This window comes from Syngnathoides biaculeatus, chromosome 5 (assembly GCF_019802595.1).
Source record: "Syngnathoides biaculeatus isolate LvHL_M chromosome 5, ASM1980259v1, whole genome shotgun sequence".
Lineage (NCBI taxonomy): Eukaryota > Metazoa > Chordata > Actinopteri > Syngnathiformes > Syngnathidae > Syngnathoides > Syngnathoides biaculeatus.
Genome location: NC_084644.1, coordinates 24,039,067 through 24,111,155, shown reverse-complemented (window position 1 = coordinate 24,111,155; position 72,089 = coordinate 24,039,067). Strand labels below are relative to the sequence as shown.

Below are 72,089 nucleotides of genomic sequence, written 5' to 3'. Positions count from 1 at the left end.
CGGTTTAGGCCACTCAAAGCGAGGCGTCCGGCCGAGTAGGTCAGGCCGCGGTCGCGGTCGGTGCGCAGCGAGAGGCACAAGGGGGCACCCTGCTAGGGCGTCTCCTCTGGCTCCCATGTGGAGGACCCGGGTAGATTCCCAAAAAAGGATTGGAGGACGAGGACTTGGATGTACCGGGCAAAGGCACTTGGGAGCTGGAGGCGCAGGGCAGCGACACAAACAGACTGGGACTGATCACAGGGAGAGAAAATTCACAGTCAATGTCCAAATCACAGCAACCGGTCATATTCATTTAGATTTTCCTCAAAGTCCAAAAAATCAGAGTCCAAAACGATATGCAGTGGTGAGCAGGTCGTGGTTGGCACGTAATCATGACGCACGGGCGGTGCGGGTGACCAGGGAGAAGAGGACGATATAGTGGAGCCCACCCAAATAGGAGATGCTTTGTCCTGGGGTGGGCGACGTCCCCGGCGACGTGCCCGGCAATGCCTCGCCTTTCCCGCTGGGTCCTGTTCTGGCAAGTTCATTCTGTCAGGAACCTGCGGTGCGGGGGTGGACCCAAATGCAGGACTTTGATTCAAAGGCATAATGTTCAACGTGGTTTATTCCGGAAACTGGGTCATACATGGTGTAGCAGTCCGACAAGGCAGAGGCACAGAAACGCTAGGGCGTAGAAGCGTAAAGTCCCACAGTGAGTGAATTCAACTCACTAATCCAATGCGAGAAACTGGCAAACGCCAGTGACAAAAACTCCAACTTGAATTCCAGTCTAATTACAGTCTGAATTTGAAACAGCTGTGACAGGTGACAGGTGTTACCATGCAGAGCAGTCGCCTGACCACACCCCTCTTGGCAGTGGCCAAGCCTTGCTCATGGCACCTACCAGTGCTGTACAGTAACTCAGCGATCACAGTATTTTTTCAAACACCTTAGGACCCATCTTATGCCTTCCACTACTGCTTTAAGTCACAACCCTTCAGTAAACAACATTGAAACACTACTAGTCTTTATTATTATTTACAAGAGATCCTTTGCTTTGCTTTGAATAGCAAATGAATTCAGACATCAAATCTACATACAAAGTATTTACTGTAAAACCGCTTTGAGAAAACCTTTGTGGAATAATCGACCTTGTCTCTTCAGACTGTATGGCCAGGTACAGTGTAGAGACTGTGAAGTATAGCGTGATCATACAAATGTTTATGACACAGTAGCTCTTACAATAGATGCAGTCCAGCAGTTGTGGGTATGTCGCCCAGTGACAGTACTCTGTAGCGAGAGGACTTCCAGCACTGCGGTGAGCAGGTACAGAGCTGTAGCGCTGCTATTCAAACACAGAGACTAGAAAAGACAAACATAAAAAAAAAACACAAATGAAAAGCAAAACTAGTTTGGCTCTTTGTTTCAATATCAAATCAGAACCATCAATCACTGTGAAAGTATATCACTCAACATATTATTAGACTGACTGAATGCAATCATAAATTTTGTTTTTCCCAAAGAATGGTAAGTATAAGATCAACCCAAAGCCACATCCTGAAGAATTTGAGTTTTCAACATAAACATCACACATGCTGTTAATTATGTTTTACCAGTGTGGTCCAGGGCACTCGGGGTGTCCTGTTTTGGGCTCCAGTGAGATAAATAATGAAGAGGCAAATGGTAATGACCCAGCACGAGATGGAAACAAACATAACCCAGCAGAGAGCAGAGAGATGAAAATATTCTGTGCCTGCTAGCAGAATCCACACCAACATCCCACAGACCTGCAGGAAATGAGAGGAAAGGCCAAGACTGTTGGGTTGACATCTTAGTTTGAAGGACATTGAACAACATCTGGACCCCAGTGGACCAATAGCAGTCTACTTTTAGTCAAAAAGAGCCAATAATTAATATCTTTTAAAATGGTTTCTCTCTACTTTTCATCAATAGAGGCAACTTAGACCCCAGACAATGCACAGGATGTTTGTGTTTGCCCAATGTAGTGGGAAAATAACATTTCATAAACAGCCACCTGAGACAGAAATTGCTTATTTTTTTAATGTTTTTGCACAGATTTTTAAAAGAATAAATTAGTTGGGTAAAAGATCAGTCACTATTATTATCATCATTATTTCACATTTTTTTCAATATAGTACACTAACACTTGAAGTATTGTTACAGGATTACCTACAAAAAATGTACTTATTGTTGATGTATACAAAACTTGATAAAAAAAAGGTCAGTCAGCGCTGCATTTTTAATGAACAAAAACAAAATACTATGAATAAGTGAATACCCTTCGAGGCTTTAACAGCATAATGAAAAACATATTAACAGCTGAAATTGTTTGCTCCTTGGTGGGTGAAGTATCAATGAATGCCTGTTTTTAAGGGTGGAAAATTGGTCATCAACCTGTTGTGACTCAGATGGTTAAGCATAGATTATTTTACCCTGGAGACTATGCGAGTCCCAGGATGCACACTATAACACAGATCTTGTCTTGCCATCCTGCTAAATTGCAGATTTTTTTCTACAATTGTTGTGCAATCTTTTATACAGCTTGAGAAATAATTTAATTTTCCATTGCGCTTGTTCTCTCTTAATATATTTTGTCCTAACCACCGCCAAGATGGCAAATATTTTACAACAAAATATCCATCCATCCCTTTTCTTAGCCGCTTATCCTCACGAGGGTCGCGGGCGTGCTGGAGCCTATCCCAGCTGTCAACAGGCAGGAGGTGGGGTACACCCTGAACTGACTACCAGCCAATTGCAGGCCACATGGAGATAGACAAAACGATTTGCACTCACATTCATACATACAGATAATTTAGAGTCTTCAATTAACCTACTGTGCATGTTTTTATAATGTGGGAGGAAACCAGAGTATCCGAAGAAAAGAACATGCAAACTTTCAACTTTCAGTAAGCAAGTTTATATTATTCTATATTTTGCCTCTTTAGGAGCAGCCCCAAGATTAATCTTTTGGGCGGAGGGGCAGCAAGTTTCATTTCAAATGTCTGAATTGCTATCAGGCTGTCAGTCTAATTTTAAACATCTGCAGATATTTCATGAACATATAAAAAGGTGGCACAACATTGGACAACTGGTCAGCATATCTGCTTCACAGTTTTGAGGACCTGGATTCAAATCTGACCTCGCCTCTGTGGATTGTAGATCCTATTTTTGCAGAATTCCTCCACAACATAATCCTTGAATCCATCCATCCATCATCCAAGATGCTTATCCTCACAAAGGTCACGGGAAAGCTGGAGCCTATCCCAGATAGCTTCAGGTGAAAGGCAGACAACACGCTGAAGAGGTTGCCACTCAGTCACAGGGCAGATATCATCAACACCATCACTGAGCAGGAATCATTCCCATGCTGCCCGCACCAAAGGCAGGCGTGTGTACCACTACATCATCAGTGATGTTCGAATCCAAATTTTGTTAGTTTTGAAGCACCTACCATCTTTGGTCGTGTGGGTGGAATCTGCACAATGGCAGGTGTGCAACCACGGAGACTGTGTTGCCAGTTTGGCACAAATGACCCACCACCCTCCCACCCCAAACGTTGCTTCCACTCTTTCAAAAAAAAAGGGGAAATATATCAATTAAAATGCAGATATCCAATTATAGACAAAAGGACGACCTTGGCGTATAAGTCTAAAGTCGACTCGAGTCTTTTTTTTAAGTATTTGACAACCAAGTCATAAAACTGGCAACTCAAGTCGATGCAAATTATTTGATTCACCCCCCCCCATCTCTACCTTCATGTTGAAGGAAAAAAAAACCATCTTAACATCAAAGCACCTTCAAATCACGCATCCCAAGACTGCTTCAAGTTCCCACTGCCATCACTGTGTTTTGACAAAATACGTCATGACTTATTTTACTCACCTGATTTGGGAAGGAAGCAAGACAATAAGGAGGCGGAGGGGGAAGAGTGGTATGTTTCTGATTAACATCCGATTTGCTCCAGAGTTCTTTTTGAGTTTTATTTTAGACTTCACGGAAATAAAACTATGGCAGTTTTCAGGCCTAAAATATTAAATAATGAAGAAAAAATTTATACAGCTAGTATTACCACTTCTACTACTACAGTACTACTACTACTATTACTACTACTACTAGAACTACTACTACTACTAATAATAATAATAATGATAATAATTAAGGATCCAAAGGTTTGGGGGGGAGATTTGTTTTTCTTCCTTTAGTGTTATCCATTGAAAAGCATTTGCTGCAGTTCCTAACCTCCGCCTGTTCTCTGACTGACCCCGTAAGCCTGACTCCCTTGACACTTCTGCCTTCCTTGATCGATCTCCCGCGTACTGACTCCTGCCTGCCCGCGGACCTGCTCTCCACGCCCGACGTCCTGACTACCGCTGCTGCACCTGACTGCCTGCCCGATCCCCGACCATTTAATAATAAACGTTTTTCTCCGAACTACCTTGCATCTCCTGAATCCTGCATTTGGGTCCTACCTCCGTTCCGATGGGTCGTGACAGAACGATCTGGCCTAAACAGGACCCAGCAGGAAAGACCCGGCATCGCCGGGACCGACGCAAGGTAGACCGACTGCCGGAGGACCAAGACTGTCAGGACAGGCTCCATGACGTCCTCCGCTTCTGTGTCATATGCTCTGCCGGCGAGCTATGAATACATCCCGACCACGACCCGTCCGGCACCGCATATTCTTCTGGACTCTGACTTTTCGGACTATGAGGAGGACCTTGATTTGTATGACCGGCTGCCTGAGTACGACTCCGATTATTTTGATTATGAATCTCTTCGCCCGATCTTTCATCCCAATCAGTTCGCTTCACCTCCCCACATTTCCAGCACCCGAGCGTCTTCGCCCGATAGGTCCGAGTACACCAACCCATTTGTGGGAACCCACTTGGCCATCTACCCGGGACATCCGCGTGGCGGCCAGAGGAGACGCCCAGGCCGGGCGCTCCCTTTGGCATCCCGCTGTGCGGCAACAAAGACGCCGTCCTCGTCCTCCCGCTCCTCGCCGGCAATGGCGAAACTGGCAGACCCGCAGCTGGTGGCAAAGCTTCCAGCCCAGAGGGAGGAGGAGCCGCCAAATCATGAGGTGTTCTGCCGCGAAATGCGGGCTGAGATAGAGCAGCAAAGCGCCGAATTGGTGGCTCTCACGGCCCAGGTCCGGCAAGGATTGGCGAACCAGCTGAGCTACGCTGACGTCGTAACTGCGACGCACTCGCCACTGACTTTTGCTCACGCGGCACAGGCAACGGATCCGCTGCCAAGCCAAGCGCACGTTGCACTTTCGACGGACTCGTTAATGACTTATGCCCACGCCGCGGTTTCAACGGACTCGTGTGTACCGACCTCCACCTGTTCTCGGACCGACCCCGTAAGCCTGACTCCCTTGACACTTCTGCCTTCCTTGATCGATCTCCCATGTACTGACTCCTGCCTGCCCGCTCACCTGCTCTCTTCACCCGACGTCCAAATTACTGCTGCTGCACCTGACTGCCTGCCCGATCCCAGACCATTTAATAATAAACGTTTTTCCCCGAACCACCTTGCATCTCCCGAATCCTGCATTTGGGTCCTACCTCCGTTCCGATGGGTCGTGACACCAGCCACACCAAAAGTTGGAGGTGGTCTCAGCAGGCATCTTTAGATCAACTGTCAGCCACCAAATTGTCACGACACCAGGCACATCTCCGGAGAATGAATGCCAAGCTTGATGCAGAAAGCCTTCCCAATTGGCAAATTCGTGTTTCGTGATAATCCACTGGCAATTGTGCCCCCCCACAGATGTATCATCTACAAGCCGAGAGCCCATCCTTTTGTTCTCATTCCTGTTCTATCTCCTTAGTACTTCTTTCTGACTTTCACTTTCTGGCCACTCTCTTTTCCATCAGTCTTTAATTTTCCCAACTGCTCCATTAATTTGACCGTGCACCTAACATGTGGCATGCCAAAAAAAAAATAGAGACAGTCAGGAGTGCTGACTGTCTTAATTGTCTGGGAATTATCCCAAAATTATTTTTTTCAATTTTCAAGTTATTCCATAAGTTTAACAGTTCTCTCAATTTAGATCTTTCATCACCTTTGGGGGTATATGTTAATGGTAATACACAGTCACACAGCCGCAATGAATACAAGTTAATATACAAAATTACCATTTCTGCCAAAAGGAGAATCCCGTTAGCTGTCGAGGTGAATCGTTGGTCAAAGGCCAAGGTGGATGGTGAGATGCTGCACTGCGGTGGAGTGGGAGGCCTGCGGGCTAACGCTATTGAGCTCCCCTCCATGATGCACTAATATAGATTCTCTTTGTCCCCTCAGCAAGAGTGATGTTGTTGTAGCGGATGTTTTGTTCCAGTCCCGGAAACCAGCAAGGCCACCCCCCTTTTGAATCAGAAAAATATTGTACTTTCTCATATACAGGACACACTGCATTAATGTTGGTGTACAGAGTAGTTCCAAGTTTACTTGGCATTCATCCATTACTTAACCTGTTTAAGGTTGCGGGTCAACTGCAGTCTATCACAGCTGGATTTGGGAAAGAAGCACGGGTTAGTCTGGACACATTAGAAGTCAATCGCAATTAACCCAACATGGATGTTTCTAGACTGTGGGAGGAAGCCAGAGTAGCTGAAGAAAACCCACGCAAGCAGAGACAGAAAATGCAAACTCCACAAAATAAGCCCTGTTCCATGTTTCAAATCCAGAACATTTGACTGTGAGTCAAATGGGGTGACACCTTCTCCAACAGTTTGAATACTGCAACGACTAGAATTTGGTCAAGTGATGGATTGAAAAGTACTCGAGACACTGTTCGTGTCATCAGTATCCCAGCATTCCCTGCATCGTGTGTTTGAATTGTTTATTCCCGGGACACATTGACAGAGACAATTTTGCTGATGATACATGGACCCGATAGGCAAGACAACTATGATTTATGCCCCTTAACAATTTTATTGATTTGTATTGTGTTGTAGGGGCTCTGCCTGGTACTAAATGCACACTAAAAGAGAAAAGGAACACAAATGGAGGACAGTTTCCTCACAAAAAAAAAAAAAAAAATGACTCAATTATGCATCCATCCATTCATTTTCTTTGCCGCTAATCCTCACGAGCCTATCAGAGGTGTTAACGGGCCGGAGGTGGGGTACACCCTGAACTGGTGGGCAGGAAGTAGGGTAGACCCTGAACTGGTGGCCAGCCAATCGCATGGCACATTGAGACAAACAGCCACACTCACAAACACTCCTAGGGGCAATTTAGAGTGTCCCATTAATGCTGCATGTTCTTGGGATGTGGGAACACACAAACTCCTCAGAGGCGGGGCCGGGATTGAACCAAGGACCTCAGAACTGTGAGGCCAACGCTTTATCAGCTGAGCCACCGTGCCGCCTGACTCGATTATGTCAAAAATAATTTACATGGTGAAAACACTCAAAGCAGTATACGTGTATGAGTGTTTAGCAAACCTGTCACACAGTTCTCACTTCTCGTTCCAAAATGCACATGACATAAGCTCCAGTTCAACCGCAACACTGGTATAGAAAGTGGATGGATGGAAAAAAAAAAATAAATAATAATAATAATAATTTGCAGCCTTGCGCAGATTCATGGCAGTGAAGAGTCTTATCCGCTGGGGGGCAGTAATTACACACGGGTTGTGCCGATAGGCCCGGACAAAAGAATCACTTTGAAGCCATCTTGACTTTGGTGTGCTGCAGGACTTGAAGCACACTGACCATGCAGTTGCTCATGAAAAATTAGTCTTCATATTTTACATTGAAAAAAAAAATGAAAATAGTTTATATTATTTCCTTTAAAATTCCACAAAACAGATATGTACTTATATAAACTGGGTGAAAAAAAGTCATTATTAAATTCAACAATGAACATGGACATTGGCACATGATTAAGTTGATGTACACATATATTATTTGTTTATTTTTGAGGAAACAGTCTGGGGCAGTTGAGATTTGGGAGTTTAAAACTGTTAATCAGGTACAACCGGAAATGAAGTACTTCAGTAACAAGGACAGCATTAAATTCATGCTGATGAAATTGTAAAAATTCATTTATATTTAATTCATCTATCAATCCACCTATCCATTTTCTTAGCCGCTAACCCTCACAATGATCGCGGGAGTACCTGGGGTTGAGGCAGCGTACACCCTTAACTGGTTGCCAGCCAATCGCAGGGCACATGGAGCCAGACAACAGTCACACTCACAATCACATCTAGGGACAATTTAGAGTCTCCAAATAATGCATGTTTTTGAGATGTGGGAGGAAACCGGCGTGCCCGCAGAAAACCCATGCAGGAACGGGGAGAACATGCAAACTCCACACAGGCAGGCCGAGGATTTGAACCTCCTTGATCCTCAGTATTGTGAGGCCGACGCTCTACAGCTGCACCACCGTACCCCTATATTTAATTTGTAAGAACATTTAATCAGAGGAATTAATTCTTTCTTGGCTCAAGCAATTCTAGAAACATGCTGCTCAGCGAGTGATTGAAATAACCACATCACAAAAATCCAATTTTATGAATCATAACAATGAAATGGGAATGAAGATCACAAAATGAGGGATTTGTTCTTAAGCTTCTGCAAACAAAATAACCTTCTCATTTAGATTCCTTGTGGTTTTCCTTGACAGCCAGCAAGCATTCTCGAGCCAATTTGTTATTTTACGTATACGTTTATGTAAACATTTTTGTAAACCCAGTATTGAGTTCTCGAGTTATTGAGTGTAATTTTCCTTAACTCTATTGCTGGCTATAGGCTTACAGGAGTAATTGCAGAAAACATTTTCCCGACTTTGGTGATTATACTAGCACCAATAAGGAAGCTATTGTTGACAAACCCTTGCACAGCTAAGTTTTCTTGAACTGAAATGATAATAAACAGAGTGATTTATTTAATGATCTAAATTTTTATCATTTTATTTAATTTATTTATTTATTTGTATTAATTGTTGCTGCAGTAACAATAAAACCAACAAAGTCTGGGGCATTGTATTGACTTTTTGGCTGTGGCTCTGCAAACTGATTGTAAAGGAGCAAACAGCAAATCTTTTCTCGAAGTGACAAAGCATTTCTCGAGTGTCTCTTTCCAGCCTCCCCTCCTTTAGGTGTTGCCTTCCCACTATTGTCTCAGTCACTTATAAACTCCACATTTTCGTCCCCCTTGCTTCTGTCCTCTGTTACCTCTTTAGCTTGGTTGTGTGTGATTAGATTCACACAGTCTTCTATCATTGTCACTGACACATACACACACTGCTCCATTTATTCAAACCCTGTAAATAACCTCAACTCTGCATGAACCCCCATCCCCTCAAAACACACGCACACTAATAAATGTGAGCTAGCCAGGATGCAGCACTGTAATTGGCCAACGTGGCTTCCTGTTCTGGTGAAGATATTTTAATGCACTCACTTAAAGACACACACACACACACACACACACACACACACACACACACAATAATCCTTGCCTCTGAAACCTCTGCCATATCCCACAGCACATGAATAAACACTGGCAACACGCATATGCAGACACACACTGTACAGTATATGCAGACCTACAATCAGCATCCAGGCAGCCCCTCCCTGTTTAACCACCAGGCCCGACATCGGTTCAAAAAAAGCACAAGCTCCCTCTCTGAGAGTGCCACTGCAGTGGTTCTCTTGGAAGCTTCCCTTAGCTGTGTGGAGAGGCCATCGGTTCACTTTTGTGACCTCGTTATATTTCCATCACAGTGTACAACTCACTGGCCACAACATCAGATATAAAATTGTAACTAGTGCTGCAAAAGAAGCAACAAAAAAAAAAAAAAAAACTTAAAGCTGCCTTTATAAAGATGACAAAAGATGATAGATGATGATAAATTCGATAGACACTGTCAATGAGTTATTTATTGTGTTCATGATGTCACTTTGGAGTGGAGCAACACAGCACGACATTCTGCAGATTTTGGCAAAATACAAAGAACAAAATTATACAAACTTTACACATGCTATTTTATGCGTCACTGAAATAAGTGGCCAGTCCAACTAACAACCATTGGGCAATGGCCTGGTGTCACAATTACGGAGGCTTCTTTATGCAGGAGAAAAACTCAAAATTTCGCAAAGAAATTTCTTTCTTTCGTGTCAAAAACATTTTCGCTCATTGACCAAGCACTGTGGCCTGTTGGTTAAGTCTGTAAGTGGTGTATGGACTCAACACCAAACACAAAAACACCCCCAATCGAAACTGCTCGGACAAAACACAGAGTAATCAAGAATATGCTGGTGATTAAAAGGCAACACTGTTAACTTGTTCTTATTAGCGCATCCATTAAAACTCGATGCAGATCTTCTTATCTGTTGACTCCAGCATGATAGGGGGGAGGCATCACATCCGTGGGGCCTGTGGGGGTTTCTGCAGATACTGCTTTTGCATGACAGACATTCTGACATTTCCAACACAACACTAGCTGACACTTGCCAGTGGCTTCAACTTTTGGGGAACAACTTAATTATAAAGTCAAGCAATTTGTGAAATTGTTTATGTTAATGTGGATGACACAGTGGTGATAAAAAGCATTTCCCCCTTCTCAAACTCTTATTTTTTTGTACTGCATAATTTCCCCACTTAAATGTTTAAGATCATCAAAAAATGTAAATACCAGATAACTTAAGTAAACAGTGATTTTATTTGTGAAGATAAATGGGCTTGCAGGAAAAAAGGGATTTGTTACCCTACGCTCACGAAGCTCACCCCCGTTGACTCCACGAGGGACAGTCAAACGCCTTTTCCCCTGATCCCCTGTACAGTGTGCCCTTGGCTATTCGCGGTTGGCCATTCGCGGCCCCGTATATTCGCTGATTTTGGGAACTTTTTTTTTTTTTAAATATACCACACCACATTAAACATGGTCCCTTAGAATGTGATGCACCGTATGTGCGCACTAAGTTACAGCCCGGCCCCTGTCTTCACCGAGTGTCCAAGACATGACACTATGATGATACCGATGACACGACCACAAATTTGATCGTCAAACTGAGACCCAGGATGTCCTGGTGTGAAGTGTACACGTGGACACCCTTATGCCTGAACATGTTGTTCGTTATGGACAACCCGTGATGAGCACAGAAGTCCAGTCACAAAACACAGCCCGGGTTCTGATCGGGGGGTATTCCTCTAAATATGCCCTTCCAGGTCTCACTGTCATTGCCCCTAGGAGCATTGAAGTCCCACAGTAGTGAGAGCCATTATCCGCAAACTACAGTTTCCTAAAAACCTACACTGTTTGGTTTGTTAAAAAAAAAAAAACATCTGGGAAGACATGCATGTTTGTCAATTATGGCATATAGAAATAAAAATTTTAACGAGAAATAATAAGAAGCAATAAAACTTAAAAAAAACAGTGGCAAAACATAGGAAACATAGTACTTTAGGTCTGTGTGCTTGCTTTTCATGCTTCCCAGGTACTTTTATACACAGCAAACCTCATGTTTCCGACACACACTACACATTTTAAACCCATGGATTGGCGTCTATGGCAGAGATCCAATGTGAAACCAAACATGGCGGTGGTAGTGTTATGGTCTGTGACTGCATTGCTACTTAATGTTCCTGATCTACTTGCTGTGATTGATAGTAGCATGAATTCTGCTCTTTATCTGAAAATCCTGAAGGAAAATGTTCAGCCATCAGTTCGTGACCTCAAGATGAAGTGCACTTTGGGTTCTGCAGCAGAAAAAACGATCCAAAACCCACCAGCAAGTCAACTTCTGAATGAATTAAAAAAATAAACAAAATTAAGGTTTTGGAGAGGCCTGCTCAAAGTTCGGACTTAATCTACTTGAAATAATGTGGCATGACCTTAACAAGGCCCCAAAAATAAAATGCTTTTTTTCCCCCATTTTGGTGCTACCGTATTTATGTTTGTTTGGTGACCTGCAAAATTAAAGTGAGGAAACTATACAAAAATAGAAACACTTGATAAGAGGCAAAAGTATCTATTTGCTAAAATAACTGAGAGCAGAATAATAATATATACAATACCGTAATTCAAATCCTAAAATGTGAATTTTATTGTATGCAGAAAAGCGTTATGTCCAATTAGATGGCACCGCTGCTTTGACAGGCTTGTATTGGAAAAAGAGAGTGCCTCCATCTCAAGATGAGCATCACACTCTACTAACCTTACTAGTTAAGAGAGACTGGGGGAGTGCAGTGGAGAGGGGGGGTTGGGAGAGTCAAGGCCGACCGTCGAGAGAGAGCGAGATGTATCAAACAGAAGCCCCCTGCTGAGTGGGGAATGGAAAAGCTGCTGGCACCAACATGAATATTTCAGCAGATAGCTAAAACTCTCTGTACTCTCTCTCTCTCTCTTTCTCTCTCTCTCTCTCTCTCTCTCTCTCTCTCTCTCTCTCTCTCTCTCTCTCTCTCTCTGTCACCTTTTCCATCTTCCACTTCATCAAACTCCCCCCTCCCCAGCTTCTCTGCTTCCTCTGCTCTCTTGTGGAGTGCACAGTGATAATGAACGGTGTGATAGCAATGGACCGTGTTGTGGGGGTCGTGGAGAGGGACTAAAGGGGGCTGGGGGGGACAAACTGAGGAAAAGACCTGCTCGGACTGAAATCTGGGAAGACGTATCAATAAATACTGTATGTTGTGAATAGAAATGTGAGTAAAGAACAGTGGCCGGCATTGATGATTTTGGCCTGTGGCAGTTAAAATAAAAACAGAACAAAACATATATTAGAAGATAGGAGCTTTTATATACTGCATGTCTGCTATTTCTCCCAATAATTTACCAACTCTTCAGTTGCAAATTTTTCAATGATCAATTTGACTCTAAAATGATGGTCTGCCTGTACTTCCATTGCCAAGTCAGACTGGCAGAAATTCACAGCTCCAACAATTACATGCAGTCAAGGTACAGCATTTGAATGCAAATCATGTGCCAAACAGTGAGTTGTTGCCTGTGGGAACTGCGAGATGTCAACTTGTTTTGTTCATTTGATTGCAAAATATTTTAAAAGTAAAGCACTCATATATCTAGAAGCGTTCACGTAAGTTGCTAGAGTTGTATATTTTTCTTGTTGTTTTTAACAAGTCACTGGAGAGGGTGAAAATCATCTAAATACAATTCAGGCTTCCTTTCTGAATGTAGCACACATTTTGAGTACAACACAGCCAAAATAAACAATACTCTTGGGTTGCTAAGAGTTTGTCATGAAAAACATGAGATGATGGAAATGTCTGTGTCATGTGTGGCATTTTAGAGCAGACTGCTCTGTTCTGTCCCTGAGATAAGCAAAATTGTAAAAACTGAATTGTACTTCTGGAAACACATCCATTAGAGGGAAAACAAAGTTGCTAAACAAGATGACAAAAAGCAATCAGATTTGTCAGACTACCTACTACCTATTAACTTATTGCATTTATTTTTCGGTACAGCATATTTTTTTACTAGTGTCTGTAGTGCCCTGCTTGGTTTATCGTCTCGGTTCTGTTTTGGTGTCTCTGGATACATTGCTGACTGTGCCAAAATAAACAAGCAAATAGCCTACAACCTAGATAAACTGTACACATGCAGCCTCATTAATTATATTTGTTTGTTTTTTTCTTTCAGCATGTGTGCCAAGGCCTCTACTGCTGGCTAACAATAATGCCACATTTGAATTCTCCCCACAAAATCTAAATTATTGAATGTGGTATTGAAGAATAAGGGATTGAGTCAATGAACTTTATTTTCACAGCATTTTCTCTAATTTTTTGTCTAATTGGTCATGCTACACGAGCATGAAGTGGGGTGCTCTCAGGCCTTTATTTTTGCTTGAATTATTTCATTTTAGATTAGCATCATTCAGATCATTCATGTTTGTGTTCCGCAATGCGGCTAACTGATCTATAGTTAATGACATGTTGTGTGCATCATGCAAAATGAAAAAGCCCTCTACACATTAAAAACAGGGAGGGAGATGAAATTGCATGGCAGAACTCAAAAACACCAATCGAATACTTGTGCAAAGGCCTAATTAATCTCAAATGGCTTTCCAAATTCACAAAAAAATGTAGTTTCAAAAATGTCGGTTAATGTATTTTTATGTCCTTTTGGGGGGGCGGGGGGATGACCAAAAGTGTAGACAAAGGTATGCTTTGTCCAAATGGGGTGTTGTATCAATTTAGCATCTGCAGATATGGCTGTCATATGAAGTACGTAACCAGGTCCAGATATGGCCCGGAGAACAATTATAGCACTCACTTTAATGGATAAGTGTGTGTGAATGTGTGTGCTATCAAGGCCATGCAGACTGTGCTCTCAGTCGGGTGTGTGATGAGACAATACAAACGATTTACCCCCATGAAACACTGAGCGGACAAATACACACAGAAGCACAAGAGACACCCACTTATATACACCTAAACCTACCTAAACGACCACACACATATGCACAAGATGAAAGTGGTAAAGAGGGAGCCTAGTTGAAAGTCAAAGCTCTCAATTTACCAGTCAATCTATGTTCCTATCCTCACCTATGGGCATGAGCTGTGGGTCGTGACCGAAAGAACAAGATCCCGCATACAAGCGGCTGAAATGAGTTTCCTCCGCAGGGTGTTTAGGCTCTCCCTTAGAGATAGGGTGAGAAGCTTGGTCAACCGAGAGGGGCTCAGTGCGAGCCGCTACTCCTCCTCATTGAGAGGAGCCAGATGAGGTGGCTGGGGCATCTGATTCGGATGCCTCCTGGACGCCTCCCTGGTGGGATGTTCTGGGCATGTCCCACTGGAAACAGACCCCGAGGATGACTCAGGACATGCTGGAGAGACTATATTGCTCGGCTGGCTTAGGAACGCCTCGGGATCCCTCCAAAAGAGCTGGAAGAAGTGGCTGGGGAAAGGGAAGGCTGGGTGTTACTGCTGAAGCTACCTCCCCCGCGACCCGACCCGGAAAAGCGGTAGATAATGGATGGATGGATGGATGGATGGAGGGATGGATGGATGGACCCATACAGTATACACAAACACCCACATGCAACATGGATAGTGGGTGCCTCACGTTGACCACCGGTGTGTAGTCGGTCAGGATTGTTATGTTGGCTTCATTGGCATAGTGAGTTAATTTGTAGGTGTAGTGTACAAACAAACACAAATGAATACATTTAATCCAACAATTGTTCTTATTATCTGGTGAACTTTAGGATAATCCTTGTGCTATGGATAAACCCAAAGCATAATTGAAGGGTTTGCATGGGGTGTGAAAATGTATAATAGGGTTAATATAACTGCTTCTTGATGCTAATTTTGGCCTGTCACGGCGATCGCTATAAGCCATCAGTCAGCCACACCTCTGCAAACACACAGCAAAATGTCACCATTATCACCATGAAAGTGCAAGCATGGGCATGAAAGTATGTGTGCACATAACACATTATTTTTTTTAATCTATTTTAGGGATCTGTACTCCTTAACATCGTTCACTTGCTTCTAAGTTTAATGTGGAAGATAGAAAAACAAGTCTTGGCTGGTCAGCTGTAAATATTTCATGTACGGAACCCTCATTGTCTTTGGGTATTTTCACAGCCCCCCTGCAATGAGGGCTTCCAACATCAGTGTTTGGCGACTGTGGAGTAGCAACAGAGAGGCAACGTACAAACCAGACTGGTTGCAAGTGGGCCCATTTAAACAACGACTGACACTCACAGTCACACCTACGGACAATTTACAATCTTAACTAGAAACGTGTGCTTTTGGAATGTGGGATTGAAGTCGTAGTACCTGGACAAATTCACTACAAGGGCAAAGAGATCATGGAAACTTTATCCAGGAACCTGGAAGCTGAGGTTCTACCCTTGAAAACCTGCTAAAAACTCCAAGGCAGACAAGCTAACTACAAATACAACGTGCTGCACTACATTTCACAATCCTGTTGCAAATATTGTTTAGCCAAATCCCCCTGACTGTGTTGGGTGTTTTTATTTGGTAAAGGATGAATTATGTCCAGCTCGTCAATAAAATCAAACATGTGCTGACATCTTAAAGTTTATGATCTCAACAATTTTTTTCAGGAATCTTTAGAAATGTTGCAAAACTTCTTGATGCATCACGAGACCAAGCCTTGCTATGGATAGTCGTAAGTGGAAGACTTGAATGGCAGATGTGTCAGTTCCAAAAAGAGGCACAACAGCCTCACAGCTCTGTGGACTGCGGTTCCAATCCCGGCCCCGCCTATTGTGGAGTTTGGATGTTCTCCCTGTGCCTGCTTGAGTTTTTTTCGGGCATTCCATTTTTTCCCACATCCTCAAACATGCATGGTAGGTCAATTGGAGACTTGGAATTGCCTGTTGGTGTGAATGTGTGCCCTGTGATTGGCTGGTGACCGGTTCAGGGTATACCCCACCTCTCGGCTAAAGGTTTTAGGGGACAGACAGAGGAACAGAATGGACAAGGGCATGAGGAGTGCAAACCACATCTGAACAATAATTAGACTGTGTAGATATTTGACCAGAAGAAAGTAAGTCAAATCAAGTTCTCATTTGTGGATGGGAGAACAACCGGTGAGGCCATGCAAAGACTTACCAAGAGAACAAGATGGGAGAAGAAAGAATAAGGAAGACGTTGACATAGATCTTGGTCTACCCTTTGCTCCATTCTCAACTCTTGTGGATAGGTCAGATACTGATGTTTGATGAGAAGGCCTGGATCATCGTTTGCTCAAAATCAACCCAAAGGTCTTTAATCAGGCTGAGGCCAGGACTCTGTGCAAGCTGGGCAAGTTCATCCACACCACATTCTCCCATCCATGTCTTGTTGGACTTTGTTTTATACACTGTTGCACAGAAATGTTGGATAAGGAAGCTGTAATTCCCAAACTGACAGTCCAAAATCTCTTGGTATCCGAAAACATCAACAATTCCTTTTTTTTTGGAGCTCAGGGGATAATATTTTAGACATTTTCAACTTTGTGTGTGTGCGTCAGTGGACAAATCAAGGTCCATAAAGACATGGATGAAATAGTTTGAGGTAGATGAACTTGACTAGTCTGCTCAATCCTGATCCCACCCCAGAACATGGCCTTATCATCCAACAACAGTGTGCAACGTCACAAATGCGCATCAGGAAAAATGGTCATAAATTTCCATAAAATCACTTAAACCTTGCGGAAAAGTTTTTCAGAAGAGTTTGAGATATTATAATTGTGGGGGGGGGGGTACAAATGTCATATTAAATGCTATAGATTAAGAATGTGATGTCACTTCAATTCTGATCTGAGTCAAGATAGGTGAGTGAATGCTTTTGGTAACATTGTGTATTTTCTGTCTCTACAAACCAAAGACTTGAGGTTTTTTCCTCATTGACAGCCCACAGTATATCATTCCTTCTGTGTGGAAAATGTTTTTTCACCTATGAAATCTTATTAACCATTGAAAGATTCTTGTCAAGAATACAAGTTCTTTAGAGACCGTAAATTTTCCAGCTGACACAGATTTGTTTTTGTGCTCTTGTACTTTTCAAGCTGTTTTTGCCTTGTGGAAAGGATTTTTACAGTACATCACACAACTATCCACAATGAGGTCTGTTTCCATTTCTACAGCCCACAATTTTAGTCTGTCTATCATTTATGACTGAGTATTGCCATGTGTCACCACCACGGCGCATCAAATGAAACTTTTAAAGTGTTGTGACGATGCTCTTTGTGTTCTTCAAGGTCTGTGAAGACACTTTGAAATCATCTTTGAAGCTTTCTTGCATGACTAAAGCGTATAATTTCTGAATACATTTTTAAATACACAGAAAACTGTCGGACGTAGCCATGGACCCTGTTCACACAACTGAGCAAGAGCAAGAGCAAGTATGACTTTGGACAGATCAAAAATAAATGTCATGGATACAATAATAAAATCAGACCAAAATGCAGCCCTATGGGGGAACAAACCAGTGCAATCTGTAGGCCGGTCCCAAGCCCGGATAAATGCAGAGGGTTGCGTCAGGAAGGGCATCCGGCGTAAAAACTGTGCCAAACAAATATGAGCGTTCATCTAAAGAATCCCATACCGGATCGGTCGTGGCCCGGGTTAACAACGCCCGCCCCCGGCACTGCTAACCTGCAGGGCGTCGGTGGAAATTCAGCTACTGTGGGTCGAAGACAAAGAAGAGGAGGAAACCGGATCCAGCGTCAGAAGAAAAAGAGGAATGCACAGAGCCTACAACTGAGTGTAGGGACTTTGAATGTTGGGACTATGACAGGAAAAGCACAGGAGTTGGTTGACATGATGATTAGGAGAAAGGTTGATATTCTGTGCATCCAAGAGAGCAGGTGGAAAGGTAGTAAGGCTAGAAGTTTGGGAGCAGGGTTTAAATTATTCTACCACGGAGTAGATGGGAAGAGAAATGGAGTCGGGGTTATTTTAAAGGAAGAGCTGGCTAAGAATGTCTTGGAGGTGAAAAGAGTATCAGATCGAGTGATGAGACTAAAATTTGAAATTGAGGGTGTTATGTATAATGTGGTTAGCGGCTATGCACCACAGGTAGGATGTGACCAAGAGTTGAAAGAGAAATTCTGGAAGGAACTAGATGAAGTAGTTCTGAGCATCCCAGACAGCGAGAGAGTTGTGATTGGTGCAGATTGTAATGGACATATTGGTAAAGGAAACAGGGGCGATGAAGACGTGATGGGTAAGTACGGCATCCAGGAAAGGAACTTTGAAGGGCAGATGGTGGTGGACTTTGAAAAAAGGATGGAGATGGCTGTAGTGAACACTTATTTCCAGAAGAGGGAGGAACATATAGGTGACCTACAAGAGCGGAGGTAGAACCACGCAGGTAGATTATATTTTGTGCAGACGATGTAATCTGAAGGAGGTTACTGACTGTAAAGTAGTGGTAGGGGAGAGTGTAGCTCGACAACATAGGATGGTAGTATGTAGGATGATTCTGGTGGTGGGTAGGAAGATTAAGAAGACAAAGGTAGAGCAGAGAACCATGTGGTGGAAGCTGAAAAAGAAGAATGTTGTGCGGCCTTCCGGAAAGAGGTGAGACAGGCTCTCGATGGACAACCGAAGCTCCCGGAAGACTGGACGACGACAGCCAAGGTGATCAGAGAGACAGGCAGGAGAGAGTACTTGGTGTGTCATCTGGTAGGAAAGGGGAGAAGGAGACTTGGTGGTGGAACCCCAAAATACAGGGAGTCATACAAGGAAAGAGATTAGCGAAGAAGAAGTGGGACACTGAGAGGACTGAGGAGAGGCGAAAGGAGTACATCGAGATGCGACGTAGGGCAAAGGTAGAGGTGGCAAAGGCTAAACAAGAGGCATATGAAGACATGTACACCAGGTTGGACACGAAAGAAGGAGGAAAGGATCTCTACAGGTTGGCCAGACAGAGGGATAGAGATGGGAAGGATGTGCAGCAGGTCAGGGTGATTAAGGATAGAGATGGAAATGTGTTGACTGGTGCCGGTAGTGTACTAAATAGATGGAAAGAATACTTTGAGAAGTTGATGAATGAAGAAAATGAGAGAGAAGGAAGAGTTGAAGAGGCAAGAGTGAAGGACCAGGAAGTGGAAATGATTACTAAGGGGGAAGTCAGAAAGGCACTACAAAGGATGAAAACTGGAAAGGCAGTTGGTCCTGATGACATACCGGTAGAGGTATGGAAGCAATTTGGAGAGATGGCTGTGGAGTTTTTGACCAACTTATTCAACAGAATACTAGCGGGCGAAAAGATGCCTGAAGAATGGAGGAAAAGTGTTCTAGTTCCCATTTTTAAGAACAAAGGGGATGTTCAGAGCTGTGGGAACTATAGAGGAATAAAGTTGATGAGCCACACAATGAAGTTATGGGAAAGAGTAGTGGAGGCTAGACTCAGGACAGAAGTAAGCATCTGCGAGCAACAGTATGGTTTCATGCCTAGAAAGAGTACCACAGATGCATTATTTGCCTTGAGGATGCTCGTGGAAAAGTACAGAGAAGGTCAGCAGGAGCTACATTGTGTCTTTGTGGATCTAGAGAAAGCCTATGACAGAGTACCAAGAGAGGAACTGTGGTACTGCATGCGTAAGTCTGGTGTGGCAGAGAAGTATGTTAAAATAGTACAGGACATGTATGATGGCAGCAGAACAATGGTGAGGTGTGCCTTAGGTGTGACAGAGGAATTTAAGGTGGAGGTGGGACTGCATCAGGGATCAGCTCTGAGCCCCTTCCTGTTTGCAGTGGTAATGGATAGGCTGACAGATGAGGTTAGACTGGAATCCCCTTGGACCATGATGTTCGCAGATGATATTGTCATATGCAGTGAAAGCAGGGAGCATGCAGAGGAACAATTGGAAAGATGGAGACATGCACTGGAAAGGAGAGGAATGAAGATTAGTCGAAGTAAAACAGAATATATGTGGGTGAATGAGAAAAGTGGAGGGGGAAGAGTGAGGCTACAGGGAGAAGAGATAGCGAGGGTCGACGACTTCAAATACTTGGGGTCAACAATACAGAGCAATGGAGAGTGTGGTCAGGAAGTGAAGAAACGGGTCCAAGCAGGTTGGAACAGGTGGCGAAAGGTGTCTGGTGTGTTATGTGACAGAAGAGTGTCTGCTAGGATGAAGGGCAAAGTTTACAAAACAGTGGTGAGGCCGGCCATGATGTACGGATTAGAGACAGTGGCACTGAAGAAACAACAGGAATCTGAACTGGAGGTGGCAGAAATGAAGATGTTGAGGTTCTCGCTCGGAGTGACCAGGTTGGATAGGATTAGAAATGACCTCATTAGAGGGAAAGCCAAAGCTGGATGTTTTGGAGACAAGATTCGAGAGAGCAGACTTCGATGGTTTGGACATGTTCAGAGGCGAGAGAGTGAGTATATTGGTAGAAGGATGCTGAGGATGGAGCTCCCAGGCAAAAGAGTGAGAGGAAGACCAAAGAGAAGGTTTATGGATGTGGTGAGGGAAGACATGAGGGCAGTTGGGGTTAGAGAGGAAGATGCAGGAGATAGGCTAAGATGGCAAAAGATGACACGCTGTGGCGACCCCTAACGGGACAAGCCGAAACGAAAAGAAGAAGAAGAAGGAGAAGAAGATACAATAATAAAATCAGTTGTCAATGAAGTTACCGTTCTTTTGTGTTTTAACAGCTAATTTGCTTCATGTGTTTTTGACTGCAATACATTTAATTTACTTTTTAAAAAAAGACTGATCTGTCCTGATGAGGTATGACTTGTGTTAGTGAGGTTTTTTAGCAACTTGATAGATTTACGGGAGCGACATGGTAAGGACCATTCCAGGGGCGTCAAACATACAGTAGGTGGTTCAGAACTGGCTTCAAGGCAGCCTGCAGGATGAATTTGAAAAATAGACATTGCTGTAGCTACCCTGGACATATTTGATGTGTTGGATGTACAGTGGAACCTCAGAATTCGAATGACTCATTGCTGGTACAAATGGGACTTTGGCTCAAAATATCATTGTCAAAAACGCCTCAAAGTCTGACCCAATTATTGGACCCCGAACACCAACGCAAAGCCGAAAGCACATTGAATGGGAAGCCAAGTCAAGTCGAGCGATGCCAAACATACACGGGACATTACTGAGACGAGCCACTGCCCAGTGCCCACTTCGAGTCAGGCAGTCGTAGCGTAAACACACACATTTGCAAGTGCTTCTTATAATTTTTTTTTTAATTTACCCATTCATGTATTTATTTATTTATTTGTTTGTTTGTTTGTTTGTTTGTTTATTTATCTTTTTACGTATTTTCCAGTAATTTCTTAGCCATGGGGCCAAAGAAAGACATCAGTGGTATCAGCAGTGAAGGAAAAAGGAAAGTTCTACAAGCCACAGTTTAATTAAAGAAGGTGATAATCATTAAGTATGACCATGGTGTGCATGTTACGGATCTTGTTAACTAGTATTGTATGGCTAAGTCGACTACATCGACCATCCTAAAGAATAAAACTGTAATAAAAGGCAGCTAGTGTTGCCAAAGGAGTGACTAACATTATAAAGCAAAGGCCACAGATAACACAGATTAATGGAGAATTAACCAGTCAAATTATGGAAGGTGACTTTGGCTTGACGCTTCCTTCTTCCATCTCTCCACATCAGTCCTATGATGCCAACACAACGTGATCAAAAAGGTAAATGATACACATTTAAGTTGATTTAAATTAATCCATTTTTTTATTGTTTAAATAGGGGGTGTACATGGTTTTACATAAATGGAAATTAAACTAGGAATTTACTATTTGGAGACTGGGAACGGATTAAACTCATTTACATGATTTCCTATGGAAAAAAATGTTTCAAAGGTTGTACACATCGGACTTTGAACATTTCACAAGAATGAGTTATGTTCAAAGTCGGAGGTTACACTGTAATATAATTTTGGACTGTTTGTGAAGCTGTAAATGCGCATAGGCTGCTGTAAATTTGTACTCTTGAGTCATGACTTGTGATTAGTTGAGAAAGTCAAGGGTGCAGATGTGAAGAAAGAAAGAAAGAAAGAAAGGAAGAATGAGACTAGATTGTTTCTATTTTTGTGTGTTTATTTTGATTTGATCTATTTGATGTATGTTTTTTCTTATGTTAGCAGTAAAATGTAAAATTTTTGGTTTCTGTATTTTATGTGAATCACTTTTTCTGTGAAACGGGAATCTATTTAGTGAATTACCATCAGTTTGAATTTGCACGTTTTGTTCTTAAATGTCACTTAAAAACAATATAAGAGATTGGCATCTACTAGTAGTGAGCATAATTTTGCCTTAAAAATGTCAAGATAGTTCAGATAGTAATTTTTTGTTTACTGTCCTATGGTCATTTAAATCTAATGCATTTGTTATTTGCCCAAGCCTTACATTACTTTTACATGACAGTGAAATGTTATGTTCATTTCTTCAGTACAAAATAAAAAAAACGCACGTATTGACAAATGAAGACCATTTTTGGCATTTTCATTTTTTGGGGCAGATGTTGTTTAACTTTACCTTATGTGAAGAGGTTTGGATTTGGCTAAATCTGCCATCCACTACATACACCCAGTGGTGAAAATGTGGTGTAGTCACGCAACCCTAATTGCGGGTGCTATAAATGACTCCACCCAATGTGTCTTACATAATTGTTGCCACTACTTTGCCATTGTTGGGCACTAAAAGATGAGCACAGCATCGGAGTGTGATTTTGCCAAAAATCGACAATATATTTTTCAGAAGTGCTTCCAAGGAACATTGTTCTAGATTTGAATGAGGATGTAGGAATTTCCCTGCTCTTATTAAAGCACGGCTATGATGTTGTGGTGATTTTGGAAGCAAATTATACATTTAAGAAACAGCCACAATCTTTGAATGAAAAGCATGTTTAAGGAATTCAGGTTTTGGGCTCCTTATGCAGTGATGGATGTTACAAAAAGTATTTATTGTTTTGAATCTTCCTTTTCTGTTTGAAATTATCCCCCAAAATATCCCTTTGATTTTGTTCCAGTGTATTTGATGTAAATATAATGCAACAAAGTTTGGGAGCACTAAAAAAAAAACTCTCTTACGTAAACGCCTCGAAATGGACAAAAATTGCCCAGGACATAGGCACTGTGGGGTGAGAGCTGAAGCTCATATGGAGAGATGTACGGACCTTTGTGAAAAATAAAGACTTTGCATACCTCAGGCACACACAAAGGGTTGCAAGTGGCCCACCAGCTACTTAACTTAAGAAGTCACAAGTTTGGTGAGGAGTGTGGCATAGATTCAAATACAGGTAAGTGACTGTGTCGGGTAGTGGGTTTCAGATTTGAGCATAAAGTCTATAACCTTAATAAAAACGTGAAACAAAAAAATTTTTCAGAAAGGTTTATTGCTCATTTTCTATTTGAAACCATGCCAGGATAAATACAGTATATTTGATAGCTTTCTGGAACTCGCTTATATAATATCATAAGTATGTTGATCAATAATTGAGATTATATTCAAACTTCAACTGCAACAGGGTTAGGGTTTAATCATACTAGATTGCTTGGATTTATAGAGCAGGGTATCAAACTCAAGCCACATTGTAGTCATCGTCTCCCAGAGAGGGTCATTATGACTGTGAACTCATATAAATGTATTATTGCCTTATTATTCCATCCACACAACAAACTGATAGATAACTAATTTTGAAATCAGAAGTCATTATAAACTAGTCAAATATTATTGAATTAGTTTGGTGACAAAAAAATGCTTGCAATAGGTCGTCATCAAGTCTAGACAATTTTCAGTTTTGGTATTTTATCACAAAACATTAACGATGTACATGACTTGATGGCCATCCACATAAAATGATGATGTGGCCCAGATCTCGCCCCTGGGCCTTCAATTTGGTACCTGAAAAAGCACTTACCTCAATGAAAGAATCTCCAGGTGCACACTTTTTTTCCCTTTGACTTCAATGAGAGAATATGGGGCATATTTTAAATTAGTGTATACAAGATATACAAATCAAGAATATCAGAATATATGCTCCAGGGACACTCCTGGAACAGAGGTTACTCCAATTTCTCTCAATGTGCAGTATTGTGCACAAGAGAACAATGGCAAGAATTAAAGAGTATGTGAAGGCAATTACTTCCCACTTCCCAAGAAGAGTTGAAACGTTGCTTTAGTCTAAACAAATTGGAAGCGGGATTCTTAAAATGTCTTTGTTATTCTTGAGGCCCCAACGCTCCCAAAATGGAGAGCTAAAATTGCAAAATTTATGACAAACGATCTAATTCCAACACTGAAACCTCTACAGTACACAGCAATGACATTGAAACTGATGTGCTAAAACTGATATCTAATTCATTATTAGTTTTCATCTTACGTTTGGCTACTCCAGACTTGGGTCACGGGTGTGCTGGAGCCTATCCCAGCTATCTTCGGGCAAGAGGAGGGGTGCACCCCGAACTGGTCACTAGCCAATCGCAGGGCATGTATAAGCAAACAACCATTTGCACTCACATTCATACCTACTGGCAATTTAGAGTTTTCAATTAACTTACCATGCATGTTTTTTTAATTTGGGAAGAAACTGCCGTGAATGACCGGGCATTCAATGTCAGCAGGTACCCTTGGTAAAAACAGAATAAAAAGAATGGTGGTTTGTATGGATATAGATCAATAAGGTATCTAGAGATATTTAAGTCATCATTGGTTTTCACCAGCTCATTCTGTATTTAACAAGGGTACCCACGAATGTTCAACAGTCCAGTCACTCACGGATCACATGCGTTCTCTTCCACTTTTTGAGTATTTGCGTCGCATTTATAGGGAATAAAATGAGCCTCTTCGATTGGACAGCATTGATGTCAGATGAGATGAATCCCACACCAGCTCAGTCACATTTTCCCCAATGGGGATGTGGTTTTTCCATCCTGAGTGGCTAAGGATATGCCCAGAAAAGACTATCTCATCAGTTCTGTAGCTCTCCATTATACTCAAAATGATGAACACAATTTTCGTTGTGTGACTTTCATATGTCATCTCATTCCCTCAAATTTATCTGTGTGAGTTCTCTTCGTGGACAGACACTCTCGAGATCTGCTGTAGACGACTCGCAGAACTCTTTTCTGCTCCAACTTTTGTCTTATTTAATAATTAAAGAAAAACGGTTCATCCTTTATTTCTTGTAGGACACTCTAACCTCTGAGGATGGAGTTGCTTATCCAATAAGGTTGATGAAATCCTTTTTTTTTTTTTAAAAAAAACAAAACTTATGAGTCAGGATCTTCTGTTCTGGTTGGCACATCTGTCTCATTGCTTTGTGCTGCTAAAACCATTGTCGCTGTCCTTCGGTCCAATTGTTCAGTGCATATTGTCTGATTAGGCAACATATTGTTTCAGCAATCAGTTCCACTGTATGCGTCTAATTGTATAAGTGTCCAATTTATAATCTAGTGTGATAGAGATCTCTGCAGAGGACATTGGAGGGAATAGAACAGATAGAATGATAGTACTGAGAGAAAGGAAGACCTGACTGCTATCTTTTTGTCAGGGGGCCCTGGCTGACTAATCGGCAGTACTTAATTATCCGCTCATTATTCAGCAAATGGGAGAGGCCATTGCAAGTGGGGTTAATAGAAAGCAGCTGTTCTCTTTGTCTTTTTCTGCAGTCTGTCATTTTTTAGATATGCAGTGATATGCATGTCCATGTCCATTTTCTTACTGTAGTACAGCGAACCTTGTCAGACAGCTGGATTGCGGAGATTAAGGGCATTTAAATTGTATCAAGCTTTAAAGTGATGCACTAGTTTAACCCTTAACCAAAGAATAGTCAATAATGTTACCTTCAGGAGAGAACATGCAGAAACTGTTTTAGCAGGAATGGCAGCACATAAACATCACTGAAGTTTTCCTGATTGATAAGCATGTTTCCACAGTTCGTAGTTCAGAATGGCTTCTACAAGAGACACTGTTTAGGCATATGCTGTGAACTGGACTTTTCCACTTATTACATTCTGCAAAGACTTGTCTGGCCTTTTCTTAGCATCTTCTGTTGGCTGCTCTCGAGATGGATTTCTGGTATTCAAACCATCTGATGAGTTAAGTTATGATACATAGTAAACTTGTAGTGAATTGCAAGATTGATGTGGGAGATAAGGGATCTAAGCCAAGTCTTCGATTATTAATGAAATGATTAAGAACTGCACCTGGATAGTTTAGACATCAGATGGTATTTATTGAAAACAGCTATGTTAGCATGTCACATAGAAGCTTCCTGGGCTGTGGAATGTGGTCCTCTCGTCATATTGCTGTTTCAGCATCAGTCTGAAGTCATTTGTGACGCTAACAACTTCACAAATTATTGTCAGGTTTCACCGTCTTGCATACTCATCATCTTTTGGTTCTGGTGTACCTCCTTCCTCCCCCTCAGCTCAATCAAAACATCTGAGAATACACCTTTGCACCATTTAGAAGGCATGTGTGTGTGTGTGTATACATGTGCGTATGTAAGCGTGTGTTTGTGTTAATGAAAATGACAAATCCACTCAAGCAACCTCGCTCAGTCCGAACTAGAGCTGACAAACAAATTAAATATGCATGCCTTGCAATTTGTTTAATATTTTCCTCCTCCAGATGCATTTCCACGTAAAGACACTACAGTGCAGACAAAGTAATATGTAGACACCTACTGGCCATAACATTGGGTACCCCTGCACAATAAAATAACTTCCCCAGAAATCCTGACCTTACAAAAATGAAGTTGTTATTTGAGTCTGCTAGTCGTTACTGTAATTTATCACTATCATTTTTGTTGTTATAATTTTGAGGTGGTATGGAACTGTACTGCATCATAATTGCATTTGTTTTCACTGTAAGATAACTAAATATTAGGTATTCTTTTAACACATCCATCCCTCCAATTTCTTAGCCACTTATCCTCATGAGGGTCAAGGGAGTGCTGGAGTCAATCTCAGCTGTCATTGGTAAGGAGATGGGGCACACCCTGAACTGGTCGCCAGCCAATTGCAGGGCACATGGAGACAGACAACAGTCGCACTCACAATCACACCTAGGGGCAATTTTGAGTCTCCAATTAATGCGTGTTTTGGGGATGTGGGAAGAAACTGGAGTGCCTGGACAAAAACAATGCAGGCATGGGGAGAACATGCAAACTCCACACAGGCAGGGCCAGGATTTCAACCCCGGTCCTCAGAACAGTGAGGCCAACGCTTTACCAGCTGTGTCACCATGCCCCCTTTTTAACAAGATACACTGTATTGTATTTATTTTATTATTTTATGATTATGTTTCTCATGAAATTAAACTTAAATACCAAAGTATAATAAAGCGCATAATTATTTTTATACATTTGAATAAAATAATTCCTCTGATGGCCACATTAACATTCATCCACTGCTTATCCTTTTCATCATCACGAGGTGCTAGAACCTCCCTGCTGACTTTTAGCAAAAGGTGGACTATACCCTGAACTGGTCGCCAGTCAGTCGCAGGTCAGGCGACACTAATACTATGTGGGATAACACTGATTATAGTTTTTGGATTGATATGGTTTTCCCATTATTGCTGTAATTTCTCGATCTCCGATACAAAACTGATAGTCAATTATTTATCCCAATCTGAAGAATGATGCTTGACCTCACAGTAGAGCATTACAATAATAGGTTGTTGGAAAACACAATAGAATATAATGTAATTGAATTGTCTATATTGCTAATGTTTCAAATGTTTGTGTATGTGCTGTGCGTCTTTGTGTGTATGTTGTTACTTTGTATACAAAAGCGTTTACATAATTGATGAGTATGATAATGACACAATCTGGTGCTGGGCTTATGTGGGTATTTGTTTGCACACTTGGGTATAGGACTGCCGTAGGAGCTGGATGTTCCGGGGCCAAGGACACCCATCATCGTGGCACTGACAGTTGACCATTGACAGCACGTCGTTCCATGGCAGAGAGACAGTGGGACACACAGACAAGTAGACAGACATGCTGACAGCATATGGTGCAAGACAGCAGACCTGTGGGCCCATGTGCACGGAAGAAAAAGTGTTATTCATCCATCGCTGTTATGTTCTTTGCCTCTGACTGGCTACTGTCGCTATCCTCCCCCGTTGGCATATGCTATGTTTGGTTGGCTGTGTTCCACATGCCACTCTGATGCCCTCGGCACTGCTGTAGCTCCATGTCACCTGTGCCACTCTGCTTTCTCTCTGCAGCCGCCTGCTCACGCTAGATAAACTAAAGATAAGTTACAGAACATATGATCACAAACATTAAGAAATAAAACACTCAAATGCACTTGAAGGAAGACACTTGACACACAAACATGGTTCTACAATTGAGGAATGTACAGTCACGCAAAAAAATATTGGCACCCAGGGTGCCGATTTATTTGAGATTGATTATAAAAAGGTACAGTATAGTGTAATATGCTTTACTATCTGACATGGAATCAGACTAATTTGTTCCTGCTGTAGGTCAATGCCGAAATTATTTCTATTTGCTAAATGCCAGAATAGAGTCAGCCAATCTCAGCTATCTTAGTGTCTTTGAGGCGGGGTACACCTTGAACTGGTCACAATCATTCACACTCACTACGTTGCATCCTTTTGGGATGTGGGATGAAACAGAAGTACCCAGAAGGAACCTACACAGGAACGGTGAGAACATCCAAACTCCACAGAGGCAAGGCCGTATTTCAACCCAGGTCCGCAGAACTGTGAGGCAGACGTGCTAACCAGTCAAACACCATGCCACGAGAGTAGCATTTATTTAGACAAATATATATAATAAATGCAAAAAAATTATATATGCAATACTGTACAGTGGTACCTTGGAATACAAGTACCATAAACCATATTACGAGATTTTCTCTAAAGCAAAAATTTCTGTACATGCATGCATGCATATATAACATGCATACAACAGAATAGCTCTTTGTTCATCTAAACAGGCTGAGATTGAATGCAAAGTGAATCTGTGAGTAATTTGCTATAAGATCATCATTATTTGAGTTGAGAATATACTTTTTGTGGAATTTGTTGTTTAGTGTTTGCCATGAGATTTTTACAAAATAAGGAAAATATATGCCTTGGCGCATACACAGAATCAGATTGTCGTGTCTGCACAAAGTTGTAAAATACATTGTAAGACCGTTTGGATTTTTCATCTAATACCTTCCAAACTAGGCCTGGCTTTGAATAATTAGTCATATTTAAAACTCAGTCAATTGTCATGTAGTGTATCAAATTAAAAGCTATTTGTGTGTGCACGAGTGAGAGACAGAAGAAGCAGAAGCACAGAGCTTCAGGTTGCATACAAACTGGGCACCTAAGCAAAAAACAGAACAAAAAGACTGTTATCTGGTCCGTCAAAAGAGCACATTGACATGTATGCAGTGTAACTCCAGGCTACACTTTCATTCGCTCGCTGTGGTGTTGACTAACTCTAGCGGGCCACGTACAACATCACACAGAAGCCATGTTTTCAGTCTTCTATGGAAACCCCATTAACCTACTAAGCGCCAAACAACCATACGCCCTATACGTGAATGACAACTGTCATTGTCCAAGCAACCATTTTGTCATCATCTGTCAAACTCTAAGCAATAACTGATCCATGCAGGTGAACCCAAGCTAATCCACAAATTCTCAGAACAACTATAGCACAGCTGAACATATGCACAGTTGCACACACACACATTTAGATGAGTCACTTAGCTTGGTGGGTGGGATGGAGCACACCTGACCCCGCTCCAACACTACAGGCTTTCTATTTAGGCGCTTGCGTACACATGCACATACCTCCATCACATATTCAGCCACAATCTGACAATGAGCTGCAGTTAGTCTACCACACCTGACCCCCGGTGAAACTCTCGGTTGGCCAAAGGAATCTGTGGAGAGTTAATTGGATCAGCTGTTAGTTGGGGAGGCCAAATGTTTGATGGGCATGAGCCAGGATAGACTGACTAGAGGCAGAATAATAAATGAGGTGTGCTGAGTGAAAAACAACTCAATAAGGTACACTCAGCAGACGTTCGATACACTTGCACAATCTAATGACATCCGATGCAGTTCAGGCCTTGCAGAGATTTGATCGACACTCTCATAGCAAGGGATTACTTAAAAATGTTGTTTTGTTCATACTTGCATGTTTAAATGTATAGTTTATGACTGGTAAAAACATAGCAATCAGAGAGAGAGAGAGAAAGAGAGAGAGAGAGTTTTAATTGTCCATCCATCTATGATGTTCAAAAGAACAATCCATACTTACAGTATATATTACATATAACATGAATACATAAAACAATGTGCATTATTATCTAAGTAAAGGCATATTTTTTGCTTGCGAGAGCTCCTGCCGTGGATGTTATCTGACGTGCTGGCGTACCTAATGTTGTGGCCAGAAGTATCCTGTTTGCCGTAAACAGATTAAGATTCAGATGAATTAAAAACCCAACAATTACTGTCAGATGGAATCAACTCACAATATGGATCTATTGTAAATATTGAATAAAAACAAGATAGATAGATAGATAGATAGATAGATAGAAGATAGATAGATAGATAGATAGATAGATAGATAGATAGATAGATAGATAGATAGATAGATAGATAGATAGATAGATAGATAGATAGATAGATAGATAGATAGATAGATAATAGATAGATAGATAGATAGATAGATAGATAGATAGATAGATAGAGATAGATAGATAGATAGATAGATAGATAGATAGATAGATAGATAGATAGATAGATAGATAGATAGATAGATAGATAGATAGATAGATAGATAGATAGATAGATAGATAGATAGATAGATAGATAGATAGATAGCCAAAACCCATCTTGGCTCCTCTCACTTCAGCCATGGCCAGGCACGGCTGGTCCCTTGTATAACCTTGTCTCTGAACGGGAGATTTATCAACCAGTTAGACAAGTGGATATGAAAAACATTGGATCAAGGATTGCTATTGAAAGATTATATAATCAATTTTATTTATAGATATGTTCATTGAAATGACTACTGTATACCTGTGGGCAGTAAAAAGTCGTTAGATAAGAAACATATTGATGATTGAAAATGTATGGATCAGTAAAAGTGCTCTTTTGCTTCAGTTCAGTTTCTGTCTTCTTAAAATTCCACATTTTGCTTAACAGAAAATCTCCACATTTTTTTAAGTGACAGCATCAGCTCACAGAGCAGCTGACAAATAGCTGAGGCAGCTTCTCAGACTTCTCACTCTGATGAATCTGTATGGATGAAAGTTATCAAACTCAACAGCGGACAACTTGGCATATGATATTAATCTGTTATTTTCCAAATTACAATGATGATCTCAAAATAGTGAACATGTTATACATGACATATCGGAAGAAAAATGTGCCATACTGTATGTCATGATGACTATGTAAGGGAAGAAGGACAAATCAAGCATACAAAGTATCAATTATAGGTCCGTGATATTTTGATGTCCAAAATATATTGATACAAGACAGTGGCAGATAATGAAACAATTATTTTTTCTAAATAGGCAATGGTGCTTTCTGGTATGTGCAATATGTGTGCCCACAGTACTGTATTGATGAGGGAATGGCAATGCAACCAACATTCCCCCTCCCTTCTGAAAAACATGTTGCCTGAATTGGTTCTATTGGCATAATGGCATCTAAAATATTGGCACATTTACCTGGAGAATTTGTGCCCCTCGCCATTGTAAGGGGTCTTCAAGGATTTTGCTAATAAACGCTTGACCAACTGGTTGTCAATCACTGGGAAGTTTGACATCTATGTTTTTCTTGCTTTCCCAAGTGATTAATTAAAAATATATTCACCGATGTTGACGGCTTTAAAAGTAAAATAACCATGTTAACTGGGAGGGCTGGAAGTGAATGAGTTTTTAAAGCATAAGCTAACCAGCGAAGGGGGTCTCTTTGTTGCTTGATAATTGACAATTGCAAGTTGCGATGTTAACTGCGTTCTATTCCAGTCCAACTGAATTGACAACAACATCAAATAAAGAGTAAGTATTCTTTGAAAAATATCAGGAGGTTGTGGAAGGGCTGCAGAGCATGGAAGGGGGCAGCAAATGGAGTTTTTTCCACAAGCTAGGAGCACCACTGTGCATAACCCATATGGAAAAACTTATTTAAATCAATTAGTCATCTTCTATTCTGTATGTTGCCAGTAAAGGAATGACATTGAGGCCTACTGTGCACCTTGATTATACACAAATAGGTCATGACACTCATATTCTTCCCTCCTAGCTCAGGCTGCCACATACCATTACAGCATATGAGCTGAGAAAAAGTATTTTACAAAATGTAAGGCAATGACATATGTATGACATACATATGCCCAAATACTGTACACTATTTTCATAACAGCAATGAGTCTATCACTCAATCGAAAGTAGCCCTACTTACAACTACATGCAGTTGACAGACATGTCAGCTCTCAGTTTATTCATCATAATTCCGCCATGACTAAGTGCATCTCGAGCTTCTATAGTCGCAGAGTTTGCAGCATGTCAATTTTTTAAACCCTCAGTTCACTTTAGCCTCTTTTGCACAGAGATACCGCATAATGCTGGCATCAAAGCTGGAACAGAAAATCCGGCAATAAGATGCCTCTGCTTTTGATACAAAACCCCGAGAAGGCAGGATATTACTGTTATATTGTCTGTTTTTACACAGCAAGTCAACACAATGGAATCAGGAAATTCATTTTTAATGCAGAACCATGTATGAAAATTAACATTTACACAGTGCCTAAATAAGACGGTAATACCAAACAAAAAAATACAGCTACTGTATATGACAATTCAAATGACGCAAATGTCATTGATGACAGAGTACATCGATATAAATCAGAATGTCATGAATATGATGAATGCATGAATGGATCTATATATCCATTCGTGCATAATAGTGTATTTGATGATGATTTCGTTGTCTTGGATGTTGGGAGGAGTTTAGCAAGAGTTAGCTGACCAGCCTACACAGAGCGTGTGTGGGCGTTTTTGTATCCACAAAGCTGTGTTTTCACGTCCTTGCCAAATCTGATGAAGTTTTGAGTGTTGGGCCAACCTAAGCTGCTGCTAAAGCTTCTTGCATTGGAGAGTTGCCTGTCTGAAAGGTTGACATCCAAATGAGCGTCACACGACAACTACTGTTGAAGTGGCACACTGCCTTGTGTGACGGCGAGTGACGGAGTCAATATTCCCCCTGTGGCCACACGTGCCATCTCATCAAAAATAATGAGCGGTTGGGGGTTTTTTTTTGTTTTCTTTTGTTTCAAAGACCGCATAGTTGTCAATCCAAACATTAGCCTACAGCAGAGCAGAATACATGGTTGGTCTTCAACCTTGGGCTCAATGTCACTACTAGCAGCTTCGTATTGCTCGAGCCATCAGCACAACCACCCCCACCATTTTTGTGTTTGAGTTTCTCAGCAGGGGGTTGTACTTCCAGAGATATGCGAGGTTGGTGTGTGTGTGCATAGTGGGCTACGTGTTGTGTGTGTGTGTTTATGTGTTTAGCCTTTCGGCTACTCTCAGGATGTGTTAATGTGATAATTGAGTATTCCGGATTCTGCCTGCAACTATGTCACCATGCACACAAACACTTAACACCACATGCATCCTTACAGCAAACTTGGCTCAGAATAGCTTTCGTGTGTGTGTGTGTGTGTGTGTGTGTGTGTGTGTGTGTTTGCCTTAGCTGTACTGACTCATTGGTCATGGCCCAAATAGAAATTGTTTCGTCTTCCTTTTTCTCGTTATGGGGATGTAATATTTTCTCTGTAGTGGCTCAGTGAACGTGAAATATGAATAAAAATCACCACACATTCCATACTTTTATATCAAGTTAATGTGAGAGAGGCCCTCTACGGCAGTCTAAATAGAACCTTTAAATGTATATTGGACCAATTCATATACATTGCTTGCATGGTTTCTCCTTTTATGCAAAAATAAGAAAATGTCACAATAATGATTTTCAAGCATGTGAAAACATATCATCAACAGCTCTCTTCATCATCATATTGCTGATCTTATCGCTATTTACAGTACTTGCATTAAATGGGTACAAGTTCCTTCAGAGAGGGTTGGCTGCACAGACTCTAAGATACGCTAAATATTGTATTGACCGTGACCGCAATATAAAACGATAATAGTAACCTTTTGAAAGGTTATCACGGTTTATCAGAAAACCATAAACCGTTTCATCCCTACTTAGCAGACACACACAGCTAACTGAAGTCAAGAATCCTCCCATTTGAGTAGCACCAGAAGTAGTCTGGCTCGGATTCAGCACAGCAAGAAACTGAAGAATTGAAGTGTTGAGAAGCCGGAAGGCCAGAGATTTTATTGGAAAGTTGAAAGAAAACATGACAGATGAACCAGAAATTCACTCTCTGGCTTTTAGTATCGATCACTTCTTACACATTCACAAACACACACTATATGTGAGGCGAATCAATGAGCACACACACACACACACACACACACGTTTACACTGGCTGTAGCCCAAGTAAATCTTATATTACTGATCATTATTTTTAGTGCACGTGAGCTTTGTGTGTATGCAGGGGAAAACTGGAAGTTGTTTGATTTTTTTTTTTTTTCAAACTGCTGGGCAAAGAAGGGGGTGGTGTAAAGAGGAGGAGAGAAGGAGGAGAAGAGGCGTTGACAAGACGTTGTCGAAAAGCGAAGAGAGGAGGGGATTAGGGTTGGTGGTTCGCTGTCGAACCAGCATCGATACAACGGTGGCATTTGCCTAATCCCTTGGTAATGGCAGCTTAGCGGCCTCCTCGGACACACAAACACTCTGTCGGCCTCCACCTCCTCCTCCGCTCGGCTCCTCTCGTCTCCTTTCTTGCCCCGGTCCGTCGTCATTTACATAACATTAGAAACATTAAGGCGGTCCCAACAAGGCCCTATTATGTGCGTGTTGGTTTTGGGTCCCATAGCATCGGGCCCTGGGCTTTGGAAAGGAAAGGAGCAGAATGAGTCCGGACATCACAGAAACGTGTCCACTGTTTTGTCTGCTGGAGATGGTTTGTGTGTTTGTAAAGGACTCAGTGAAAGGAGGCAGAGGAGAGACTGACAAATGAAGTCTTTGCCAACTGATCTAATTGCATGTGTGTCCAAAAAGTCACCCAAAGCCTCTGAAAAATACACATACTGTACTTTGTGGGGTTTGATTTATTTTCACTAATTAATTAGTTGTCTAACATAAAACAGTACATACTGGAGTTCAAGAAACAAGACAAAAATAAACAGATTGAGGTTGTTTCACAAAATGAATTACAAATATCTACCGCATATATATAATATTATATATTTTATTCACAGGTGGCCTTCATCGATAAAAATAAACAGTAGTGTATTACAAAATGTTATTGTTTATAAAAATATATAGTAATATCAATGTTGGTATTCTGCAGAAATGTAAATTACTGTATTTTTACTCACATGTCCCCTGAGGAGAATGTGAACTCACACTCCAATGTTTACTACATGTTGCAAAAATAAGACAAAAACAAAAAAGAACACATAGAACAAGATGACACACATCCAGTGATGCAAAGAGAGATTGTGCAAAGAGGGCTGTGCCACTCGAATTGGGGTGGAAGGGAAGACGCCTTGCTCAAAGGCCCCTCAACAACATGCAGACTAGCATGTTTAAAACATGTAGTTCCCAATTCCTTTGACATTTTTGTCCACGATGGGTCTTGAACGCAACTCCGAGAAACAAGACTTTTCAAAATGTGCTACTAACTTGCGACTCTAACAAGTGTATAATTGATATATTATGATATAACTCTGGACAATGCACTCGTGGATTATTACATGATGTATTAATTAAAACTGTCACAAAGAAATATACATCCAACACTGAAAACTTTTGACTCTCTACTGTCTGAAATGTCTACCAAAATAGACTGTCGTTTGAAATACTTTTAGCTGTACGATGAACATTTGATTTAATATACTTTTAAGCAGCCATGTTTTTAAACATTTATCATAAATAGTATTCAAATCCAAAATGAGGTTGTCTTTCATTTCACTACAGGCTAAATATGAGCCTTAGCAGCAAAATAATTGTACTTGCAGACACTCTTTTCAGATGTGTATAAGTTTGCCCTTGCTCATTTTCATTTGGCCCCATAGAGCTGAGCGTTCCATTGGCTTCAAAGCCGTGTGCCGAGCTCAGTTGGGGGCCTTCAAAGCTGCCTTCTCTGTCGGCAGGTTTAGGCACAGAGAAGGCTTCTTGTTCTTCAAGGATTTGGCTGACAAATAACGTTGAGCTGAGGCTAAGGCAACGAGCTTCCACGCTGACAGGACGGTCGTTGTACTAATGTGCTTCGAAGCAATTTCTACGTTTACCTTGGTGAGTACATCTTTTGCTTTGTTGTGCTTTTATTTTGTAAAAATACATTTCCCAGCAGAATTTCCATGCGGATATATATATATATATATATATATATATATATATATATTTTTTTTTTTTTTTTTTTTTTGCCACATTACGTACATGTTTGCCTATAGCTCAGTTTATTTATGTGTGGTGTGTGGAAATGTGTAGCTCCTGATGGATTTAAGCTAACACCTTTTTCGATGTGGTGGTTTACGTGGAGTGGAGCTATATTTTAATGGTGGCTTTTGGATTCCAAAATAAAATGGAATATTATAAGTTATTTAAGGCATTACACTGTTTAGTTGTAAGATTGTTTTGTTTATGAAAATGTCACATGGCATTGATCAGGCTTGTAGTAGTTCTTTTCACACTTAAAGTGACCATTGATATGTCATGTCTGAGTTAAACTGTGAGAGGAGGCAACAACTGGTTTCTCAGTGTGAAAAAAACCCCAAAACAAAACAGGGAGGAAACACAAGCCTCCTCAACTCAATAATTACAATAGAAAAATGGTATTCGTGGAATGTCCATCCATCCATTTTCTGAGGCACCTATCCTCACAAGGGTCACAGGAGTGCTGGAGCCTATCTAAACTATCACCGTGCAGGATGCAGGGCACACCCTGAACTGGTTGCCAGCCTATTGCAGGGCACATGGAGACAGACAACAGTCGCACTCACGATCACACCTACGGACAATTTAGAGTCTCCAATGAATGCATATTTTTGGGACGTGGGAGCAAACCGGAGTGCCCGGAGAAAACTCATGCAGGCACGAGAAGAACATGCAAATTCCACACAAGTGGGAAAGGGATTGAACCCTGGTCCTCAGAATTGTGAGGCCAACCCTCCAATCAGTTCCTCCACTGTGCCCATTTATGGAATAGAATATGGAAATCATGATGTAACATTGCAGTAATACAGAGTATTAGCATGTGGCAGATCGTGAAATGTAAATAAATCTGATGTTCATATTTGCAAACATGTCCATGTCCACTACATACGGTTTGTAGTTCTAACAATAATTATATAACTATAATGAATATTATGAAATGATGATCATAACTCTTTAAACATGCACTTCCTACTATGACCTCATCAACATGAATGATGTGGCAACTATATTGCAATTGTTTCAAATGATCAAGCAATTAAATATAATGCTCTTAGCCAAAATACATATTTTTTAAACGTCTCTTTACAAACAGTTTTTTTCCCAATTTGTAAAAAATATGATACAGAGCATTCCTTGAAAATGGATCACCAGTTGACCATTAACTATCATCATCATCATCATCACAACGATAGTGGGTTGTATTTTTTAACAGACTTCATGAAATAAACGATCTCAAAGTGTAAGTGCAACATCAAAAGACAGCATTAAAAGCTTGGCCACTCTTAAAGAAAACTTAAAAGAAACAAAGCTAAGCACAATGACCCCAAATGGAATTGACCAAATGTTTTTATAGAGAGGTTCATTTTAAGCCTTTTTAAAAAGCATTCACAGTCTGTGGAGCGCTTGGATGATCAGGTAGAGCATTTCACAGACTGGGGGCAGCGGAGTCAAGGACACATTGCTTGGCCCTCAGAGGTTTGAGAAGGTTGGCCTGTCTAGAGCAGAAGCGACTAAACCAGTAAGATTTTTGTTTTTCTGTGTGTGTGTGTATGAAGGGTCTGCGGGTGAACGTTTACACAAACAAACACATCTAGGCCTGTGTTGCACTACAAGGACCTTCTGCTGACCAATGGGTGTTAATTTATTTTTACTTTACAAATTTAATACAGGATCAAATAAGTCATTCAAATTCCAAATCTGTAATCGTCCCATCTTTCTAGCAGTGTTTCCAAAAGGCCACATCAAGTCAACCTTAACAATCTCCAGAGATCCAGTTGATAGTGCATTTATTATTGTACTTTTAGTTTGCAGTACAGTTAGGGCACCAAAATAGATTACAATTTTGTAACAACATGAGATTTTAATATGATACCCCATCAATAATAGAGCGGATCGTTGTTATCTTGTTGTTGTTATTTAAAACAAACCTTAGATATCTTAGATAATGAACGTAAAGTTTTGAGTAATTCTGTTTAATCGATACATGCGTGTTAAATTCAGCAATGAAATGTGAATCCTGCTGAATTTGACATGTGTAAAAATATTTGAATGCAAGGGTTTATGGATCATATAATTTCTATTATGTCATTATGTCATGGTAGTGCAGTATCTATTGTTACAATAAAAAAATAAGGTATTTCTGTAGTATCTGTGTGTAAGTTAGAAATATTTTAAAACGATTAGCTACAAGCACACAGTAAACAATGACGATGAAAATATATTTATCTTCATATCTAAAAAAATGCATTAGTGTGTTACTCATTATTATATGTATTATGTACTGTTTAGTGTATTAAAGATATTTACAGAGTAAGTGCATGCATTGTTTATGCATGGACGAGATTACCAAGATAGTACAATGTATGGAAGGAATAAAAATACACATTCAGTGCAATATTGCAGTCTAAAACAACATTATATATGGTGATGTTAACATATAGTTGCCTACATTGTGTATATAGAGTATTTGTGTAGTTTTACAATATTTAATAAATGTGTTTTTTTTTATAGCCGATTAAAGATCTTTCTTTTATATTCTGCACCTCAGCAAGCTGCTCGCCTCATTTTGTTGGAAACTTGAAAAAAAAATCACAAGTAGGGAAATATTATGAGAAAATTTGACATTCCAGTATACTGTATGTGCTTCTCCATATCTTGCTGTCTTCAGTTACATATACACTATATTGGGACATATTATAGCTATTTTTCTTCAATTATATCAGCTGTCTCATAATCAATTTATTGTTGGCCAAATATTGCGATACCATCATAATGTTATTCAACGTTAGTTGGCTGCTGTGGAGTAGAACTGCTGCAATTCGCTCGTATAACTTAGTGATGTAACCAAAATCCTCACATCTCAACACGACGCAGTACTGTTTATCCCCAATAGTAAATGTATGGTTAAAAAATGGCCTTTTGACTCTTGCAATCAAAAGTTTTATCATCCTTATGAAGGCAAGTGGATAAAGGTGTACATAATGAAGTGTCTGGAGGCTGCGTTATTTAAAACAAAAACAAAAAAAAAAGAAAGAAAGAAAAGCACCAGCTACTGTAGATGCTTCTTTGTGATAGCGGTTAGCGTCACTTTAGTTCCTGGAGTCATCACACGTTGACACATACTTTTGTAGTATCCTGTTCTTTTTTTTTTTTTTTTTTTTTTGCCTTCCCAGATACTCTTTGAACTTGTTTGGGCTGCACCTGCTCTTAAGTCCCCTTGTCCATCCCAGATCACAGGATTCGCACCCATACACACAGTGGCCCTTTCTGTTACTCCAGCTCGCATTGTCCCCCTCTTCGGATAAGGGCATCAACTAAATGGCGAAATTGTAAATGTAAATTGCAGGCCCGCCGGCGCCTTTATAGCTCGGGTAAGCGTTACTCTTAAAGAAACCCCGGCCTGTGAGACTGAGGGGAAGAGATCGAAACAGGCAGCCATTATAATCAGTCATTCAGCCTTTCGGAGGAGACGTTCACCATTTGTGGTTTGTTCTAAATTTAAAGGGAACCTCTGTGACCTCCTGGCTTTCACATCAGCCACTGAGTCCCCCTTAGTACCCCCTCCCCTTCCTCCCCTCCTCTCATCCCCTGCTGCATTCCGTCAATTTCCCTCTGAAGCTCAATGTCTCTCACTCACGCGCACCTCTTCTTTTTGCCAGCTTCTTTACCTTATTTTATGACTTTTATTGCACTGAAGTCATGATAAGAAATGAATTTTGATTGCAGCATATTGTTGTCTTTACCATTATTTGTTTTTCTATTTTGTTGTTGAAGATTAGAATCACAGCCACCTTCTTTTCCTAGCAAACCGCCATGTCACTCAGTCTAACATCAGTATAAAGTGTTTTTCGAATTAAGTGTAAACACAGTACCTCCATGGAGGAAGCAGATAAACAATTTACTTTTCCCAAAACTTTAAAGATAAACGGTAGCGCAGTTGGTATTACAAATTCTGCCCAGATAATCAAACTTATGTCACCAGCTGTGTAACATTCTCTTATTTACTAAATAAATGCATTTCATAATAAGAGCGAGTAAGTAAAAAGAGAATGTTAGTCCTTGTTTAAATAAAGTGCTGAACCTATGAAAAACTTCCAATTTCTGTTTGACATCTTGACACGACAGTGATGTTTCAAACAATTTTACATATACAACTTTAGCTTATCTTGACTGAACTGTTTTAGAGGTTATGTTTGTTCAAAACTTTTATTTTGGTTTAAAATGTCACCTCACATAGGACATGCATATTAATGAGAGCTCCCGGTGGGAACTTCCCACTGAGAAGTACGAGCAAATATGACATTGCCTGCTCTATTTTGAGTGCCATTTGTTCCTAATTTTCTCTTGCTTTGTCAGTCATTTTCTGATCTTTCTCTGTGTTGAACATAAGTGACACGCTCTCTCTCACTCTCTCTCTCTCCTCTCCTCTCTCTCTCTCCTCTCTCTCTCTCTTCTCTCTCTCTCTCTCTCCTCTCTCTCTCTCTCCTCTCTCTCTCTCTCTCTCTCCTCATCTCTGTTTGGTCTGTGCGCAGTCACCGAGTTCAGAAATTAGTGCCTTCGAGAGAGATTTGATTGGCGGAACTAGCATGTGATTGGTCGGTACGAGTCATCACTACCACAAGCCTGAAATATGAAAGAAGCACTTCTTTTTTGGCTATGGTGTGGGCCCGTTTGGGACTCCTTCTGGGTCCGGACGTGGAATTTTGATGAATATTTTTTGCAGGTTATATGCACAGGGACCAAAAGGAAGGATTTTATGAAACAATAAAAATATGACAATGTAATGAAAGACTTCAATGTAAGGCTACAGCTAATGACCATTTTCATACTCGAGTTAGCTACTGCAAATTATATCAAACGATTATTTTGGACGGCACGATGGGGCAACTAGGTAGAGCGTCTGCCTCACAGTTCTGAGGACAAGGGTTTAAATCCCGACCCCACCAATGTAGAATTTGCTTCTCCCCATGTATTCACAATGTGCATCAAAGTTTTTTTTATGTTTTTTTAAATATTAACAGCCTTTGCGCGTGTTCACTTTGTACTATTTTATTATATTAATAGTTTACGTTTATGGCTGTGCATTTATGAGCTTATACAGGCTTGATGACCAGCATGATTGAGGCCCAGTGACTACAAAAGCTTCGGTATTTCAATCAGTTACATTGTAGCTTCCCATTATAGTTAATTATTGTTGTAAAACACACCATTAATGCTTTTATATATTGCATTTGCTTAGACCGGCTTGGTGGCTCGCTTAAACCTAGAATGGTTTTCAAGCAGTGAGTGAAAGGCCATGTTTACAAAGTCATCCTGCACATTTGATGCTGTTTTTGGCTTTTCAATTTACTCAACAAACCGCAAAGGTGTCAATCTTGAACCAGGTCACAGATCAAATTTGACCAATGTTGTGCATAATAAAGTGGGAAAATTTGGATTTGGATGCAAGCAGACCTTAAAATAGGCTTGTAGGTTTCGATTTTGAAAAAAAAAAAAAAAAATGGGAGTGCACCCTTCAGTGGTTTTATTCTATTTTAACTCATACAAATGCCACGTGTGACCGTTCTAAATATATCCCGGGTTAAAAAGTACCTTTTGTTCCGCCTTGGGAGATACATTAACAAGCCTTTTGTTCCTTGCTAATTATCCCAATGAATGCGCACAGCCAGAGAAGCAGCATGCAAAGACCCAAGCGTTTCCCTGCATGTGTCATGCAGAAGCCAGCGAAACTCTGCATGCAGGTTGCCTTGGCACATGGAGACTGACAAACAGGCGCACTTTGGGGAAATTTAGATGATCCCATCCCCCTGTCCTGTGTGTGTTTTGAGCTGTGGGAGGCAAGGAAACCCAAGATGGATGGCGCACGCTCCAGACAGGAACTAACTAACTGAACTACCGCCACTGGGCTTCTGTGTTGCCTGGCCTCATTAACAGCCCCACCCTATCTCACCTCTCCTCCGTCTCCTTTTGCTGCAGCACTGAAGGGAGTAATGTGTGTGTGTGTGTGTGTGTGTGTGTGTGTGTGTGTGTGTGTTGTGTGTGTGTGTGTGTGTGTGTGTGTGTGTGTGTGTGCAGAAACTGTGGTTCTCAGCTCTCCACTGTGCTAATCATATTCCTTCTGGCAAGCATGAGAGGGGAGATGGGGATGTGGAAGGAGCAGGAACAGAACGTCTTCTGTTTTTCCTCGTTACTCGTGCCCAGAGAAGGAGAAGCCAAAGTGAAAGTGAGACAGAGGGACGAGGAAAGGGAGTAAAGAGAGTTCTGTAATTAGTAAGGCTTTGCGGTGGTATTCCAGCCTGACATTGGGGTAGAATACCCAAGTCTCCCCCTCCCTCTATTCTGTGTCTCCCTCCCTCTCGACTTTTAAATTATGCAGGGTGAGAGAGGGTTCTTACACGCTGAGGAGGTGTCAGCAGACAGTTGTGGGAACATTGGCATCATCACACCCATCCAAAAGGCACATTCACATTTCGATCTACACACCCGGCTGTCATCTCTGGTCACACAGTACTCTTGTTTCAACACTCTGCCACACTCTGAATAGAATTAAGTGGACGTGTTGCATATAGCTGTAAAATAATCAGAAGAAGGAAGAAAAACACGCTTGGAATGCCAATTTAGAGAGTGGGTCATTGCTGCTAAAGGCATACAGAAATAGTACTGAGGTGTATATCCAAGTTGTGTTGAGTGGAAGAAATATATTTTAACACAATATTATTAGGAAGCAGGTCATGAATACTGTGTTATTTGATAGATTTAAAAAAAACATCTCTTTGGCTGCTAAGAGACAACACAAAACATCAGCCAAAAATGGACTGGACTGAAGAGCGTGCAATTTAAAACAGTGGTGGGATGCTGCTAATTTATCGGACCCATTATGTCAATATGGCGGCACAGTAGTCGACTGGTTAGAGTGTTTGCTTTATAGTTCTGTGGGGTGGGGTTCAAATCCTGCCCACACCTGTGTGGAGTTTGGATGTTTTCCTGGTACTCAGGTTTCCTCCCACATCCCAAAAACATGCATTCATTGAAGACTATAAATTGCCCGTAGGTGGGATTGTGAGTGCAAATGGTTGTTTAGATGTTCCCTGCGAATGGCTGACAACCAGTTTAAGGTATTCCCCGCCTCCTGCCTGAAGATTTGCTGGAAAAGGCTCCAGCACTCCAGCAACCCTTGTGAGGATAAGCGGCTCAAAAAATAGGTATATAGTCAGTCTATTACAAAGGTGTCAAACTCATTTTTTGTCGTGGGCCACAGTGCAGTTACAGTTTCCTTAAAGGCCTATTATGACTGTGAAACCACAGAGAAAAACTTTAATTGATTTACACATGAAATATATGACCTACTTTTGGAATAAGAAATCAAGGTTAATGAGTTTATTTTTGGTAACACAAAAATGCTTGCAATATCTCAAAGTTATTTATGATGTGACAATTAAAAAACAATTGGTATATATTTTAACAAGCATCATAGAAGTTGACCCAGGTGATTTGACTTCACGGGCCACATAAAATCATGTGCTGGCCCAGATCGGGCCCCCGGGCCTTGAGTTAAACACGTCAGTAGGACTGAGACAAAAGTGAGGCGAGTGAACTTACAGTAGTTTCAGAAACTGCCTTTACCCTTGCATTCTTCATTTTCAGCTTGTTTTTATTGCATGAATTCCCTTTTTCAAGCTTCCCTTTCACGTGATCACAGTGTTTGTTGTTAGAGCATTTTTTCAAGAATTATTATCAATTCCCACAAACAAGAAATATGCATTTTTTTAAATTAGACTCAAAGGTGATAATCACTGAATTTGTGCTACTAGAGCTCTTTGCCTTGCATGTTTCAAAATGCTTTACAGTCAATATTTGCTCAAAATGATTTTTTAAAAAAAAGCTGAGTTTTAATTAGAAAACAGTTGGAAGTAGTTGATTTTTTCCTGTGAAAAAATCCTGGGGGAAAGCAGGGCAGAGGTTTGAAGCTTCGTGAGCATAAATGCGACTCAAACTTATTTGCGTGGTGCTTCTGGGCCTCTCCTTTCCATATTTCCAGCAGGTAAAAAAAATATTGACAAAATGTAAAAATTTCCTGCTATACAGCGCAGGACATTGAAGTAGAAGAGAGAGCTGGTCCTCTTCTTCCTCCCCTCCTCTTCTGTTTTCAGGATGTTTTCTGTCCCTCCTGACACCGTCTCTGCCTCTGCTGACACACCCACCTGGAACGAGCGCGCGCGCACACACACACATGCCACCAAGAAGCTCTCCTGCTGTGACAGCAAACATTCATCGCACATGATCACCATGACGATATGGAATATGAATTATGCATTAAGGCAGCCTCGCCTCGGCTGTGGGTACAAAGGCATGTAGGTGATATTCTGCTTCCAAATCATATGGGAAATTTCTCCTTAGTATTAATAATATAATATTCTACCCCAATACATGATACTGTGCTGTTTTAATGCCTTGCAGATTTGTGTGCTATGGTAGGTTTTGCACCTATATGTTGATAAACATCAAATTTGAACACATCGGTGTGCTTAATACCACATATTTCATATCGCTTATCACATGCGTTTCCCACTTGACCTTTTATTAAACTCTTATAGCTGCAGGTGGTGAATGTAATTATATTTTGCTGACGTTTCTTTTAAGATTCTTGAGTGTCATTTCAAGGTCATAGTCGAGTTAAATCGCCCAACAAAGAGAGTGAATCACCGTCATATGAAGAGAGTCCACAATCCTGTGCAGTGATAATAATAACAGAATAATCCAAATTATATTGCACACAAGCATTCCATTAGTCATGATAATAAATAGCTCTCTTTTATTTTAAAACTCGGGCTCGGAGCACCTATCAAACACACGGTCTATTATTAGAAATGTGTCTAAAACCTATCTGACAATGAGATTACTGAAGTAGCAATGGTTCCCACATTGACAGGAAGACAAAAGACACGTCTGGCTATATTTGCCAGGAAAAAAAAAAAGAGTGGCCAGTCCTGAAAAAAAAAAAAAAAAAAAAAAAAAAAATCGGAAAAGGCCCAAAGAGTCTGGGACATTTGCACCGTACAAGTAAATACGACTAATAGGAAGGTTTGATTGCAACAAGGTACTATGAAACAGGCGGAGATATTTGGAGTATAAATAAAATGTATAGATGGGTAAAACTGAACAATCTTCTGATTAAAACGTATGGGGCATTAACATCGGATCAGCACACTGTTGTGGCTCCTCATTTGGCTCCAGCGCTGTCACCTTTTTTCTATTACTCTATTAAAGCACAACACGTTTTGACGGACCAGCATAGAAATAAATGATTGATGATACCAACCATGGAATGTGGTTGTTGCAGTTTAGTAGGGAGCCCTGCATATTTCTCTTGAACGAACCGGTCAGAATTTGGCACATTATTTCCAAACTCTAAGAAATGAAGTCTGTTGACTTTTGTAACTTTACTTGTGCTTTAATTGAATCATATTTCCACACACTTGTAGCACAGTGCAGTATCATGCTGTTAGTACCTGTTGTATCCTACAACTTTGATGATGAATAAAGTGATTGTTAGCAGACTGGTGGTGTCGGCGCCTAATTGGACTTAATATTTTGGCGACACAGTATGACTTTGCACCACTGTCCTTGTTGTGAACTGCTGGTAGCAGCTATCAAACTGACTGAAGCTAGCGATGCTAGGTTAACAGATCAAATGCAATTTTTGTACTTATTATGATTATAAGTATGAGAATATGACAAAAGGATGCCCCCTCAGTTATGCTCCTACGGCATTCATAGACTTTCTCAAGCCACGTCTCCTGCGCTGTTCAAAGAAAAAAAATTGTTCGGCCTCTCTGTGGTGGTCTGGTAGCAAATAGGCTGCGCATCATTCTGGTGTCAGTCTGACTAGATATCATGTTAAAATGTGGAAAGATGGAAAAGGAAACTAATTTGTGCTATGTTAATAACATGTGCTTGCTTTACTTGATTGAATATAATATAAAATGTTGTTGGTGGTGTGAGTCCTATAATTATCAATACGCCAGTACAGGGCAATAGTTAGTCATTTAGGGTCAAAGGCAAACGCAGTCGGGGCCCTCCACATCTGGACGTAACTAAATATATTCCACAAGTTCTACTTCAGTACAATTTCGACAAAAGGTGAGTTTGTAATTTAGGCCACTTTGTCCTACTTTTAAAAACTATTACAGTGATCTGACGACTTACGCTGCGAGTTACGTACCCATTTTTATCTAATTATTGGTTATTAAAAAAAGATTATCACCAAAAAATTTTTATTAACTAAAAACAAAAAAATTAGAATAAATGTCCAGAGATGGATACATTTCTTAATTTCTTCCAAGTGAATCTCAGTGCTTTTCCTGTGAGAACAATGATCATAGCAAATAATTAACATTTTATAAAGTTGACAAGTTAGACCACTTTGATACTACTACGGTCATCTTGGTGATGAAAAGGAACACTTGTGTCACTCTCCACTACCGCCATCATAATTGAATATATTTAGGAATGATCATCATATCGATTAGCTTGTCAAATAATCAGGTGACATCTACTCATGCATTAGAATACTTTGCAAAATATATATTTTTTTCTTATTCTAGGCCATTTAGAGTTAATAGCTTCCTTTTGTTTATGAGTGTGTGTGTGGGGGGCATGGGGGGCGTGGAATCACGTACCAGTGTCTCAAGGAGATGCCCTTTGTAAAGTTTTGGTGACATAAAAACTGACAGAATACATTTGAAGATAAAATACCATTTGCTGTGAAAGTTCAATAATAAGGTTATTTAGTCTAAGACTACCTGCACTCACCTTCTGAAAATGCAGTGGTTCGTTCCACCTGGTAGGACTGACAAATTCGAGGTGACATCCCGAGATACCCAGTGGTCTGAGTACAGACGGCTGCTAGAAGAGAGAGGAAGGGGAAAGGAAGCTAAAAGTAAAAAGCCAAAGAGGATTAAATTAAAACATGTTTTAACTATTAGGGTTAAGAATGATGAGATATCATGGTCAGATGTCTCAAGTTTTCAGAAAGTTCAGTGTGAGGCTGTCTGTTTGTTGAAGAGCAGTTCACCTTAGTTCTGCTGCTGTTTGCTGTCACATCAAAGAAAAGGAATGAGCAGAATGTATTTCGTTAAAACAGTAACGAAAGATAAAATCGCTGGGAACAAACATTGTACAACGATACACACAGTCTGTATATGTGGGCCCAGATTGTGATGCTTTTGTTGCGCGCTATGGAGAATTGTGTTGACTTTTGTGTTGTGTTCACATTTGTTCAATTGATGCATGCATCCATCCATTTTCTTAGCCATTAATTCTCACAAGGGTCGCATGAGTGCTGGGCCCTATTCTAGCTATCCCCGGACATGAGGCAGGGTACACTCTGAACTGGTTGCGGTCGCGAGCTACATAGAAACAAACAACCTATGGGGCACACATTCACACCTTCAGGCAATTTAGAGTCTTCAATGAATGCACGTTTTGGGGATGTGGGAGGATAACGAAGTGCCCAAAGAAAACCCATGCAGGCACAGGAAGAACATGCAAACTGCACAACTGCGGGGCCAAGATTTGAACCCTGGTCCTCAGAACTGTGAAGCAGACGTTCTAACCAGTCGTCCACTGGGCAACTTTCAATTAATTCCCCACATTTTAAAACAATTTATGGAGGGTTAATGGAATTATAAATTTCTTTTCCATTTTTATGATATGGTATACATTATGTTGATATTACTATATTCAGTAGCTGCTGGTTCTTTGTGGGTAAACTCACGCTCACACACATTCAGTAGATACATGCAGAAATATACACACAAATACACACACACACATTATCAAGCTACTCAAGCACCCTCACACCCACACAGACACACACATATAGTGATGTTACTCCAACCCTGTGGACAAGATCCTTAATTAGCATGGTTTGGACACACATAAAATGTCCAAAAATGAACACACCCACACCCGCACACACACGCGCACACCCACACATGCACACACACACAGCTTTCATGTTGGTGCTTGTGTGCTGAGGCTCAGAGGAGTGTGAAGTTACTCATACTGTATTCCCTTGGTGTCCAGAAAGATATCGAAAAGTGTATGCATGTATGTTTTTTGTGTGCACACATGGGTGCGAGCGAAGGCCTGAATTCAGAATTGTATTGATTAAACACAGCAGGGGCCAAATGTGTGAGCACTGCAGATAGCACACAAACCTGCCACTCACCAAAAGCACATCTAACTGGTTGCTTTCGATATGAAAAATCAAATAAATAAAATATCTTAACATGGCTTTGAAATACTGATTGATGTATTTCTTATAACATCTTGCGCACCTTGTTGTCTAGTTTTGAAAATATGCAAATAGATTTTAAAAATAGGAGCATAACGTGATAATAACGTGTTTACTTACTATACAACGCCGTGCATCAATGGGAAACCTAACGACTTTATTGAATGATGGGGCATGGTAATATTGTGACTTCAAAATACAACAATTTAATCATCAAATCCATCTTTACAAACTTCAGGGAAATATTCTGATTGTTGTCCACCCCCACAAAAAAAAACAAATAATAACAATAACAATGTCATGTAAACAATGGTGGCCTGCACAGACATTTGCTTGGACTTTCAATTAGTCAAATCATCTTTTAAGTTAGCAATGGGGACCACAAACACGAAAACAACAAATATATTTTTATCATTTGAATTGTCATTTAATGCAGACCACATTAATATCGTTCATACTTTTTAGATTATGAATATACTATCGTAGTCTTTCTTATAAGGCCCATGTTGTTTAACGCAGTGTTTCCAACCGGGGTGCTGGTGCTCACTCGTGTGGGTGAAAGCTCATCAACGGTGCAGAGCCAAGTCATTCAATGTCATTTGACTTCTCGTCAAATTATTATTGATAAATTACACAGATATTTCTTTGTCATTCTAAGCAAGCGACTCACACTGTAATAACTAAACCGTTACAGTAATTTTTTTTTCTTGATAGATGGTTGACGGTGCAATAATAATAAGGTACAATATGTATCCACATATTGCAATTCATACAACAGAAAAAGTTATGGTAATATATAGCGTAAAATCCCTCTCTTTGTGAGACTGTGACAGAGGTAGCCAGAGCAGCCAAATATTGTCCTCAAATAAGAGTACTGTTAATTTTGAATAATATGACTAAACTAAAAGTAAAAAGTAGTCTTCCAAAGAAATACTTTGCAAGAGTAAGCAAATACTCGGTCAAAAATGTACTTAGTAAGTGGCAAGGAACTTAAATTAGGCCATGAACTAAAAATAACTAAATACAATTCCAATGAAATTGGACATTGTGTTAAACAATACAACAAAAACAATACAATGTTTTGCAAATCATGTTCAACCTATATTTGGCTGAAAAAGACAAGCTAGACTGCTCATCAAACACTTGTTTGGAACATTGCGCAGGTGAACGGCCTTATTGGCAAAAGGTGAGTGCCATGATTGGGCATAGAAGGATGTTTCCTGGATTGCTTAGTTTTTCACTACCAAAGATGCGGAGAGGTTAACCTCTTTGTGAACACATGCGTGAGAAAATAGTTTAACAGTTTAAGGACAATGTTCCTCGTCATCAATGGTCCATAATATCATCAAAATGTTCACAGAATCCAGAGAAATCACTGTATGTAAGTGGCAAGGCAAGAAAAATCCAAAAATTGAATGCCCATGACCTTGGATGCCTCATGCAGGACAGCATCAAAAACTGACATCAATGTGTAAAGGATATTACCACGTGGGCTCAAGAGCACTTCTTAAAACCAATGTTAGTAAAAACAGCCTGGTGCTAAATTTTTAAGTGCAGCTTAAAACTCAAGTATCCAAAGCAAAAGCCATTTATCAACAACAGCCAGAAACGCCACCTGCTTCTCTGGGCCCGAGTTCATTGAAGATGAACAGATGTAAAGTGGAAAACTGTTGTGTTCAGGCATGTCCACATTTCTATTTTTTGGAGAAATTGTGGATATCTTGTCTGTTCATTAATTTGATAATCGATTAGTTGTCGATTAATCAATTAATTGTTGGACCCATCGTGAAAAGACAGGGAAATGCAAGTGTTCATGTCAAATCAAAACAACACAAGTAGAAGGCAGTGTTACTGTTGTATGTCCTTGCTTGTAATGTTTCTCCAGCAAAGTTGACATGACTATTATCCTACTGCGTCGGGCCACATCAAATTAGAAAATTTCAAATCTCCTCCAAACTAGAAGTCTGTTGTAGTACTAACATTGGTCTGTAGGGAGCAGAATGGTGTATTTGGCCACCCAGATGGCCAGAAAATACAAAGATTGAGATGTTGTGCTCTCAATGCAGCCCTACCGCAGACACAATTAACTCCGCAAGGGTAAGCAAATTCCCAAGAGCAAATGCCAATGATTTACATGTCATAATGCCAACATAAAACCATTTCACTTAAATCTCATTTTTATTTCAGTTCACCCAGGAAATGTTGTCCTGTGCAACCGAGCACATACCAGAAACATTCTCTGACTAGATCACAGGATCACAGGATAATGTGTACCAGGCCTTAGATCAGGGGTCTCAAACTTGCAGCCCGGGGGGCATTTGCGGCCCACGAGATGATATTTTATGTCTCCTAAATTAATATGAAAGTTTCATGTTCTTCTTTTTTGTTCATGTTTTTTTCAATGGCGCTTTTACAGTATTGTGTGCAGAGCTGATGAACCTACCGATCAAGGTGGGTTATATTTCCAGGGCGTGACATTGACCTGGCTTGATACAAGCAGAGAAATATTTTTCAATAAGTGAAATTTGCAGGAGCGTTGCTATGAAGAGTTTTAGTTGTTTAGCACACAAACTGTTTACACCAGCTGTGTTTATGGTATTTTCTGTTAAAAATTAATATAATTGAGAACATTGTATTTTCAAAAAATTTCAAATTTAAATTGTGCGCGGATGCATGTGCATGTGCCCAGCCTCGCCCCTAGCAGAAAAATCTAGTTTGAGACCCCTGTTAAATAGTGACATCCTGCTTTGATCTCAAATTACATTAAAGGTCTAGTGTCATCCCTATAAAGTTCTAAAATAGACATTGAAATGAAAAATACATGTATGATTATTCACTTCAATGTCTACACGAAAAAATAAATATGAGCAGAGAGCACGTCATCCATGTTGCGGAAGTCTCCTTCGACATCCAAGTGGTCGCCATACTGGCTGCATCTACTGTCCGTGACGTCACCCCGGACATTCACCATTGAAAACACGCTGTAGCTCCTACTGTAGGACACGCCCCTTCAGCTCAATTTATGAAGGGTAAATCATCAGTGTTCAAGCAATGTCCAGCAATGCAATGAGTCGGCATTTTGGCTAACGGGAAGGAACAACGAGCCACCTTCACTGAGGTAAAACTAATAGAAACAAACAAGTCCACTTGAGGGCGGCCCTGCCATGCATGTCACTTCCTGCTTCTTCTCAAAAACAAATCCCTCGAGAGGATTCTCATGGCGGGCGTTACAAAAAGCTCAATACTTCAAAATCATGTTTTGTAGTGAAAAAACGCATAGGTCCATATCGGCTGCCGTTTTTTCATTAATAACATACTAAAAATCATGCATTTTATGACAGTGGCACTTTAAGTATCTAGTTTAAGTGATTATCACCATCTCACATCTCTTGAAATACAGCAGGTGATATGTATGAGGGCTTGATTGTAGGTCAATACAGACCACATCAGTGTTTATGTGCTTCTGTGGCAATGGTAAAGATGCTGTTCTCCCTGCAACTGGCCTGAACCATCAAGGAGTTCACATTCCGAGGCAGCCATAATTCAGGTCTGATTGGTCAGGTTTGAAGTTAGGTGGAGTTCATGTGAGTCAGTGCAAGAGGACATGCCTTTCAATGGATGTATGATACAAAGCTCATCGATGAGAACATGGATTAATATTATGAGGAACAAAAGTTTCATTAACCAAACCCAAGCTAACAAATGCAAAAAGTAATTTCTTTCTATACCTATATATACACCAGGGAGGCTAATAACAGAATTATATTGGTCAGATTCCGTAGAAAAGCTACAAAGCATATAATTTTGATGCAAAACTTTGTCAGCCTTGCATTTACTCTCTGAGGAAATGTACTTTGATTATAATTATGGGTATTATGTTACTTTCTATAATGATGATGGCCTTTCTTGGCAAAAATGCACTCACATTTGCACAGATTGCACTCAGGCTTCACACCGAAAATTGCTAAATCCCATTTCCTGACATGTTTTCCCCAGGCTGTCCACAAATATCATAACAACCGCTATTCTGGAGCTATTATGGAGAAGGCTGCATGTGGAGAAACACATTGTATTGTATCTCTATCTGTCAGTACATATGTTTTGCTGCTTGTTCTTTCCACCAGCCTCTCGCTCCCATTCTCTCAGCCTCTCTTCCACACTGCTGGGTTTTAATCACTGCTGTAATTGGCAACTCCCTGCTGTGAACACACACCACACACACACATACACACATGCGCCTGCCGCCTTGCTGCTGCAAATCCCTCTGGCAGTGTATGCATATGTGTGTGTGGTGGGGGTAGGCGAGGGAGATATGGGCAGATAAGAATAATGAAAGGAGGAGAGTTTTAGAACTGCAGGCCAACTCACCAACTCAACAATCTGTCTGCTGTGAGGAAGTGGAGCGGTGCAGCCAAATAGTAATTATCTCAGTGGAAAAAAAAAAGACATTGCTGAAGATTTATTGTGGAACCCCACATTGTTGTGGAGTTTCTTGAGAACCTGATGTTCATTTAACTTATTCAAACAGATAATTAAAATTGTGCAAATATCCCATACTATGAAGCTAATCTAGATGGAATAATAAATACACTAATAACTGAGAGCTGAGATGTCTTGTATGCAAAACCTTGAGCATTTTTATCCAATGAAATATCTCTTTATCTCATCAAAAAAGGAAGAAAAATTACATTTATATTTCAATTTTATTCAAACCATTTTGTTCGCTTCATTATTAACGCTGGATATTTTTGTGATGTTTTTGTTGACAGCCTGCTCGGTGACACATAAAATTGTAAACAATACGCTCTTTCAAAAAACAACTATTACAGTCTCTGTATTTCATATATTTTTATATTTGATTTTGTTTTCCATGGCAAAACAGCGTTCATACTTCTTCATTTCATAGTGCCATCTTTTCATCCTTGATAGCTCCATCGCCGTCCTTCACAGTCTGTGAGATAATATATATGATTTAAGTTATACATAAGTCAACTGTTAGTGTAAATCTTGCAGCATGGATAATACACACCATTGCCCTAAATTACAAGCATTTGTCAATGCCAACATAGGTTTTACAAACCCAATTCCGATGAAGTTGGGACGTTGTGTTAAACATAAATAAAAACAGAATACAATGATTTGCAAATATGTTCATCTTCTGTTTAATTTCATACACTACGAAGACAAAATAATGTTGAAGCTGATAAACAAATAATCATTTAATAAGGTTATACCTGCAACACATTCCACAAAAGCTGGCACAGGTGACAAAAAAGTTGAGGAATGCTCATCAAATACTTGTTTAGAACATCCCACTGGTGAACAAGCTAATTGGGAACAGGTGGGTGCCATTATTTGGTAAAAATTGACTTTTCCATCATTCCCAAACAAATATGGGGAGAGGTTCACTTCTTTGTGAACAAGTGCATGAGAAAGTAATTGAACAGTTTAAGGAAAATGTTCTTCAATGTACTTTGCAAGGAATTTAGGGATTTCATCATCTATCGTCTATTTCATTATCAACAGTTTTAGAGAATCTGGAGAAATCATTGCATGTAAGCGGCAAGGCCAAAAACCAACAGTGAATGTCCCTAACCGTCGATCCCTCAAGTGGCACTGCATCAAAAACTCAAATCATTGTGTAAAGGATATCGCCACATGAGCTCAAGAACACTTGAGAAAACCAATGTTAGTTGGCATTACATTCATAAGTACAACTTAAAACTCCATTATGCATATAGCAAAAGCCTTTCATCAACAACACCCAAAGACGCCACTGGCTTCTCGGGGCCTGAGCCCATCTAAGATGGACTGATGCAAAGTGGAAAACTGCTCTGTGTTCTGACATGTCCACATTTCTAAATGTACTGTAGAAGTTCTGTATCAGACATATTCCATCCATCCATTTTCTTCGCCGCTTATCCTCACAAGGCTTGTAGGGAGTGCTGGAGCCCTTCCCAGCCACCAACGGGCAGGAGGCTGGGTAGACCCTGAACTGGTTGCCAGCCATTCGCAGGACACATTGAGACAAACAGCTGCACTCACAATCACACCTAGGGGCAATTTAGGGTGTCCAATTAATGTTGCATGTTTTTGGAATGTGGGAGGAAACCGGAGTGCCCGGAGGAAACCCGCGAACATGCAAACTCCACACAGGAGGGTCCGGGATTGAACCCAGGACCTCAAAACTGTGAGGTCAATGCTTTACCAGCTGAATCACCGTGCCGCCCTCAGACATATTTTAATGCTGAAATAGAGATTACTTGGTACCGCTGCATTTTTACCTGAAAATAATGTACTGTCACAAAACCATGTTTTGGCTAAAATATACAGTTATTTTTACCTGCTTGCATCCTTTAACATGATTTTTTTCGGTGATTAACTGTTCCCAAAGACAGTACAGTATAGAGGGATGATCGATTAAATGTTATGCTTTATTAATTTCTGACTTCTCAGATTAATCAGTAATCATGTAGACATATGTTTTGACAAGAAATGAGACAATTATTCTTGGTAAGATTTTAAGTATTTGCAGTGCAGTTATGATGTACGTACCTGGCTGAAACCAGGATATGTTGCACAATTACCAACTTTTTTTTAATCCACTATCATTTCCATTCTTTGTTTAATTTAATCATAGGTCAGTATTTGTATTAAGAATTAGATAAGAATTAGCTGACGTTTCTTCCCATGAGAAATCATTGTAGATGGTCAGAGACAGTAATAGTGTCCTCTGCTTTAATTTGAATGAGAGAAGCACGCTGTTGTGTCTTGTGCATGTGCCAACAAGGTGCTACTCACAAGCTAAGGTGCCTGGATGCTCATTAACGTTATAACTCCGATTAGGGATCAGCGAGAGGAAGGAGGAAATAGAGGGTTTCATATACATATTAGCATTCTGTTCTTCTTGTTATGCATCCCATTTCATATGAAAGTCCGAAAAAGAAGTTCATTGTCTATTTTTAATACTCCTAATATGGGGCTGATTTGCTCCAGATTTCTTTTTAAATTATGTGTCTGTTTATGGGTATGCAATGTTGCTGAGATTGATAAGATAATGCATAAAAATGGACGAAATATCCATCCATTTTCCAAGCGGCTTATCCTCACAGGAGTGCTGGAGCTTATTTCAGCTAAATGCGGGCAAAAGGCAGACTACACCCTGGACTGGTCGCCAGTCAGTCGCAGGGCAGCTATGGACACCATCACTGAGTAGGAATTGACCCCACGCTACCTGCACCAAAGTGACGTGTGAATTACAACACCATCAGAGACTATGAACCAAAACAGGGAAATTGAGCTTGTTTCGGCACTCCACTCCCTTTGTTCCTAGAATCACCCCCTTCCCCTCCCCACACATGTAAAATACTCTCAAGTGATGCCATCATAAACAAAGATGTTGCAAATAAGAACAACAAAAAAACATTTTACCTAAACATTGTGATTTTTCTTATTACACAACACTGTCTGTGTAAAAATGATATACTGTATATGAAATTCCTGTGAGAACAAATCTCTGGTAATATAAATGAGCAGTGAGCAAGTATTAAAGAAGTATTTCACTGTGAAAATCATGCAAGAAGAATGTGTTTCATCGCAAGAAAAGAGTTTGTTGGAGTTTTGTGTTTATTGAGGCTTACTGGAGCAACAGTTGCCCACCAAATGTGACACTGTGAAAACTATGTGACCAGGGCCGCTCTAAACCCAGTACTTAAGAATCACAGCTTTATGGTTATCATGGCACATTGGCTGCAGAAAGGAAAGTTTCATGCTTTGTGCGTGTGTCCGTGTGTGTGTGTGTGTGTGTGTGTGTGTGTGTGTGTGTGTGTGTGTGTGTGTCGTCGCCTTTTAAGTGGGTCACCCCACCATGTCTAATGGCCCCTTGCTGCGTGCTGCGTCCTGCGCTGAGCTGCTCCCTGCTGTCACACTCACACACACAAACAAACGCATGCACACAGCGGGATAGATTTTGGGGTGTCCCTCACTTTAATACCTTCCACAATGCTCCACCACTTCATCTGTTGCTCCTGTTCCCAAAGTTTAAAGTTGTACAGGGAAGTGGGAGCACATCTCGCTGTACCACCTCCATCTTCAATTTCAGCATCTTAGTTTTTAGATGCATCTATACAAAAATGCCATTTTTCACATTTTGGTTTCTTGTTTTAACCCTTACCTCAGAGGGTGTGACTGGATTATCTGATATATTTTTTATGAATTCAAAATATCATACAGACTGATCATAATGGAAGAAGCATCCTCAAGTAGGTGAGAGTATGCACAACACTTTGAGCTATTCCGCAGCGCATTTGCATTCTGTCGTGTTTCTATCTGCATTGATGCGTGGATTGTTTTACTAAATCCTATTGCTGTGGTTGGATTGAGTTGGGGTGTAAATAATTTGCATTGTGGTGTAAAAATGTCCAAGTCACGGTAGCCATTTTGTCTCTGATGTCGCAAGAACTGCTGCAACCACTCAGCGAATGTGCTACAGTATGTTGCAGTTAGAGCACTGATTCTCTATTACTGCAAAATTAGGAAGTTGCAAGCATATTTTTGTTACATGTTTCTTCTAATTGTATAGTGTTTCACACCCATTTTAGGTTTTCGTATGATTTGTGAGACCATACGCAATCCAGTGAACCTGTCTCTCATGGCGTACACCATTGTTTTAATATCAGTATATTGTATAGTCAGAATAGTAGAGGAGAAAAAGAGGGGAGTGCGAGATGTACAGGGGGTGGGGGCAGGTTGCATGAAGTGGGCTGAGGAGCGATTGCCAAATTCAGATTATTATGCCCAGCACCTCCACATCCTCATTTTGGAGTATACATAAACACACAATTCATACATGCAAAACATGCAAGGAGAACGTAATAATAGTCATTAAACAATTATACATACAGTACGAAAATGAGCTTGCAGTCATCTAGAGCTAGTAACCTGCAAATTGTAAACATCGTGGGTATCACGGCACTGTAAAACCCTGAAACACACACACACACACACACACACACAATTTGAGCCAAAGAGAAGCCAGCTACGTCAATATATTTTCACACTGCACCAGCATACTCTTTGTTTGCCTGTCGACCTGCCAGCGCAACGATGGAGGAGAAATATGATTTCAACGAGTGGCTTTACGCGGCAGAAGAGGCTGCATTGTCGTTTTTGTTTGCGCGAGGCATTGTGGGGATATTTCTTTCTGTTGACATCATTCCAGCATCGCCATTAGGTCCTGCTTCATCTTTGTCTGTCGAAATGAGCGTGTTCGTGTCAAAGGAGGTGTCAGTTACAACAGGAGTGCAATGTTTTGCAAATGTCAGATGTTTGGGTCCGTATTGCTTCATACTGGCATGTTAACGCATTAGTGGGCAGTTACAACCTTTTGTCCACCTGTCTATAGAAGCAGCTGTTTGTATTGCCACATAAATACTCAGTCATAGAGCACAGGGGTTCCATCCTCATTCTTTGACGAAGGTATGCACATTATGATCAACATATTTATACGAGTGTAGCAAATAACATTACATTTGTTCCAGTTTGGACTATTTTTGCTGGTTCAAAATGTCACCCTCTCAATTATTCAACAGGAAGAGTGACTACTTAGCATATCAGCATTTTAAAAAAATGTCAACAAGGTTCCATTTCAAATAGCAATGATCTTACACTTAATCTTACACAGACACTGCTACATTTCGAAGAGAAATTCAGTTATGACGGGTCTTAAGCATCAAGCGATGCAGACAACTACAGAGAAGAATTCATTTGTACTGCAGCAGGCCTCAGTGAGCAAATTGTTCACAGTTGTGGGAATACATGAGAATGGATTTAGACTTTCTTTTCAGGTTGTATTCGGTGACATTTCCACACAGTCACGCACGCACACACCTTTAGTGTTACATGCTACAGTCACGTCTGTGCCTCTCACACTGTTTCTCTTGTATTTGTACCCATCCATTGTCAGTAATACTGCTGATTACCTCATGTCTGTCTAACTACCGCTCTACATGAGTGAAAAATACAATACTAATGTATTGTTTAATGAATACATTTTTTTGTGTGTGTGTATGTTATCAGTGGCCTGTTTTGGTTGCACATCCCCGCAATCGATTGTACACTTTATTATGCTTATGCATTCTATTTGAACTCAAATGCACCAGGGCTTGACGCGGGCCACTTTTGCAGAATGGTGATGACACTGAATGGAGGCTATCAGCGCTGCTGCGGCAAGCTTCAAAAGAAAGCTGGCGCTCGGTCAGCCTTTCTCCGTCACTGAGGAGACGTCTTTGAAAGCCCTCGCTGTTCACGTGAAAATGCAGCGCATATGAAAATCTTTCAACACTTCAACTAAAACCCAACATGATGTTGTTTCCTTGAATACATTTCCTTGATATTTTGTTCCTGATTTTGTGGCAGGTAATGAACCTTGAAGTCGATTCATTGTCTAGAGATCAATAGTGTTGCTTTTTCTCTTGGCGTCACAGAATCCTTTTGCCGATGAGAGTGCGAGTGCAGTGTTGACACATGTTAGTGCTGCCTGATTAGTCAACATATAAGAGAACACGCAGCCGCTCTATCACTATTCAGCCATTTTGTCTCCCTGTCTGTCACACTGCTCGAGTGTCTGTGTCTGTGGCTTTTGTTAAGATAATGTTGAAGAGAGAGAGAGCGCGAGGGAGACGACACCGTGAAAAATTACACAAACCACAGCCGTGTCCTTTTTTTAATTTTTTTTTTAACTTTAATCCCTGCATTTTCAAATTTTTAGCATTTATTTCCTGAACAGCATCATGTTACAGTCATAGAAAAATTGCAAAAAGAGGGTTTTTAATTGTAAAAATGGTTAGAATGTGCTATTCAAGGTGCTGAGCACCCACATCATTCGGCCTGTTGTCTGTTGTGTCTTAAGTGGATTAACGGAGCAGTGTGAGAGACACACAGTCAAAGTGGCAACCAGAACCGTTGTTTACAAGCTTCTGTCACCTCTGTCTCTTCCAATTTTCATACAATACAGCATTTTTTTATGTCCTCTCTACATTTCTGCCAAACGATTGCATAATCTTATTTTTCAAATAATGAATGGGGAAACAATTGAGCACGTATTAAATGTTCAATGGTGCTATTGTGTAGTGCGCATAATATTGAGTTAAATTGGATTCACATTTTAATCTGCATTGGCTAAGAACACAACTCTCGTCTTTAAATTTAAAATAACAAAAATCTGAGTCTTGGTTTTGAATTCCATACACTACAAAATAAGACGACGCCCTGACTACTAAATCATTAAAGAGTAAATACATTGTAATTTATATTACCATTTTGACAGATTGGTTTTGTAAAATCCAGTGGCAGAAAGAAAACATTGTTTTGGGTTGACAGTGTGTTTTTCTTTTTTAGACCTCTACATATTATAATATTGTTAATGTAAGATGTGTTAAACTGTTTTTATGAGTGATAGTGATATGAGCATAGTAGTGTTTGCGAATATGTGCTACAGTGCAGTTTAAAATATACTGCATAGCCAAATAAAAGAGCAGTTACATTGAAGACAAAATAAAACACAGAACCACAACCATTAAACATTGTTGTCAGTGTACACTGCATATAGTCTCTATGTTATTTTTTTTTATTGTGTAAATAATTAGGACTGTGATTAGTGGCTGCAGTATGAGTGTGTTTTAAAATATTTGGTGAGCAATATATACTTCCCTTATTTCTTTGATGTGCAAATTGCAAAAATGTGTTGACAAATAGTATGCAGTCAGATGTCATTAATATTATTTATTATGATAACACGGTGTTCTCTAAAGTACCCAACTGGGTTTTATTCAAACTTTCACTGAAACCATACCTGTATTTTTCCACAGCTTGGTTTATTGCACAATATCATCATTTGTGAAAGCCATGCAGGCAAATTTTGAATATTTTTGCTTTTAATTCAGGCAAATTTATGCCTTGACAAAAATGGATTTAAAAATAAAATCCCCTCACTGCTGGGTGTTGTGAGTACATGTATATGGATATTTGAAACGCAAGAGAGTCTCACATTGATGAGAATCCTGATGAAAAATATATCCTTGAGCTTTTGATCAGACTATGAAAGAGCACTAAATTAAAAACATGACTGATGCATCAAAAGCTTTTAGATTTATCTTGCTGCATATTTGTTATCTCAATAGATAATAGATGTAGACTTCTCTTGTATCTTTATAAATGCTATTTCAAGCATTTGTAAAACATGTCTATGTGTTAGCACTTAACCTCAACTAACGATAAGATATCTACAGGTATAAGTGATTTTAGTTGTACAATGACTTTGCTTTTAGGCCTTGATATAATTATCTTTTTGTTTTATTTCTCTTTGCTCTGAAATTGCCCCCACTTTTTTCCCCTTGTATACCTAGTTTTAGTAGATAAGGTTTGACTGTATGTGTCAACCTGTATTATGCTGCAGATTACATATTGTGGGTTTGATAAAAATTCAGCTTCGCCATAGGTTTGGACTTACAAATATTGGAAATACATTTGGAATTTGAAGCAGCCTCTAGTTTCTATTTAGCTTCGTAGAATGTGTGCAACTGTTTTGATTATTATTTTACCCAATATTTAGATAAAATATAAAAAGTCAAGTGTATTGTTCCAGCCCGTTTTGCTTTATGCCATTGTCTTAATTTGTACTGCCATATTTTTGTTTTGCGTACATAGTGTTTCGTTTCATAGTCAATGACCACTGACATTGGGTTAACCTAAATGGCCTTTTAACATTTAAAAGGAGGGTCCTGTCAACACCATTGAATCTATCAGCCCCATTCAGTCCCATTAGCTTTCATTGAGGCCCAAGCTTGAGGATGCTATTCATGTCCGATGTCTATGTAAACACTAACGTGTTGTTGTCATCGTGAGTGTGTGCGCGTGAACGTGCACATGTGTGCGTGAGACAGAGAGAGCAGGAGAAAGAGAACCTACATCTTTTTAAGAGGGTTTAGCCTTAACAATACTCCTTGTCTTCTGTCTATTTTACATTCTTTTTTCCTCTATCACATGCACACATACACACGACGAGGATCAGTCATGGTAGGGGTCGTTGGTGGGGCAGCTCGATATTGTTGCCTATAAGCTGCTTTGGAACGAGTTTAAAGGACAATTCCAAGTATATTTGCTACAAGAAAAGGCTCCGCGAGCTTGATGTGTCAGAAGCAGATTTAGCACGGAAGAAGGAGTGTCTCCATACCTTCTCGGTCCAGCCCATCCTATAAGTGAATAGAAAATGCGATTGATTTGCTCATGATAGATTTCAGTTTAAACGACATTGATATAAGCCCCATGTCCGTCTCAGCGTTTGGCGTAAAAGTCCCTTTCTAAATTGATTGAACTGAAGGTGAACTTCAGCCAGCCATTCAATATGTTGCTTTATGCCACAAATTGCTGATTTAAGATTAATGCAATATGTAATGTAGGTTTTATTGCCTGAATTTGACAGGGCTTGCCATATATACTGTGAAACATGATAATATAGTTAATAAAATGTTTAATCCCTTCTGTGATGATTTCCTTCCTGAGCAAAAGGTTCTAATGTCATTGTCATACAAACATAATAATAATAATAATGAAAACAATATGGCCAGCAGAGTGAAGATTCAATTTCCCATTCGGGGATAAGAAAAAGAAAGATTGTTTGCTAAGTAGACTAAACAAATAAATTAATAATATACACAGTGTCAATCAAAATGAAGCATTGTCATCTTTGTAAAGGCAGACTTTTGCATACAGTTTTTTATGTGGAACTATGAAGGTATCCTTAATGAATTGTCTATGAGTGTGTGTGCTATTAAATTGTTTTTACAGTGTAATGAAAGTATTGTTATAATGATCACATTTCAATTATTTTTTAGTATGCACGTTTAAGTGTCAATGAATTCATATATATGCAGAATGAAGGAAATGGATTTTTCTTCCTTTTAGCTAGTATTCAGTATATTTTCCTTCTCGATCACTCTGAGCCAAGCCACTTCTTTTTTAACATGGCTATTATGGCACAATATGCCTTCAATTGGTGGGAGTCTTTTTTTTTTCTTTAAACCAGATGAAGTGATAGTAGTAATGACAGTAATGACCATAATAGAAATAAATAATCAGCAGTGTGTGTGCCATGTAAGTGATGAAAATGGTCTATAAATGTAGATGTGACTGACTTTAATGAGCATCTGTTGACCATAATCCAGCGGATGAATGACTTTTAGAGGCATTAAACCCCTCAACTCTATTACTACTGCATGTGGAGTTGAACATGACATCGTAATGAAATATAAGGAAGATGTTGGTGGCCTGCCTGCCGCATTTTCAATGTCAGGGTGATAGAAATCCAGTGTAAAGCCTGTCCTTCCCAGACTCTCGATTTATAATAAACATTGTTCCATAAATTATAATTTTTGATATGAATATGGAAACTGGTCTCGACAAGGTCTATGAGCATAACTGTGCTTTGAAATAGATAAAGGAGAGAGAAAGGAAATTCATTTTGATTAGGGTTTTTGTGGGGTGGGGGATCGGGGGGGCATTTGCACATCACACAAATGTACAAAATATATATTTTTATTGATTTTAGCAGATTGTGTCCCGGAGACCCGCACTATCCTCTGCTGCCAGAAGCCGCTGAGGAAAATATCGCCGCAACTTGAACTGGCAGAATGGAGGACACTTACCATGGCAACGACTAATGCAGTATAGATGCAAGGACTGAGCCTTGTCTGTTGCTGCAATAATACAAGATTCATTAAAGCCAGGTGAAATGCCATCGGGGCTCTTGTTTTAAATCACCAAGAAGTGCATTTGATGTCTGGCAGAGTCACCTGGCTCTATAGAAATGAGGCTATTGTTCCCTGTATTTGCTCTGTCTTGTCTATCATGCAGATCCTCAAGATATGGTCCAATGCATAATAGAACCACTCCATTTCTATGTTTTTTGTCACAAAGTCAACAGTGTTGTCTATTTTATTGTTTCCCATATCACATCATAATACCCCATCGAGATAATCCCTCAGGGTCAAATGGGATTCTTACATGCCCCCTTCCTGATGACTTCTAAAATGTGTTCCTCCTCATTCACACGTTACTGCCGATTATTGTTCTTTGGAGGAAAGCAAGATTTAGCCAATTTTATTGTCAAAAGTTCAGTTTACTTTATTGAACCTATTGGTACAGTTGATTATTGCGACAGGCATTAAAGCAGACATCCAAAAACCACAAAATGGAAATAGAAAGACAGTTGACTTGCAAATCAAATGCTAATGACAACACATATTTTATGGCGTTTAGCTTTGCCATGGAGCTGTCAATATTTACAATGTTCAAAATCAAAAAGGGTAAGGCAATTTTAGTCAATCCTCTGTTTGGATTATTCAGTGCGTATACATGAATTTGAAAACGATGGAAAAAAAGTTTTTGCATAACCTTGGGAGACTCATCGTTAAAAAAATATAGTCATGGGTTGACGCATTTCAGTCCCGCACCCATTGTTTTACTCCGTGAGGGTTTTTGTCAAGGAAGCTGCTGCCCTTTTGTAGGAGGGTCTGTCCAAAACAAACATTCCTTCCAAGTTCTACCCTGACATGCTCTGTGTGTGTATGCGTGCTCGTGTGAATGTGTTTTGTCTGCCCCTATCTATGGCTGTGTCCAGCCCCTCTCTTTCACAGCGAGGGAACAGAACCACACCCCTTGCTGCATGTGTGTTATGTTCCACTCTGCAGGGATTTGGGAATTTCTTTTTGCCACCCCCATACTTGAAAATAACCATGGTATATGCGATACTGGTGGGAAAAAAACGGTTTAGTTTTTGTGTGAATCTGGGCTTGGACCTTGGGGTGGTTTGAATATTCTCCATGTGCCGGGATGCTTGTTTTTTTTCTGTATGTTAGTTTCCATCCACATCCCAAAACCGTGCATGTTAGGTTAATTGAATATTTTAAATTTACCATTCGGGTTAATGTAAATGTTAATGGTTGTGTCTGAAGCACCAAATGTTATTTTGGTCATGACCGGTTTGTTTCCTGACTTCCTGAGGAGACACACAACTTTTATTGTAATACCCCCATTGATTAAGAACTACAATTACACTGACAACATTAACAAGTGTAACCTATTGTGGATGTTCCCAAACCACTCACTGCATGCTAAAAACTGCACTGTGAACCGAGCCACTTCTACATCTGATTTGATCAACAAATCAGATTTGCCTTTAGTCTGAACAAGGTTGGTGTCCCCTGTGATTGAATGGCGACCAGTCTATTGTACCCCCGCCTCTCATCCAAAGTCAGCCGGGACAAGCGCCATTCCATTTATTTCTTTTCGTTTTGTCCATGGAGGATTAGTGAGTCAGTCAGAGGTCACAAACCATATGGAATAACAACCAGTATCATTCCCACCTTTGCAAAACTGAATGTCTTTAATGAACCTAACATGCATGGTTATGGACAGAAGGAAAGAGCCAGAGTACCCTGTGAAAATCCACAAAAGCAACTTGAGAACAGTTGTCAGTTTGCATACTTGTGGACCATCTTTTTTTTTTTCCACAACAAAAGTTGAGCTGCCTACTTCTGTTGGATGAGCATGGCTGGACTTCCTGAAGCAGATACTGTTATAGCCTTTTGACACTGCACTTGGTTACCGTGAAAGGACCACACCCATGATGGCAACAGGAGTTGCCCTCACCCTAACCCACATTTAGAAGCGGTGACGCAACAGCCTAGAAAAAAGTCAGGAGGCTTTCCCTGCTGAGTGAACTACAGCTCCGCAATATGTATTTTTCATTATTGGAAAAGAAAGCCATAACTTTGCTTATTTGAATTTGAGTAGGTGACGAAGCAGAAACAAAAGGGGTGGGGGGGTGCGATCCCATACTAATTTCCTGGCATCATAAATTTGTTTGTGAGCTTTTTAGTTGCAAGAAGAGCGCTTTGAGGTGTATTTCAGGCTGAGCAGGGAACCTGGAAAGGGAGTTTGAAAGCCTCCAACAGAGATGTCTCAATATATTATTTTTCCATTGGCCCAAAATTCGGGATAGCGGGACAATGCAATTATTTTGCCTTCCTCTATTTCACCCTTGATGTTTACAGTCAGAAATCTCTCTGCCACCGCCACTCGCATTGGAGGAGAATTTTGACATCACTGCATCAATGATCCCAAATAGAATATTTTCTATTCGATAACAACATTCAGCATCCTAACCCTAACCCTTGTTCAGGAACAGGAAAAGGTATGTTATTTTAGCACAGCTTTTTAGATACACAGCCATTTCACATTAATTTTGGATTAGTCTTTGACATGATCAAACTAAATTGGATGTTTAACCTCAAGTGGCCTGCAACTGAGAGTTTTATTGTAATAAACCAGGTTACAGAGGTTTAAATCTGACCTATATAACTGCCTAATCCTATCTACCTAGAAAACAACAAAAGCTGATTTAATCAATAAGACATACTGTTACAGTGAAATGCTTTTCTCGTTGACTTTGTTCTGCATGGACAGAGTGAGGGGACAAATGTTTGAGTAATCAGACAATGGTCAGAAAGGTTGAGTTTTTGGAATGGGGACAAATAAAGATAGAGATGAAATTTTTTCACCATCGCCCCCTCCTGGACAGCAACGTGAGAAGGCGGCGACACCATCGCCCCCTCCTGGACAGCAACGTGAGAAGGCGGCGACACCATCGCCCCCTCCTGGACAGCAACGTGAGAAGGCAGCGACACCATCGCCCCCTCGTGGACAGCAACGTGAGAAGGCGGCGCCACCATCGCCCCCTCCTGGACAGCAACATGAGAAGGCGGCGCCAGTACCGCCCCCTCCTGGACAGCAACGTAAGAAGGCGGCGCCAGTACCGCCACCTCCTGGACAGGAACGTGAGAAGGCTGCGACCCCGTGGCCGCCTCCTGGACAAGAACGTGAGAAGGCAAAGACCCCGTCGCCGCCTCCTGGACAGGAACGTGAGAAGGCAGCGTCAGTGTCACCGTCGCCACCTCCTGGACGGGAACGTATGGGCGTGCCCGTCGACGACAGAGCAGGAGTGTGGAGCGTCCGCGGGACGGTCGCCGACGAAGCAGGAGTGTGGAGGATCCGCGGGCCGGTCGCCACTGGTACTCCAGAGCACAGACGAGAAGCGGCTGTGGAGACGTCGCCACCTCCTGGACAGCAACGTGAGGCGGCATCGGGTCGGTCCCCACTCCCACGTGAGCTTGCAGTGCATCCGTTGAAAAAGCAACGTGGGCGTGGCGCGGTGGCGAATCCGTTTCCAGGGCAACGTGAACCTGAGTAGGCGGAGAGTCAGTCGAAACTGACACGTGGGCGTGTCTCGGGAGCGGGTCAGTTCCAACTGCCGTGTGAGCACTGCTCGGAACCGCCAAAACCTCGACGTGGGAATGGCGAGGAGGCGGGTCAGTTTCCTCGTGATTTGGCGGCTCCTCCTCCCTCTGGGCTAGAAGCTTCGCCACCAGCTGCGGGTCTGTCAGTTGCCGGCGAAGAGTGGGAGGACGATGTCTTAGTTGCCACGCAGCGGGAGGCACCGGGGAGCGCCCAGACGGGGCGTCTCCTCTGGCCGCCACGCAGAGGTCCAGGGTAGATGGCCAAGCGGGTTCCCTCGTACAGATTGGTGTACTTGGATCTACAGGGCGAAGTCGCTCGGGTGCTGGAAACGCGGGGAGGTGAAACAAACTGACTGGGATGAAAGATCGGATGAGCAGATTCATAATCAGAATAATCGGAGTCGTACTCCGGCAGCCAGTCATACAAATCACGGTCCTCCACATACTCCGAAAAGTCAAGAGTCCAGATGAATATGAGGAGCCGGACGGGTCGTGTTCGGGACGTATTCATAGCTCGCTGGCGGAGCGTAAGACACGGAAGCGGAGGACATCAGGGAGCCTACCCGGATCGGACAGGCTTGGTCCTCCGGCAGACGGTCTACCTTGCGTCGGTCCCGGCGACGCCGGGTCTTTCCTGCTGGGTCCTGTATTGGCCAGTTCGTTCTGTCACGTCCCATCGGATCGGGGGTAGGACCCAAATGCAGGAACTCGGAAGACGCAAGGTAGTTCAAGAAGAGACACGTTTATTATATGCAGAGGTAGGGGATCGAGCAGGCAGTCCGGCGCAGCAGCCGTAGTTGGGACGTCAAGCAAAGAGAGTAGGTGAGCGGGCAAGCAGGAGTCGGCGCACAGGAGAACAATCAAAGCAGGCAGAGAACGGGCGAAGGTCGGTACACACAGGTTCGATCAGGGATACCAGAGCACACGAACGGGACATGAAGATCATTCGAACTGGCGCCGGCCAGTTGTCATCGCGGTCATATAAATCCACAGCATAATCAGGCTGCATGAGGCGCAGGTGTGCACCTTCCAACCAGCGCACCTGCGCGGACACCCGCACAGCTCGTGCTGGAGAGGCAGGATCATGACACCATCCATTTTCTGAACTGCTTATCCTCACCAACATGGCGGGAGTGCCAGAGCCTATCCCAGCTACCATCGGCCTGGAGGCGCGTTACCCCCTGAACTGGGTTCCAACCAATTGGGAGGCACACGAAGACAGACAACAGCCACACTCACATTCACACTGCAATTTCGAGTCTCCCATTAATGCATGTTTTGGGGATGAGGGAGGAAACCGGAGTGCCCGAAGAAAACCCACGCAAACTCCACACAGGGGTCCTGGCTGGAGTTGAATTTTGAAATTTGTCTTCAGAACTGTGAGGCAAACGTGCTAACCAGTCATTCTGTGCTTCAGAAGATCATAGCGATTACCATCCTACAGCATTATATTTATTTTAGAGTTATAGGTTCAGATCCTGGCATCCTGTGGGGCAGTTTCCCAACTGGTGGGCCCTGACCCAAAAGTGGGTTGTGAGCAAGTAGTAAAAACATTATAGCATAATTCAGACTGTTAAAACTGTTATTAGCTTTGGTATGCTGCCATTATTTCCTAAAAAGAGGACAAAATATTGATGTTGCTGCACTGCATGCAATTATGTTCATCCTCAGTTTCTCAATAATTTGCTTTCAAGGCCACTGTCATGAAAAGCATGATTTTTAGTATGTTATGAATGAAAAAACGGCAGGCGACATGGACCCATGCGTATTTTTACCACAAAACATGATTTTAACGTATACAGCTTATTTGTAACTCCCGCCATGAAAATCCTCTCGAGGATTTGTTTTCGAGAAGAAGCAGGAAGTGATGTACATGGCAGGACCACCCTCAAGTAGACTCATTTGTTTCTATTAGTTTTACCTCCAGGAAAGTAGCTCGTCGTTCCTTCGTGTTAGCCAAAATGCCGGCTCGTTGCATATCTGGGCATTGCTTGAACACTCGGGAGGATGAATTTACCCTTCATAAGTTTGCAAGAGACCCGGTTCGTCGTGAAAAATGGATTGAAGGGACGAGAGCGTCGCGGGTTCCAAATGACAGGTAGGTGTGTATACAGCTAATACAAAAAAAATAGTTCGGTCTCTCATAACGTAACAAAAGATCTGCGTACGTATGACAGTTGTGTGCGTCGCACGGCGTCAGGCTCGCCGGCCAGGGCTGCTGCGTCGCCTCTCACAGCCTTCGGGCTCGCGGACGGCGGCGGCTCTGAAGAACGCTGCCAACAATGTCACACTCAGCCGCGTGTGATGACAACACCATAAAGTGCCCCAACTCGATGGTGTTGTTCATCACGGATGGCGGCGGCTATGAACAACCAGGTAAAGTAGCACAGCTCAGTTGTGTGCTAAGCCATCTCGGCCCCGAAAATGAGCCACCCCGGCCGAGGCGCCGCGTACACCGTTCACGGCCTCGGTGAAGGCTGCACGTCGGGCTCGCAGACGGCGGCGGCTCTTAACAATGCTGCCGACAATGACTCACTCAGCCGCGTGCGATTACAACACCGTAAAGTGCCACGGCTCGACGGTGTTGTTCATCGCAGATGGGGGCGGGTATGAACAACGCTCGGCGCCATGATAAGCCACCTCGGCACCAAAAATGAGCCACCCCGGCCAGCTGTGACGAGCCACGATGGCTCATCTCCGCCGCGGAAGTGGATCGGACGGGGAGGCAGTTTGGCCGTGATCGCATATCATCTGAATATGGCTCAAAACAATAAGGTAATATTGCCCCGGTAACTTCACTCAGTTGTGTGATGTTCTCTTCTTCGAAAAGAGCTTTCGTGTCAGAAGGGGCGTGTTCGTCTTCCATAGTAGCGTCCACCGCGTGTTTTCAATGGCAAATGTCTGGGTGACGTCACAGGCAGGGGATGCAGCCAATATGGCGACCACTTGGATGTCGTCGGATGACATTTATGCAACTTTGCACATGGATGACGCGCTCTCCACTGTGAATAATGTTGTATGCATTTTTCATTACAATGTCTATTTTAGAATGTTTAGAGAGATGACACTTGACCTTTAAGCATGTAAGCATGAGTAGTTGTATTTAAAAACTATCCAAGGCGAGTTTTGAACAATACATTTTTTTAAATTGTTCCTATCTTCTCCAACATTGGATCGCGACTTTCCAACAATAGAAACATATCGGTGCCATGATGACAGAAACTAAGAACAATTGCAGTGTTGGGTGTTCCTTCCACATCCTGAAAACAGCCATGGTTGTTTTGAATTTTTTCTACTTTTTATTATGCTTCTTAAAATTCCTAAAGGAGAAATTCAATCTACACTCTGTTGTATATCTATTTTGTGTTGCACACAACATACATAGAACCAAATGATACACAAGCAGAGATGGACAGAGGTAAAAAAAAAAAAATGACAAGAGCCGTGTAAATAGTGTTTTACCTCTTGAGCTTGGGGTGAGGGGATGGGGCCGTTCTCAAAGTATGTCTACCGTAACAGTAGACAGGAACATAAAGTCGAACAGCTAGTTCTAATTTCCAGCGTCATTGAAACAAGAAATACAAGAAGCTAGTCTAACTGTTGGTTTATCTTGTAACCCAATTGGAGTGACAAACTTGTGTCCTTTTTATTGTGGTGAATGGCTTGCAAGACATGTTACTGTATTCAAGAAGTCAACACAACCAGTTACTCCTTCATTTGTATCCGGCAACTTCTTCTTGTGTTATTTTGAAACCCACTTGAGCTCTAAGCGGGACTCGTGCCGTTGCAAAATGACTGCCTGCTGCATCCATCTAGGACATGCCCTACTGCAAACAGGAACAACAGTACAGTATCTGACTTCAGTGCAGTGATTGTATTATTCATCCCGGTAAGCCTAACCCATCCTTACCCCAAAATGGTTGCTTTTATTTTGTAAAAATCTGATGCATATTTGGTATGGTCATCTGTGCAGCCTTCGCTTTCTGCCTAGTTGCAGAAGGGCGTCTTGCCTGGATGCAGCAGCCAATCATATTCCTGCAAGGTGGATCAACACCTTCTCTCCCAAATCAGGTGTCTGTCAACATACCAAGACTGATTTATGAGAGGCAGCACGGTGCCGTAGTGCAGTGTTCCTTCGTATATGATTTGCCTCGCTTATGCGCTTCTTCCTCGTTTGCCGTTCGTGCACTGTGTGCGCAATGCAGGTATGGGCGTCACAGTTGTTGTAGGTAGCCAAACCAGACTGCAGTTCTGTAGCTTCTCAATGAGAGGAGACTTATAAACTTCGTGAGAGTATTTCTGACTGTGTATCAAAGTGGCCCTTGTGTGAGATAACTGTTGGAATAAACCCACATTTTAATTTAAAATATTGTGTTGTTTATTTTGTGAATATTTTGTTCAAAAGAACACATCTATTTTCTACAGCTTCTCTGGGTCAGGTCGCAGGAGAAATAGCTTCAG

At 41.1% G+C, this 72,089-nt stretch overlaps 1 protein-coding gene and 1 long non-coding RNA gene across 3 annotated transcripts in view; one reads left to right on the top strand and one right to left on the bottom strand.

Annotated features, from left to right (window-relative positions):
• Positions 1 to 6,291, bottom strand: part of cmtm8b (CKLF-like MARVEL transmembrane domain containing 8b) — a 7,441-nt gene extending 1,150 nt beyond the window's left edge. For both annotated transcript variants that reach the window (XM_061819898.1, XM_061819897.1), the window contains exons 1-3: positions 6,144 to 6,291; positions 1,593 to 1,766; positions 1,222 to 1,341 (exon numbers count right to left, since the gene is read on the bottom strand). In XM_061819898.1, the coding sequence (XP_061675882.1) occupies positions 1,222 to 1,341; positions 1,593 to 1,766; positions 6,144 to 6,275 (426 nt within the window). In that variant the 5' untranslated portion in view covers positions 6,276 to 6,291. The remainder of the gene's footprint in view (positions 1 to 1,221; positions 1,342 to 1,592; positions 1,767 to 6,143) is intronic.
• Positions 6,292 to 36,635: 30,344 nt separating this feature from the next.
• On the top strand, positions 36,636 to 64,069 carry LOC133501258 (uncharacterized). Its single transcript, XR_009795140.1, has 2 exons — positions 36,636 to 36,836; positions 63,884 to 64,069. It is a non-coding gene; the product is annotated as an uncharacterized LOC133501258 (long non-coding RNA).
• Positions 64,070 to 72,089: the final 8,020 nt, after the last annotated feature.